The 67,406-nt window shown below is 45.8% G+C and overlaps 3 protein-coding genes, 1 long non-coding RNA gene and 2 pseudogenes across 5 annotated transcripts; 3 read left to right on the forward strand and 3 right to left on the reverse strand.

Annotated features, from left to right (window-relative positions):
* Positions 1–10,514: 10,514 nt before the first annotated feature.
* LOC120686066 lies at positions 10,515–12,832 on the reverse strand. The gene is made up of 5 exons (XR_005679947.1): positions 12,574–12,832; positions 12,346–12,445; positions 11,284–11,780; positions 11,058–11,179; positions 10,515–10,701 (listed from the first exon to the last, which is right to left on the reverse strand). It is a non-coding gene; the product is annotated as an uncharacterized LOC120686066 (long non-coding RNA).
* A 1,857-nt stretch (positions 12,833–14,689) lies between these two features.
* On the forward strand, positions 14,690–20,423 carry LOC120684875 (probable 2-oxoglutarate-dependent dioxygenase SLC1). The gene is made up of 4 exons (XM_039966741.1): positions 14,690–15,074; positions 15,108–15,358; positions 16,036–16,360; positions 19,863–20,423. Exons 1-4 carry the CDS (start codon positions 14,700–14,702, stop codon positions 20,109–20,111), a joined length of 1,200 nt encoding a protein of 399 aa, XP_039822675.1. The 5' UTR covers positions 14,690–14,699; the 3' UTR covers positions 20,112–20,423.
* Positions 20,424–23,638: 3,215 nt separating this feature from the next.
* Positions 23,639–27,428, reverse strand: LOC120686039 (annotated as a pseudogene).
* A 3,853-nt stretch (positions 27,429–31,281) lies between these two features.
* Positions 31,282–35,141, forward strand: LOC120685912 (probable non-inhibitory serpin-Z9). 2 transcript variants are annotated; one of them, XR_005679868.1, is made up of 4 exons: positions 31,282–31,915; positions 32,422–33,225; positions 33,792–34,031; positions 34,939–35,141. XR_005679868.1 is itself a non-coding variant. In XM_039968035.1 (3 exons), the coding sequence occupies exons 1-2, from the start codon at positions 31,325–31,327 to the stop codon at positions 33,190–33,192; spliced, it is 1,362 nt and encodes a 453-aa protein (XP_039823969.1). In that variant the 5' UTR covers positions 31,282–31,324; the 3' UTR covers positions 33,193–33,225; positions 33,792–34,039. The 2 variants fall into 2 exon arrangements, 1 of the variants encoding a protein (XP_039823969.1); XM_039968035.1 differs by lacking the exon at positions 34,939–35,141 and having other exon boundaries at positions 33,792–34,039.
* On the forward strand, positions 33,790–38,306 carry LOC120685911 (annotated as a pseudogene).
* Positions 38,307–46,252: 7,946 nt separating this feature from the next.
* LOC120684876 (lichenase-2-like) lies at positions 46,253–59,822 on the reverse strand. Its single transcript, XM_039966742.1, has 2 exons — positions 59,747–59,822; positions 46,253–47,256 (listed from the first exon to the last, which is right to left on the reverse strand). Exons 1-2 carry the CDS (start codon positions 59,820–59,822, stop codon positions 46,253–46,255), a joined length of 1,080 nt encoding a protein of 359 aa, XP_039822676.1.
* Positions 59,823–67,406: the final 7,584 nt, after the last annotated feature.

A 67,406-nucleotide genomic window follows, 5' to 3' on the forward strand; every position in this document is an offset into this window, starting at 1 on the left:
GAACCCGAGATTATCTTGTTTACTATCCTTTTTCTTGACCACAACCCAATTATGAGGATACGTTCTGTTCCTGCGCATGATTTGTATAAAACATAACTTTGGGATGATAAAAGGAAGAAGTACTAGAAAAACGAACCGAAGCCGAGCTGGGAAAGCCCCAGGCCGGCCGGCCTACACCCCTTGTGTAACGTCCTGCCTCCCCGAGGCCGGGCCCGCTTACATCTGGCTGCTTTCTAGGACATATAGACTGTCCTCACAGACCAACACCAGTCTTTTCTGTACACTTTGTCCTCACTCGTGCGCACCCGGGAAGAACTTCCCGGTCGGTCACCCATCCCCAAATTTCTCCGGGCCAAGCACGCTTAACCTCGGAGTTCTTTGGAGACCAGCCAGGCCCGGTCCTGTGTTTTTGGTGGCCTGGGGCGGAACTAAAAAGAGGGGGCCCATAACAATACTAGGGCAGATGCTAACAAAGTAACAATTGAATTTTGATTCAACAAAGGAGGATTAATGAAGGGGCTTACGAGTGCAGGGAGATTGAAATTCAATTTGCCTCCAATCCGGGCGAATAGATGAACAGCCAGCAAACGAGTCGACGAGTAGGAGCGATGGCCGGCGGCCGGCGGCTGGCGGTGCTGAATGCGAATCGTCAGATGGACGGGAGGCGTCATTAGCTTGTAGCCTTTAGCGCGGGGCATCCTATCTATATTCCGGAAGATCCATAGCTATCAATCGCACGGCCCATGTATGGCCCATGTCTACGATGTGCCCGCAGCAAGCAGCATGCAGCATGTAACCGCCGTCCAAAAAATAAAAGCAGCATGCAACCACCACGAATTGCACCTAGACACACACAACACAGGTCATAGGTGCGCTTTCTTTTTTCTTTTAATCTGACATACTAAATTGTTTCCTCTGCTAAAGAATATACTTCAAGATGATACAAACAAAAGTGCCAAACTAGTCAACATTTTAAACTACTTCAATCAACATTTTAAAAACTCAGTACAACAATTCTAATAAACTGATTCAACATTTATGAGGACATGTTGAATCAGCACATATAAATTATTGAACATATATATTCAAATTGTTGAAACCATACATTAGGAATGTTGATTTTTTAAAACAATAAAAATATATTCATATTGTATCTTATTTTGTTGCATAAATTGTAAATAACACTATGGTCCAAACAGAATCATGAAAACATTTATGGTTCAAAAGAAAATTGAAAGCAAAGTGTACGATCCAAAAAGAATATATGGAACTTCTCTTTCCACCTTAGCCAGCTGTGCTTGGACAGCTGTCCAGCTCCCCCACAGCAAGTTGTGCGTGTGCATATAATTCCTCCCACCAGGTTTCATCGTGTCCATTTATTTTAGTACGCACGAATCTCAAACAGTGGAAGATATCTAACAAAAAAATTTTCGGAATATGTATAAGTTTTCCGCTTTAGCGCTGCCTCTCTGGGTTCTTGTTTGCTGCGCGGACCTGGCCCAGTTGCATGTATAATGTGTATATGTATTGGGATTTGGGAGGCCCCAACGTTTTGGGGGCCCGGGGCGGGGGCACAGCTCGACCCCCCTCAGGGCCGGGCCTGAGACCAGCTTCCGGAAAAGAAGTTGCAACTTGTTGATATGAGTATTCTATCAATCCTATTAAACCCTTGGGCTGGGGTGTCACATCCTCACCCCCTTAAGAGACCGACGTCCTCGTCGGTCAATCCCAAGCCAGGAACGTCCTCTCTTGGCCACGTCCCGTACGTCCAGTGCCGGCAGCCCATGTGCCACATCCTTGCGTCCAGTGCCAACGGTCCCTGTGCCACGTCCGTGCGTCCAGTGCCAACGGCGCATCCCAGATGCCCGCGCACTGACCCGCCACGCGCCCGTGCACATGCCGGTGGCATCTGCGCCCCCACGCGCCCGTGCTCATGCCTCCGCACTTACTCCCGTACGTGCCCGTGAAACCGCGAGAGTCGGCTCTGATACCATTCTGTAACGTCCCGCCTCCCCGAGGCCGGACCCGCTTACATCTGGCTGCTTTCTAGGACATAGACTGTCCTCACAGACCAACACCAGTCTTTTCTGCACACTTTGTCCTCACTCGTGCGCACCCGGGAAGAACTTCCCGGTCGGTCACCCATCCCCAAATTTCTCCGGGCCAAGCACGCTGAACCTCGGAGTTCTTTGGAGACCAGCTTCCGGAAAAGAAGTTGCAACTTGTTGATATGAGTATTCTATCAATCCTATTAAACCCTTGGGCTGGGGTGTCACACCTTGAGCCGGCCGGCCTAGGCCCCTCTGGCCATGGCTCAGGCTCCAAAAATTCAGGGAGACACTTTGGATAATTGCCTATCTATGTTTTATAGAAAGTGCCCAATGAAAAGGTTCGGAAGAGAGAGAAAATTCGGGAGAAAGAAAGAAAAAGAAAAAGAAAAAAAATGTGTATGAGAAGAAAAGAATAAATGAAGGGATTCTATGGTTAGAGAAGTGCAAAGAGATATCATCTTGTTGTTTGAACAATATCCTCAATTCCAACCATGTGCAATCCGACAACAAGGACGATGTTTGTACCTTGAAGTCAATCTTTTGTATGCCCTTGCACATGCCCACCATTCTAAATCTTCTTACCCTTGAACCCTTTACATTATGGAGAAACTCTCATGATCATTGGCTCGGAAGGAAAGCAATCATTAGAAGGTTTTCTTAATTTAAAAATATATGTATATACTTTGCTAGCCTCACCTATAGCCCCACTTTATACTTGAGAGACTTTTGGGAGATGAGAGTTTGCAAATAATAATAGGATAGCCACTTATATCGAGAGACATGAAAGGACTTGTGCAAGAATTTTTGGTCTGACCTTTGTTGCAGGGTATTTTGCTTCTAAAAACTAAAAGAAAAACCTCCAAGGATGGCAAGAAAAGCAAGTGTTGTCGATATTCAAGTTGCCGGCTAAAGGTAAGAGTTGTGGAGTAATATTGGATGAGTTTTTGAACGCCCATAATATGATTATCCTCGCTGCTCCTCTGACCTTTGTTCGGAGAAATATTGTTGGACTTGTTTGCATAAGTAAATTTTGCAGTTTGAGAACTCTCGAGTAACCCATGGAAGGATTTGATGATTTGATTTGCTCGAGGACGAGCAAAAGCTAAGCATGGGGGGAATGTTGGCGCTCCTTAAGTACCCATTTTAATATACAATTAGGAGAGGTTTTGGTAAATTCTTCGGGATGATTCATGTACTAACCCGCCACTTGGCACCCGAACTTGACCGTTTTCGATTTTGTCCTGGATTTTGGAGCATGTTGTGTTTTGACAGGAAATTGGACATTTTCGGAGATGTTTTGACGCATGATTATAACTGGGCTAAGATGAGGAATAAAGAGAAGACCCTGCACGTGAAAGATGGAGCCGAGAGGGGCCACAAAGAGCCCAGGCCGGCCGGCCCAGCCCATTTTCAGGCCCAATCAGCCTCAGCTTTCTTCGGCACGAAGTATGCGTCAACCCTAATCTGTGTTTTACCAAAACCACCGACCAATTCCGCCTATAAATACCCCAAAGCCGCCGTCAAAGAAGAGGATCGCAGAGAGGGCATCGCGAAGAATTAGAACCAGAGATCCATTCGAGTTAGACACAAGAGAAAGGCGACACCAGAGGCCTCATCGTCCCTCGGCGCCGTTGCAAGTTGGAGGACAGCAAGGGATCCATCCCTTGCCGGAGATTTCGTCACCATGATCGACTACGCTTCGCTTAGCTTCATGGGGTAAAGTCCTCGTTTGTTCATGGGGTTGTAAGGAGATCTTGAGTTGTAATTGCCGAATCCTTTATGAGATTGATCTATCACGATTCTTGTTGATGATGCTTTGATGCTTAATAGGTCGCGACTTGGCTTTGGGTATGCTTTGCTCTTGCATGGTTTACTTAGATTACATCAACTATCGTGTTCTTGTTGATTCGTTACTGATTATCCTCGTGTAGTGACAGTATGCGGGAGGGAAAGGTTTTGATCTTGGAACACACCTTTGGTAGATTAGATCTGTTCTTCGTTGCTTGGCGATTACATATCTAGTGATCCTAGACCCTATGGACAAATGCTCTCCATATCGTGTGCACACACCTATCGTTGCTCACTAGTCTAGATTAGATTAGATTGGTTAGATTAGATCTATTTCACACTCAAACACCCAATATAGATCTTTTACCAACATCATTAGTGCTTAGTTAAGCATAGTAATACACTTGTTCCGTGGATTGATAAACCTTGGGGGAATACTCTAAGGGAAAAGCTACACGATCCGTGCACTTGCGGTACGTAAATTGGCGCTTTAAGAAGCGTCAACACCTCCCCTCACACACCCCAGCTCTCGTGCAGCCACCGTCGAGATGTTGGGTTCCGGCTCTAGCTCTAGCCGCCGCCGCCGCCACCGCTTTGTTCTAGTGGACTCATCATCGTCGTCGCCATCGCCTCCTTCCTCCCCCACCTCCCCTCGCCACCGTTGCCTTCTTGCTTCCGCACCTCCGGTAGCCCCGGCTCCGGCCCCATCTCTGACTCCGGCCCCTGCTCCGACGCCGGCTCCAGCCCCTACTCTGGCTCCGGCGCCTGACATCCTAGGCGTCGATCCATTCCACCCCTTCGGCTACAACGACGCCTAGGCAATCGGCGTCATGAGGGATTCGTTCAACTCATTGAACGAATACCTCATCCGCCTTGGGAAACGCTCGGTGAATGCGCCCCTCATAGAGAACGTCGCCGGATTTGTCTACGCCATCTTCAGGATGGAGGAAGTTCTCAGAGAGCTGCCATGACACTATGTATATCGTAGTTTGTATGTAGCTCCCTTTATATATCTCGCAATAATTTGTGCATTGTTACCTCGCAATTCATCCTTTTGTTAGAACGTGTATGACTTCGGCGATGTTTGAATTGTTCGACACAAAAAACAGCTAAGTTTCAGGGCACATGTGCACTGGTATGAAAGGGCATACACATAGGTGATGAACTATATACGTAATGTGTCACTCTTCTAGGACCATAGGTTAGGCGCATCACAAGACACAGTGACGTGCAAAATAAAGACCGGTTGCTGCTTAGTTCCTTGACCGTCACCATTGTATGGACTATAGGTGACGGGCAAAGATTGTAATCTGTCACCAGTAGTACAGGTGACAGGCAGTGTTAAGCTCCATCCCCTTTGATAGATGAAAGGTGACAGGCCACATTTCTAGTGAGTCCTAGCACAGCCCCAAACTGGTCCAAGGTGACGCGCGGAGACAAAGCCCGTCACCTTTATATGAGAGGTGGCGGCCGACAACTGCAAGTCACCTCTGTGCACGTCACTATAGGTCGTTTCTTATGTAGTGACTCCCTCATGAGCAGCACCTTCTTGACGACGTGGTCTGCGGTCAGCGACTTCAAAATGCTTCAGGCGCTCTTGAATTTGGTGAAGATGTTCTCCCAAACCTTCGAGGATCACATCACGGTGATCACGCTCTTTTTTGTTGTTGTCGTTTCCGGACATCGCTCGACGACGTTGACAACCAGCCATAACCTTCAGCTCTGATTACCAAATGATAAGGATAGACTCACAGAAAGGATATGTGGTGGTGGATAGGATAAAACTAGAATCACTCGGAGATCACTCAACTAGCACCGGCGATTACTCTACGGGTTTCTCAAAGAAAAGCCATGCTCAATTCTCATAACATATCAATTCATCCCACTCAAATAATGGATTACATGGTTTATTTATACTATGAACATCCCTCCTAGTTGGGTGTGAACATAAGCATAAATAAAAAGTAAGTGAACCATAATCTTGGTGGAGAAATTAGAGTCTTCTTTCATTCTCGCACAGCCACCAACAGCCTGTGCAGCCTCCACTAAAATAGCCATAACTCGTAGCTCGGAGGTCCAAAAGATGCATCATTTGTTGTGTTGGAAACTAGACTCATATATCTTTCTAATGATATAGCATATGAATGCTAAAACCATAAATACTAATGCCAACAAGCAAGCCACAAAATATAGGATTAATTCCGCATGCTTCACTTGGCCTTATCATCCCCCTGTTGAAAAAGAACTCGCCCTCGAGTTTAGATTGACCAGAGCCAATGTGATAGTTTTACAATCCTTCTCAAAGGTATACTGTTATGCTTTCCATCACATAAAAAAAATACATAACTTTTTCATATGATCTCCGATGAAGTCAACCCTTATATGGAAATTGTAGAGAATGACGAGATCTAAAACTTTGCAGTTGATAACATTTTCATTTAGGGTCATTTAATGGTCCAAAAAATAAATATAAGTTCTCTAATAGCTATAACTATTTAATATATCCTATAACTGAAGTCGTACTTTGAGGTTTTCATAGTCTTAACCTTTAGATATACTGAAATATACTTGGTATTTTTTTTATTTCTATGGTTGGCAATAACCATAGTGTAGTTTTTTATTTGTTTTTCTATATGTAAAGGTCTAAATAAATATTTGGATAAAATAGAAAATTATTCTTAAGGGCGGGTGGTGACGTCATCCGCCTCTTGAAATAGATTTGTAGGGGTGGGTGATAGTGTCACTCGCCCCTAAAAATCAATTTTAGATTTAATATAAAAGGATAGCATATCCCATAGAGTCAAAGTGAGGACCAATGGTGGTAATCCTTGGATGATGAGTGATTAACAACATCGTGTGGATTTAATGTATCTCTTGGCTCGTGATGTGCAGGTGTAGGATGCGGCATGGCGGTCGATGGCGCAAGGCAAAGGTCAGACGAAAGATTCATTCTGAAGAACCGTGGTGAACGATGCACACAAGTAGGCTTGGTGAAGTGAAAGGTTCATGCCGAGGGACCAGGACGGTGAAGGGTGAATGCGAGTAGACTTGGACCGAGGGACCCGAGGAGGCTGTGCGGAGTCATGGGCCGTCCACATGGTGCACGCCTGCACAGAGGAGCAAGAGTACATGGTGATGAAGGTGACGTCGGCCAAGTCGGTGAGTACGATGGCGAGTCAAGTAGGAGTCAAGGCTCGGTGGGAGGTCGGACACACGTTGACATCAGCGGTTTGACCGGTTTGGCCTCAAAACTGGGGAGTTAGTCACACCGTGCAGAGGCATGCGAGAGAGTTTGGCCGGTTTGGGCCTCAAAACTGGGGGAGGACTTGGTGCGGTCAAGATCCTGGCGGAGGGCACGTGGAACCATTGATGAGGACACCACTCCCATGGATACAAACAATACTCCTCAAGTTGATGTCCAAGGTCCAATTACTCGCGCACACGCTCGACAATTGAATTTATAGGTGGGCTCGTTCCTAAGTAATTATTCTTGTGAATTTTAGAATAGTTTACTACCTAATGATTTCATTGTACTTAGGAACAAAGAAGAGGACCAGCAAGGGCGCAGAGAAGGCCTTGGAGGCGTGGAGGACCAGCGAGGAAGTCCGGAATGAGATGGAGGCCCAAACCGATTCGACATCATTTCAGTTTCAAACTCTAGGAACAGCGCACACTAAAATGGACGCACAGGTCACATACAGAGTCGGATTTGGACGTTCTTTATATGGATGGAAAGATAATTTCAAGATGCTTCCAATGGCACTAGTTTTAGGCCCAAATACATCCGGAGTCAACAGGAACCGTCCGAGGAATTTGACGTCCAGTTTCTGTCCAGGCGCTGCGACGCTGTCTTTCGGTCTTTGGGCCTTGTATCGTGTTGGAGCCCATTAGCGGCACATCCAGGGAGTCGTGCATGACCCTAGGGAGTTTATTAGCAGCTGCCACACCCTTACTAGGGTTTGGGTTTTGCTTAAGTTATTCTGTCAGGAACAACTCGGCGCTAGATCGGTTTGTGAGACCCCAACTCGAGTGCTTAATCATTCATCTGCGATTTTTCAGATTGTGTTCTTCCTTGTTCTTTCTTGTGTCTTCAATTTGCAGGCAAGGATTAGCCTTCGTGGCGAGGTCAATTGTGTAGCGCATGGTTGATAACCAGAGGAGAAGTGGTGCTGCGATTGCGGGATTCGAATCGTGTTGATTGGAATCCGGATCGATTGTGTGACATCTCCACCAAATCGATAGTTATCCCTACCTAACGGAAGATCGGGACCCCCTGTTCCCATCAACCATCGCGAAGCTTGTGTCAAGGCGAAGCGAAGTCGTGAATGCGGCGTGTCCGTCCGTGGCTTCTACAAAATGATGGACCATTTTGCCCCTGCGTGGGCGTGTATCATACTTAATATTGTAGGGGTATTTTTGGTTTTTGGTAGAGACTTGGGGGACAAGAAGAAGGGGATCGGCATCCATCCAACTTGGCTGGCGCCCCCTCCTCCTCTCTCCTATTTCTTTCTTTTCTCCCCCTCCCCTTCTCCACCTAGGGTTAGGGATTTGAAATGGATTTTTTGGAGATTTGTGCTACTACGGATTCATGTGAAAGGAGACCCTTCCATCCTCGTACCCTCTGGGCTATTAATTTGAGTTGAATCGTGCATTCATCTTATCAATTCGGAGTGTTTTTCTTTTTCGCTATTTTCGAGTGATTTTCATTGGATTTTTGTTCCTCGCTTTTGGCTGCGCTTTGAGCCAAGTTTTTTGAGGGGATTTGTTGCTAGGATCCTTGTGAATATTATTGCTTCAATCTCCGCTCAAATCTCTTGCGAATCAGCTCAAATTTTGAGTCTTCCTCAAATTCGTGTTCTTGCTAGGGTGTTAGGATTTTTGCTCAATTCATGACGAATACTTGATCTTTTAGCGTTGGGGTCATGCTTCTACGGTTCGATTTTTGTTCGAATCCTTAAAGTTTTGAGGAAGTATTTTTGATTTAAAGTTTTACAAGCTCTTGTGTTCTTCTCACAGCACGAGCGAGCGCAGTGGCACTTGGAGGCAGGAGCGCCTACGCGTGGCGGGCGGCGCGCAGGTTGCCGGCGGCAAGCGGCGGCGCGCACAGGCAGCCAGCAGTCGGCAGCAACGGCGCTGCAGCACGTGCTGTGCTCACCTGCACGGGTAGGCCGCAGCCCCGTGCGGGCGCTCGACGTGACCCAAAAGCGGTTCGGCCTTCTATATAACTTCTGGAAAATGATTAACCTATATATCTATAAAGCTCACTAGGTTCAAATTAAATTTAGTATTTTAAAAAAATTAGTTCAGCATTTGAAAATAACATATAAACACGTTGGGCAACAGTTTAGAAAAAATACTACGTTCAACATTTTTTACAAACTATCTCAACATCTAAATAGAATGTATTCAACATTTATCAATATCTAATCCAATATTTTTATAAAAAGCATCCTTCACAGCTTTTCTCCGGCATCGGGGTGGCGGGCGGCGGTGGCGCGTAGCCCTAGTAGCAGCGCGGTGGGGCAGTTGAGCAGCGCGCGGCATGGGCTGTTGGGCAGCAGCGGGGGCATGCAGCGCACGGAGGCATGCACGAGCTCCAGTGACGGCGCGCGGCTAGCAGCTCACAGCGGCAGTTTCGGGATCGAGCAGGAACAGTAGCAATGGCGGCGACGGCTATGGGAGAGGGGCCGGTGGAATGGGATGATGAAGGTAACGAATCGGACAGAGAAAAGTCATCTGCAGAAATCTCCTACATTAGAAGATGGATAAAAAAACTTGTAAAAGATATATAAGATCGTGGAGGGGAAGGGGCCCAGTCCAGCAGCCCACGCAGGAGCAAGGTGCAGCGCACACGGCCCAAAGTGGCTCAGGCTGGGTGCGAGCGCAGAGCAGGCCGGCAGCAGCTGTTGCTCATTTTGGTTTGCATTTTCTCAACTCTCTAGCTAATTAATTTCTGCCCTCGTGCTTAAGCCAGCTTTTCAGTTCTCGTGGTAATTAATTTTGTTGCATGCTTTGTTAGCTAGTCTTAATTAATTTCTATCAATACTAGTTAATTCTTGCATGCTTAATTAAGAGGCTTTTTTATGGTGACTAGCTCAATCTTTTTGTCTCTTTAAGCTTTGCTTCTGCTTGATTTTGAGATAGGCTAATCATTGTTAATCCATCACATACTTAGTTAAGTGAAAGCTTTTTAGCACTTTCGTAAATTATTGATTCTATTTTGAGTTTTGCCTTGCTCGAGTGAATCACTTTACATTTGCTTCCGCTTTGCGTCGAGCTTTTTCTAACCGTTTTTACGGTGAATTCGTCACTTATTGTCTTGTGTCGCCTTGGCAGTTAGAAGAGAGGTGCGTTGGGTTGAATTCGGGACATAGGCCTTATCTTCTTGGAAAAATTTTAAAGGCTCTCATTCACTCTCCCTACTGGTCGCCTGTCCGATCCTTCAATTAGTATCAGAGCCAGTTGGGATCAATCCTTGCCTTAAGCCGTATCTGTGATCCACAGGGCGACAACAGGGAAGACTCTTTTGCTTGTCGATTCGGTTTTCACAATTTGAGCTCATTTTTCACTACTAGGTTTGTGCCCATGCGTTGCTACGGGCAGAAAAACAACTTTCTCCTATTAGAATCAATCTTTATTATATAAAATAAAAATACTTGTAGTTACATGTAGCAATTGAGGCATGTGCATGCACACATGAAATATATATATTTTATAGCATACCAAATATGCATGGAAAACATCTAAAAAAAACTCAAGGTTATCGCATACAAAATATACAAAGTCAATGCCCTTACAATCTAATATGGATGAATCTTCAGTTTCTGGACACAGCTCAACCAGAGATAGCAGGTCCCACAATCTGATAGGTACAAAATGTTAGCAACATTAAGTTGTTTATACAGGAAAAAAATCCTAGAAAATATTATACTTTGTGAAAATGATAAGAAAGAATATGAAAGATTTTCTTTTTATTATTGGTTAAACTTATATATTCATTAGTTTGAGTGAAGTGCAGAGCTCAACCGATGCTCGCAAAAAAAAGTAAATACACAGTAGGTTCATATGAAATCACTAACATAGTATAAAACGAAGCACAATATAGAGTGAGCAACCAAAATACATACTGTGCCACCGTGCATCCATGAGTGAGGGTAATCATATGGCTTTAGTAGTCAGTAATCACAAAGAAGTGCACCAACATGACACCACAATTACCTTAAAGTGAATTTGGTTTCAGATGAAAGCAACAATTCAGGGATGATTGGTGGTGCACCAGAACCACCGCAATGCGAACATCTAATCCTTATCACCCTTGATCAATCCCGGCCCTGTCTAACCTGAAACACATCCAAAATTTGTAGTATCTTTTAATTATCCAATCTGAGAACCATTAGTCAACAAAATATTTATAAATAGATGTTGAAAATAATACAATCTGTACCTTGAGAACTTGGGCATGGCAATCTCATGATCCTCGATGAGTCAAACTAACAATAGTCAAGGGGCTGGGCTCATGTTGCTGTCTGGGCTTGGAGCAAAGCATTGGTGTCACTGCGACCTAAGAATTCAGTGTATCAGTAATTGTCATGATATCTTTGGCACTTTGCAGTGTTAATAGCTTGCAGATAAATGGGGACTTCTTTTGAGAAAGGAGTAAAACAGAAGTTAATTGGCTATGTCCAATGTCATGCAATCACCTTATAACAGAAGTAACCAATATCACTGGGGGAAAGAAGGGGTATTACCGTATTAGCTTGGGCCACTGATTTTGTAGTGTAAACATGCAATGCCAAGAAGCTGACTTACTGATAATTAGGGTAAGTGTGATGGCATTTAGTACACAGCCTCAACAGATAAAGCCCCAGAAATAAATGACGTACTCTCCATGTACACAATTCAGTGCGTCTCACCAATATCTGATTGTGCTAAATTTCCTTTCTGCAATGAAAATATCCTGGGTATGAAAATGTGGCTAAACTGCATATTATGAAATGCCTAATTTTCTCTCAGATTAAAACAAGATAGTAGACGCTGAGCTCTATAAATTTGTACTGCTACTCAAAATTAAGAATATTACCTAACTATTTCATAAGAAGCATGCGTGCTTCATACGTTAGAAAGATAGCATATAGCTGTGAGCACAAGCAGTATCTAAGATTACTCAAGGCACCTAGGTTGTGCCATGACTCCATTTGCATGAATATACTGATATAACTGTAACTGATCTATGCCGAGTACTATTTACCCCAACCAACTATGGGCATCCCCTTAAAAATAGCCCCTTAATCACCGGAAAGTTCCATAAAGCCGTCATAAAAAAAATATCAATTATCATAGATTGCTATCGAATATCGATGCACCGCCTGCTCAGTATAAACTTGAAATAAACTACATTCCAATGACTGTCAGATCGACAGACCCTATCCATTGGCGGCTGGAATTTTGCATCCACGGAGTGAATAAAATGAAATAACAAAGGATAAGGAAGCTGTGGCATCGTCACCTCTTTCTCGCTGGGGAATGCGTTCTTCAAGGCGTCCTTGACCTCTTGCGCGGACCCAGCCGCCGCGCCTCTGGGCACATTGGTCCCGTATCTCCGCGCCCTGCAGAATAACACAATCCACAATCCCTAATCCGTAAGCCCCAACCTCCAGGAAAGGACCAATAAATTCCACGAAGCCGGATGAAAAATGGGAGGGCAAATTGCGGGATCTGGGGGGCGCGAGGGCACCTGGTACTCTTGGATGTTGAGGCCGCAGAGCTGCTGGAGCTCGGGAGGGCGCAGGACGCAAGCTTCTTAAGCTATCCGAAACCCTAACCACAAATTCCCCAACCTGATCGCAGCGGCAAACATTGGACACATCATGGCGGCGGGGTGGTGATGGCGCGACGACGCGACGGCGGCGGTGCGGACCGGCTCGGGGGCTACGGCGGCACGAGGGGAGGTTGGCGGCGGTGTAAGGGGGAGCGAGGAGGGGGAAGGCGTGATGAAGCTGCTAATGGTTCAAAAACTGAACCAAAACCACCCCACCCCGTAACACTAATTACATATCCTACTAATCCACCCCAAACGAGTCCGCCGCCAAGGGGATCCAAGCCAAACCAAACCACATGTCTATTAACCCATATCCTCAAATGGTTCCAAACCAAACTACCCTGCAAGCAGCACTTCTTCCTAGAAGATAAGGACATCGGTGGCCGGTCGGGACAGTGGTAAGGGCCACACGATCGAGATTACCTTAATGACAGTCATAGTGTATTGGATTGACCACAACCATTTCAACTCAATCCAAACCTGTCCAAACCATTCTCACTGGTAAACCAAACTGAACCAAACCATTTTCTAGGACCAGCTTATTTAAACCAAACCAATGATGAACCAGCTGAAGTCCAAACCAACAAAACCGGTTTGACACCGAACCATTAGCAGCTTTAGATGAGGGGCTGAGCGTCGGGAGGTGGAGGGCGCCGCGGCGGTGCCAGAGGGAGGGCGATTGAGTGGACGGGCGAGATCCTTGGGCCGGACGACCTCGGCGCGATCAGACGACGGTGATTAGCCCGAGGCCGAACGATGAAGCGGCAGGTGCGCGATCGGTCGAGGGGGAACGACAAAACAAAACGTCACCCTTACTCTCTTTTTAATAGTAGAGATAGAGAATTCTGACCGGTGCTTTAAGCTATTAAAGCCAAGATCTTCTTGTGCTATGTCTTTGTTCTCAGGAAGGAGATCAGAGCTCAAGATGGATCGAGAAGTGGAGATGGTGATGGATCTTCTTGATGACTATGAGGATGGCGAGATGACGATGGACGAGTTTTATCGCGGGCTAAAAGAGAAGAGTCAAGGTATGCTCGCTAAATGCATTTTTTCTCTATGCAATCGGTCTGATGTATGTGATAAGGAAAACATGAGAAATATAGAGTTTTGTAATGCTTTGCGTTGAAAAAATGAAAAGATAAAATGCTCCATTGCTAGGTTGAAATCTGGAATTGCTTATTGAAAATCTTGTGCGCTAAATTCTTGCAATTCTTGTGACACCTTGACTAAGAAGAATGATGATTTGATCTCTTCTCTTAATTGTTTACGATCTAAAAATAATATTTTTTGCTGCGAGAACTAGAGATTGTAATGACTGGTCTCTAGAAATCAATTTCTAGGAGCAGGTCACGCTATGATCCACTCCTAAAATTAACATTTTTAGCTGTGAGAACTGGGGGCGGACATCGCACCCACCTATAAAAATACATTTTTCCCGCCCCTAAAAGTGCTTTTTTTAAGTAGTGTTTCTCGATGGTTGTCGACATGCCAGTCGAAGGAGAGAGACATATTATGACATCGTCAATCTTATTATTATCTTCATTTTCACGTGGGGTTGGATGTTTTTGCTTGCCAAGAGTGGTGGATGAGCCGTGCAACACTTGTGTACAGAATTAACCGAGTGACCAGCTCAAGGTGCACGCATAAGCACCCACGTGGCATCACATGACGACTGGGTTGACGTGGCAATATTAATGTATAGAATAGCAATAGCTGTCCCGGTGCTACGAAGCAAGTTATTCCATTGAGGATTGCTACCAAGACACATTCACACACACACACACATATATATATATATATATACATATATATATATATATATATACATATATATATATATATACATATATATATATATATACATATATATATATATATATACATATATATATATATATACATATATATATATATATATATATATATATATATATATATATATATATATATATATAAACAACAGATAGAGCATGTCAACGAGATGCTATCAGACACCTATCCGGAAGTCCTCTGTTGCCTCCTCTACCCTCCTTTCCCCCACGATGGCGTCTATTGCCGATGACCGGCAACTGGATCGAGACGCCGAGAGAGAAGCTGCGAAAGTGGCACCCATGTTCGACATGGTCAGTGACGCCGGAGGTGGTGGTGACGATGGCAATAGCGAGGAGGATGGCTCGTACTGCCTGATTAAAGGCGTGAGCCACCTCAGCGACCGTGGATTTACCAGGTTGCCGGACAGGTATGTCCTGCCGGTCTCTGAGCGCCCCGGCGATGTGTCCGGCCGGTTGAAGCTCCCCGTCGTCGACCTCGCGCGCCTGCGCGACCCCTGCCAGCGCGCCGCCGCGATCGGGACGCTCGACGCCGCGTGCCGCGACTACGGATTCTTTCAGGCCAGTACACCACACAGGGCTCTGCCTGCCTGCCATGCCTAGCTGAGCGTGTGTGAACAGGTGGTGAACCATGGGGTGGAGCGCGAGGTGATCGCCGGGCTGCTGGACGTGGCGCGGCGGTTCTTCGAGCTCCCGCTGCCGCGGCGGGCGCGGTACCTGTCGGCGGACGTGCGGGCGCCGGTGAGGTACGGCACCAGCTTCAACCAGGCCAAGGACGCCGTGCTCTTCTGGCGGGACTTCCTCAAGCTCGCCTCCTGCCAGCCGCTCCACGCTGCCGTCGCGTCGTGGCCCGACGAGCCGGCTGACCTCAGGTACACACTTACTCTTCCAACTAGCTGGCTAGGTATTGGTCCATTCAGATCTGTGTAGAGTTTTGGTTAAGATTAAAAATTCAATGGAATCTATCGTCAATCATAACTTCAGGATATGTATTCAAGATGTCGCAGCACCACAAATTATTCTAAGGTAGTTGATTATGCATTTGTGTGCTAATTTCCTTGCGTCAATCTTGGTCATCCATCTTGCTGGCATCATGTAGCAACATTATTTTTCTTCAGTCCTCGTTGTATTAGTTGGATCCCATTCATGCAAAAAGTGCTGGAAAATGTTTGTGTTTATATCCCAAAAAATGGAGGCTACAAATCCTTCGATGCTGCCAATTACCGGCCAACAACTGGCAATAAGAATTCATAATATCTCCTAAAAAATAAAGTTACATTACTCCCTCGGTCCTAATATATAAGGCGTAACCGCTCTTTACTCGAGTCATAATATAAGGAGCTCTCTCTCTCCAGACACACAACATCAATGCAGTAATATTAGTGTTGATAGAGAAAATTAAATACGTTCGTTGGTCTTTGAACAAAATTTGGTTGCGCCTTATATACTGGGACCGAGGGAGTACAAAACCAACACGACATATATTTTAAAATTAATTAAGGCTTTTTCACACAATTTAATATCTTACTGATGGGTAGCCCACATGTAGGGAAGTGACAGCCAGGTACGCCATGGCGAACCATCAGTTGTTCATGGAGATCATGGAGGCGGCACTGGAGGCTTTGGGCATCGCCTACTGCCGCAGCCTGCTGCGGGAACTTAAGGCGGGGTACTCTCAGATTATGCTTAATTGCTATCCGGCATGCCCACAGCCGGAGCTCACGCTGGGGCTGCCGCCGCACTCGGACTACAGCCTCTTCACGCTCCTGCTGCAGGACCACGTCGAGGGCCTCCAGGTCATGCACCAAGGCCGCTGGCTCACCGTCGATCCAGTCCCAGGATCTTTCGTCGTCAACGTCGGCGACCACCTTGAGGTCAGAGCATTGGCACTTTGCTGGAAGCTATAGTCAATTGTTTAGAGCTACAATTACTTCAAAACTCAAAGTACACGACCTGTAGCTGTCGCGTTTTTAACTTTGACTTTTGTGCCGACCTGGAACATATATATATAGCTACACTAGAGACGACAAGTGCATCCACCATGAGCTAATAGACAAATAATGCAGAAGGAAATAATATGCGCAGATCATCGTCGGCAATTTCTAAGGATAAGAGCTGTCTGCACAGCTAATCTAGCTAGCTTAGAGCAGGTTTAATGATTTCGTAGTCATGACCCGCAACCTCCATATAGGATGATATGCATGCACAATATCCTCTCACTGTGTACTTCAGCAACAATCTCCAGAATTACCAGTACATGCCCTTGAAATTTTAGTGTATAAAGGGTGTAGGCTTATTATTAATAGTAATAACATCGTCATCACATAACAATATAGCCCAAAACAGGGGCAGCCACCGTCACTACAGCAATAGCTTTTCTTTTTATTTCACTCCATGTATTATGCTTAGACAATTTTCAATCATATATTCCGTATTCCTAAGGAAAAAAAGGCACTCAAAACATAAATGATTATCGTGTAAGACACTGTGTTTGGTTAATGGTTGCGACAAAATGTTGATGATGAAGTAGCTATCCTACGCACTGACAAAGTCAAAACAGTGAGCTGTCTAGCTAAGCATCATACACCATAGCTTATCCAAGATTAGTTGTTGTCGCATCTTCAGAACTCAATTTTTAAGTTGAGGTTTGAGAATGACAGCAAAAATCTAATGTGCCTCCATTTAAGACGTTGTTTGCTCAGCCTGGTCCATCCACCCAACCAGGCCATGGGGATCATTGTCATAGGGAAGAAATCAGCCGAAAGTACAGCTATCTTGCTGACTCCTTACTTTCATCCCCAATCGGAAACAACCTGAACGACAGATACTCTTGGTCTTATTCTCTCACGCTTCCAGAAGTCCAATCACATGAAATTTAAGTACATCCAAATGAGACCTGCTGATAGTGTCAGCAACGTCTTTGAGAGATCCAGGGTAAGAAAGGGGATGCCGAGGTCTAGGTATATATAGATCAGGCAATATTCACTACTAGAAAATAGCTTTATTGTACCGGGTAGTGAGGCCCTTGGGTAAAACAACCGGTGCCTAAGGCTCTCGTTAAAGAAAAATATTAAATTTGGGATTTATGCGAGCGTGTGATACTGCTGATAGTGTCAGCAACATCTTTGAGAGACCTAGAGTAAGAAAGAGGATGCTGAGGTCTAGGTATATATAGATCAGGCGATATTCACTACTAGAAAATAGCCTTATTGTGCCGGGTGGTGAGGCCCTTGGGTAAAACAACCGGTGCCTAAGGCTCTCGTTAAAGAAAAAATATTAAATTTGGGATTTACGCGAGCGTGTGATAGCTGGGATTTGAACCCATGACCTCTTGCCTAGCGCGTACATCCTTTACCATCTCACCTACACAACACTTGTGATAGGAAGAGAGATATTTTCCTTTAAAGCAACTCGTGAAGGACCCTTAGGTACCGGCCGGTTGGTATCACACCACTCGGTACCCAAGGCTAGACATAGGTACCGGTTGGTGTTACCAACCGGTACCTAAAGGTCACCAAACAGTACCTATGTCTAGCCTAGGTACTGGGTGGTACATTCATAGGTTCTATCCACTCGAAAAGTACCGGTATGAAGATGAACTAGTACCCTTAACTCAATATAAGATTTCAATTGTTAGGACTCTAATTCACGGACCAAAGAATCAATCCTTGCTTTAGAAAAGGAAGAGACTATGTCCGTGTGTTGCTATGGGAAGCTATATAAATATAAATATATTAATTGGCATATAAATATATACATATATATTATATTACATTCTCTATTTAGCACCCTGGGTGCTGAATAAGTTATTTAGCGCCCCTCCCCCAACACCGAAACCGGAAAAATGTGATCCCAAAACCGGAAAATTCTTCTTTAAACCGGAAAAAGATAAGCATCCATTCCGCAACCGGAAAATTAGGAGGTTCAAAATGGAAATTATTCTGTGTGACCGGAAAATTTAGCTCATCCATTCCGCAACCGGAAAATTAGGAGGTTCAAACCGGAAATTATTCTATGTGACCGGAAAATTTAATTATTCTATATGACCGGAAAATTTAGCTGAGTCATGGCCATTCATTTTGCAACCGAAAAATGAAGCTCCTAAAGTCGACGGCCAAGTCCAAACAAACCTACGAGAAATAAACTGAGGCATTAGAAGACATCAACAGGAACCTTGACAAATAATCATTTATTTCCACCTTATTTTGTTTTCATGTTGCAAAAGGGTCAACATTCTTCTACCCTTGTTGACAATTTAAATAATTTATCTAGCCTCAATGTGATCCCACACCCAACCGTGCTTGATATATTCATAATTTTCTGTTTAGAAAATTTGATTTTTCCGACCATGACCGATACTCTTTCCGCGGCAAATGGAATTCTTATGTAGGCCAACATGCTTGATATTCATAATTTTCTTGTTACAAATTTTAATTTTTCGGTTACAATAACACGTTTACGGTAATTGAATCTTTGTTTTCCTGTTTCAGCCTATCTCGAGTAATTTTCTAGGTAAGTCACAATTTTCTGGTCTGAGAAATACATTTTCTGGTTCCAGATCCCTGAATAGAGGTGTGTCATGTTCTTTTATTTCCGGTTAGGATTACAAGTTTTCGATTTTGAGATTCTATTTTCCGGTTTCAAATCCCTGTTCATGTGTTTTTTCGGTTGAATAAAGAATTTTCCGGTTTCGGGATTACATTTTTGGGTTTCAAATCTTTGTTCATGTGTTTTTCCAGTTGAACAAAGAATTTTCTGGTTTCGGGATTCCATTTTCCGGTTTCAAATCCCTATTTATGGGTTTTTTTGGTTCAACAAAGAATTTTCTGGTTTTGAGATTCCATTTTCCGGTTTCGGGTTGAGGGCTAGTGTGGGTGGGGGGGCGCTGAATAATAATCCAACACCCAGCTCTCTAAATAGTGCCCCCCTATATTATATACCATATGTATTTTATAATAACATAACACGTGTCCGTCGAGGACTTTAGACTTTTTCTATTTTATTTGCCAAATGCTAATTCTGAATAGTCTCGGACTCTTAACTCAACATAAGGTCACCCGACTTCTGATTAGGGTTCCAATTGACGGACTAAAGAATCATTGCTCGCTTTAGAAATAGTAGAGAAAAGTAGAGAAGTTGAGAAAAGATATAGAATAACAGTACGAAACAGATCCAAAATATAGCAATGTGCAATATTTTGAAACTACAATTCTTGATGAATCTAAACGTGACTATACACGTCCCAAACCTATAGTTATTTGGAGACTCAAAGAGGTGGCATCATATATATCCCTCTATTCTTCTAATTCAATATAAGAAAGCTTTCGCTGTTGAATTATATATTACTCAGCTTAATGATGTGCTGCATACATTCAGATCTACAGCAATGGGCGGTACAAGAGCAAGCTCCACCGGGTGCAGGTGAACTTGACCCGCCCACGCATCTCAGCGGCTTCCTTCCACAGCGTGCCCGTGGAGCGAGTTATTGGACCGGCAGCGGAACTGGTCGATGAGGGAAACCCTCGGCGGTACATGGACACCGACTATGCCACGTTCCTTTCCTTTCTTGCATCGGGCGAGGGCAAGAACAAAAGCTTCCTCAAATCTAGGAAGATAGCATGCTGATCCACTCAACAAATAATGACAATAGCTAATACTTCTCGCTCTATTCAAAATTGTAGGTTATTTTGGCAAATCTGGCTATACAATTTTTACCATATATCTAGACATAGTGTTTATCTAATTGCATGGAAAAAATTATGTATCTAAATTTGCCAAAACGACCAACAATTTGGAACTGAAGGAGTATATAGCAATGCTAATGCACTCAGAGGTTGATTCTAGCAGTATGTACGTTGGTGTTTCGATGGCAAGGGGTAGTAGTATCAACATGCTGGGCTTACTACTTGGACTGTATCAGTATTTATAGTACCTAAAGAGAAGCAATGTATGGTATGCAATGCCGGTTCCATAAATAAAATCTAATTATATGATATTTCTCGAGTGTCAACTTCATCAGTTTGTTGGTGCACAGTATCCATATATGGTTAGATTCTAGTTTCATATACAAAAGAAAGATTATTATAGTTTCACAAAATTTCATTTTACAATTTACAACTCTCAAATTTCAACTTGCTCCACAAATTATTCTCTTGAATCACTTCTTTTCTTTCATATCCTCACCAAGGCAAAGTTGTTGCCTTCTTTTCTCCTACCATCTAATCAGGCTTATGTGAAGCTCAGTGTAGGAGAAAAGAATGCATGTTTGCTTTACTTATATTGTTAAGTCAAAAAAGATCCAAACAAAAACGAGTCATACATCAAGAGATGCAATCACTACCAGAAAAATCTTGTAACCCAATTCCCAAAAATCATCGCAATAAGCCCATTTTCGATTGAATATCGAGGAAACACAACAAAATTGGGATCGTTGGGAGAGACTTATGGGTTGCTTATACCTGAGTGGCAATAGCCTATTGCATCAGATTGTGTTCAGTTACGATAATTGAGGCGTGTTGCAATCACGTTCAGCGTGGCAATGTGTTGTTGAAGCAACAACCATGGTCGTAGCGCTAACCAGAGCGAGCATTGCTATAACTAGTTTTGCAACAACGTAGGTTCGATGCAATCAAGCACTAGTGTAACGGAAGATTTTTGTTGCAATAGTATATATTGCCACGATATCCAGTTGCGACAATAACTCATAAATGTTACAATCACTACAACACACATGGACTTCTGTGACGTTTCATTTATGTCACTGAAAGTAGTATTTTCGTCGTCTTCCATAATCGGTGACATTTACGTGATGAAAATTGATTCATCGCCTATACCATGTCATAAAAAGTCTTCTGCGACGAAAACATATTTTTTCGTCATAAATCTTATGACGATTATTCTATCGTCACTAAATTATGACACCGATTTTTTGTCATTAAAGATCAATAAAAACGTCATTTTTGATGTGTCAATGATGTGGAGCTGACATGGCAGCATTTTTGTGACAAATTTTGGTTCGTCACAAAATATTCTATAGCCTATTTTTCAGCTCATATATCATCACAGCAATAAAACAAATTCAAGCGCAAGCAATTTTTCCAGGCCTATTTTCATCGCCATAGATCATTTTTAATCACCATCAAAATGTTTACGAGTTACCAGATACATCGTCCTAAAGACATAAGGTACAATTCACACCCAAAGAAGAGATTACAACCATTTATAACCAAGGTAAAGAACACGAGTTATACATAGACCAAAATCATTAGTTTCCTCTGTTGCCTTCTTCAAATTTTCTACCTCTTCTAACTGCTTGTTACTGGGTGCATCGGATCATCAACTGATCTCTTCTACTTAATGGAAACCATTATTTTAATTCAATTATTTAAATATTTCAAATTATTTCTTTTTCAAACATATATTTCTCTTTCATAAATGTGGGATGACTTATACATAATTAGTAATTTGGCTGCTAATGTTCAATTGTTAATTAAAATGCTTACAGCTTCATTCAGCCAGCCATTTACACTTGCTTTAAGCCTTTCATGACATTTATTTTCCAATATACTTGTTGAGTATGACATGTGCTCACCCTTGCTATAACAATATTGCTCAGAAGAGAAAGTTGTTGCATTGCGAAGTTTTCTGAAGATGTTGCTCAGAAGAGAAAGTTGTCTGTGAAGTGTGGAGCCGTCATTTTCAAGATAAAGTTGTGTATCTCTGATAGTCTTTTAGTTGTTGTCTCTTTTACCTGACATTGTTGCTCATTATTCCATTTTGATGTTAGTATATTTATAAAACTTATTCTTAACATACATATAGTTATGCATTCGGTTTTGTTTTAAAAACCGGGTGTGATAGCTATGCTATTGATGTATGGCAAAATCATTATAGGAAATTAGGAATTGTTCAAAATGTGTTCGCGCGTAGCAAACCGCAATGCTGTGATGTATGTTGTAATTTCCATGATTTATCTTTTGAGATTATTAGTTCTGAAATTTATACATTTTCTGTTATATTGATTTTTGAAGCCAGAAGCCGCTGTGAAGCAAATTAGTTCGTGGGTCAGAGTCCACGAAATATACAGTTACTTGCTTTCAACCTGATGTGTCATTTGACGAGAATACAGGACTTGTTCTTGGCAGCATACTGTATTTTTGGGGAAGATGGCTTCATCGGGCTGATATAAGGAGCACTGCCGCGCAAAAGTTCTGCTGCCTGGATGGAACTTGTGTTGATGTCTCTTTTGGGGAATACGACAGAGCTTGACTTTTTTGCGCTGCCCATGAGGGATTTAAAGTCATTAAACTTCCTTATCAGCAAACAGAAGTTCCTTATCGAGCCGACTGCTCCCTCTCTAACAAGTTCGTCGCCCCTCCTAGATAGCTCCGGTCATCAATGACAGGAGGAGGGAGTGGCTCTATGCAGACTGAAAGCTGCATGTGTTAAGCTTGCGCTATAGATAGAGCGTAAAAGGGACATTTAATATTCCAAACTGACTGAGCGGTGACTAGAGTAGCCTACGTGGCATAGCACGTCACATTCAAGGATGAAGTTGGGTCAATTAGGATAGTTCAGGAACTAAATTGGATGTTTTCATAGTTCTAAGATCAAATTGAGTCGAGACCCATAGTTCAGTGACGATTTTGACTATTTTGCCTTCGAACTAAGTAAGAAATTTTTTGCTGAACGGTCATTCCTAGAACAACATTTGCCAACAGAGAAGCGTCATGTGGATATCAGGGTGCCCAAGTTCACTGTATCTTTTCAGATGTATATTAAGAATCCCTTTCCCATGCATATACCATTGAATTGCAAAATCCTAAAGTGTTAATTCTGCTGAATCAAGCCAAAAAGAACTAAAGGGAAAAATATGTTCAATGGTGAAGAAGGGTCTACCAATTCAGAGGTGCAAAGGTGAACGACAAAATACCAATGGAAATGTCCTCCTCAATTTACACTGAAGACAACAGCGCTCGAGGGGCATGACAAAAACAAAAGTGCTGGTTCTGCAAAAAAAAAAAAGGTCTAACCGGTTCAGGAACCGGCCTGACCCATTCGTTTGGGAGTTCTGAAAATACATCAAAGACCAAGAATAAGGTGACCCGAGCTTCGAAGATCTCATAGCCAAATATAAGGAGCAACTGAAAAATAAAATAGTCAGTTCAAGTGCAGCACTGCGGGAGCTTTCCACGAGGTCTTGCACAATTTCGCGACTGCAAAAATAGAACCACGCAATGGCACGCATGCACATTCATGTGAATCTCCGAAGGATTGCTTGCAGCGTAGAGGAAGCTCGCCGCGGTACTCAACTCGATGCTTTTGATCCTCATCACCCACTTAGCAGGTTCACAAACCTTTTGAAGTTCTCGTACGAGGATCCCCCTTCGCTGATGCTCTGGCGAGCCACGTCCGCGAACAGCCGCGCCCTCTCCTTGATCCCGGCATCGCCGATGACCTGCTCCACCTTGCTTCTCAGCTCCTCCTTGGTCACGATCCCGTCCACGTCGGGGGACACCGCCCGGCCGGTTCTCCACAGGTTGGTGATGTAGTTCCGGTTCAGGTGCTGGTCGCAGAAATAGGGCCAGCACAGGAACGGAACGCCGTAGCTCACACCCTCCATGGTCGAGTTCCACCCGCAGTGCGACACGAAGCAGGCCACCGCACGGTGCGCCAGGACCTGCTGCTGGGAGCACCAGCTGACCACCATGCCTCTTCTGCCGTAGAGGTGTTGGCGGAACTCGTCGAGCCACGCCTTGCTCAGGCCGCCGGGACTGAAATCCGGGCGAACTACCAACAGGAACGGCCGGCCAGCGAGCTCCAGCCCCTCGGCCAGCTCTTCGAACTGGCGCCCATCGAGGATGGCAATGCTGCCAAAGGCCACGTACACGACGGACCGGTCTGGCTGTGCGTCGAGCCACTTGATGCACCTCCCGTCCTCCTGCAGGAAGTTCCCGACGGGCTTCTTGTCGGCGGACAGCGGGCCGATGGGCAGGATGTTGGGGAAGAGCCCACACGCGCTGGGCTCAGCCTCGTGGAAGGAATTGGCCACCGTCATCTCGGCAAGGGCGTTGAGCTTGTTGTTCCGGCCGGGTGACCATGTCGAAGATGATGTGCCGCCCCTCGGGCACGCTGTCGTTGATCCACGGCAGCTGCGACGTGTGCAGCTGCGGCATCCCCTTGGCGAGCTCGAACATCTCGTGCCTCCTTAGCGAGCCTGAAGGCACAAGTTCATCGAGAGGGTTCTAACTTGTATATTTATTAGAGTAAAAAATGCATATCTAGTTCCTAATAAACATGTACTGCTGTGTCAGTTAGGTCTCCAAATTCTCAAAGTGTATATGTCTGAATGTTTAAAGAGTTCTATCCCGGACCCAAACGCACCACGCGAGCTTCCGGCAGAGATGTGACATGCCAAATAGTGCCACCTTGATCAACATTTTAAGAAATATTCTTGCATAGTCTTATCTTCTCCCATTTACTCCTCTATCTCCCACTCCAATCTCTCTTTCCCTCCTTAAACGTGGCCTGCCACCTTTTGCTCCTCCCTCCCGGCCCGCGGGGCCTTCTCGACAATGAATTGACCAGGACTGGCAGACAATGCCAGTTGATGCCGGCTAGGTACTTGACACGGGTCCCACGGGTGCACAGCATGCACTACTAGAAAAACTGTTATTTGTACCGGTCAGCAACCCCCATTTAGTACCGGGTAGCTGACCGGTACCGCTTGGCCGGTACTAATTGGCACATCATTTAGTACCGGCCAAGCTGCCCGGTACTAAAAGATTTCTTAGTACCGACCGGTACTAAAAGCCTCTATGTCCAAACGCAGTAGCTTTCCCTTTCACGCCTCTTTTTTCGTTTTCGTTTTCGTTTTCATTCGCATTTTCTTTCTTTTTCCTTTCCCACCACATCGGTCATCACAATCAAAAAATCACAAATATGACAATCACAATCACAAGAATACATTTCACTATCACAAGAATACATCTCACAATCACAAATTTTAGAAAAATACATCTCACAATCACAACAGACCAACCACCGCTTTGGCGGATCACAAACAGTCAAACACCACACATCTTATAACTCAACGCAGCATCCAGCAAGTCCCAGAAACTCCAGGCGAAGTAGGAGGAGGAGGGAGTATCAATAATGGCGGAAGCAAGAACAGATGGGTCTCTCCCGGTGGCTAATGTGCAGGTGCTCGCGGAGGCTTGCAACGGCGAGGTCGATGTCCTGCAGCAGGTGCCCGAGAGGTACCTCAGCAAGGATCCCAGCTCTGAGGAGGTCGTCGCCGGCGACGACAGTGCTTGCGCGATTCCGGTCATCGACCTCCGCAAGCTGAAGGACCCGCAGTCATCGGAGGACCGCGCGTTGGCGTGGCCCCGGGCGCCGCTGGGAGGCCGGCGTGGCTCTGCGCGCCGCCTGGCCTTGTGCGCCGCCGGGAGGCCAGCCGAGCCCCGCGCGCCGCCTGGTCCAGCGCACGCCTGGAGGCCGCCTGCGGCTTGCCTAAGGAGAGGAGGGAGGGAGGGAGAGAGAGAAGATGAGATAGAGATAAGATGTGGCGTGAGTGGTGGTGGATTGAAGGACGATGGTGCTGGTGGATTTTAGTACCGGCTCCAGTCATTAATAAGGACGGTGGTGGCGGTGGAAAAATTTAGTACCGGCCGGTGTCTCCGGCCGTTACTAAATGACGTTTTTAGTACCGGCTGGTGTTTCAGGCCGGTACTAAAATGACCACGCCGTTTTAGTACCAGTCCAAAACACCGCCCGATACTAAAATGACTCAGAGAACGTTTAAGTTTAGACCCGGTACTAAATTGACCTCGGGACAATGTTAGTACCGGACCAAAATATACCCGGTATTAAAGGCCGCGGACGAATGAGCCATTTTCTAGTAGTGACGGCGAGGAGTAGGCAGGTGCCTCCTACCCAGACGGCTCTCCAATTGAGCATCGCCCACCTCCTCGGCTCCTCCTCCACCCTCCTGGCCACTTTGTCCACCCATTCTGGCCGTTTCCTAGCTGGAATCACCTCTGCCGAAGCCGGGGCAAGTTTGGGCACGTATAGTGCATTTTACTCTATTTATTATGTCCCAGCAATCATGAATCGCCTCTCTATCGAGTTAAATATTCAAATTACTGAGTATATAGGAAAGTGTCAATTCAAACTTGTACTAGCTTATTCTTACAAATTGTTACATTAATTGTTGAACTGAAAAACCGTGGTGCGTGCGATAAATTGTGTTATATTAATTATTAGTTTTCAAACTGGCTCGACATGTTGCAGGTCTGCCATTGGTTGCCGTCAATTAGAGTGGCCACTATAGAGAAACCTTAACTGAACTGAGACTAGCTTGATGCGGTAAGAGGAGCTAAGAAATTGAACGAACAGTGTAAGAGTTCCATCCAGTTACCCTTGTCATCGATGAGTCCGTCTTCTATGAGCTTGGGGATTTTTAGATTCAAAGGCCAAGCTCGCCGTGGCCGCAGACCAAACGGACACGGCCCGGATGCCGAACTTCCTGGCGACCTCGAAGGACCATCCCATGCTGACGTCGCTGACGAGCCACTTCGCCGCAGGCCGCCCGGCCGCCTCCAAGCCGGCGATGAGCTGCTCCAGATGGCCCGGCATGTGGCGCGGGATGGCATCGAAGAGCTTAATGAGGTCCTTGCGGTCATCGTCGTTGGCCAACCCGTCCGGGATGGACGCCAGGTGGATGCCGCCGCCCAGGGCCACCTCGCCGCCCGACGCGCGCAGAGCGCCGACCACCAGCGCGTGGTGCACCTCGGTGGTGATGAAGGTGACCTCGAAGCCGTGGTCGACCAGGCGGTGGGAGAGCTCCATGAGCGGGGTGATGTGGCCCTGCGCCGGGAGCGGCAGCACCAGGACGTGAGCCTTGGCCATGGCTTAACTAGACTTCCTTCGCTCCTCTCTCAATCTGTGCTACTCTTCTATATCCGAGAGATGAGGACTCGCCAATCATGCACTAGCTACAAGAAGAGGGGGCGTGTATGTACAGAGGGCACGTGGAATCCCGTGGGTTGGTAAGTTAAACTACATAGCTATATGAGTGAAACAAAACAGCTTAGAGCATCTCCAAGAGGATTTCTAAAATCTACTATCTAAATCATCATTTAGAGAGTTATTTGTGTAAAAATTATTTTCTATATTTTTGTGCTTTTCAACAATTTTTCTATATTTTGTGCATGGTCTAGAGAGTCATTCTCGCTCTTCATCTTTGCCTAGCGAGAAATCCGGGATAGATGATGTCTATATTTAGATATCCAATTGAAGAGCCTCTTCAAGAGTATCTTTTTTCATGAAAATCTCTATTCCTGTAAACTAAGAAAGATATAAAGAGTCTCTTGGAGACGCTCTTATTCATTTATAGTAAAAATAAAAAATCTCATTTCCTACTTACAAAAAAAAAGTAAACATAAGTAGTGTAGTGGACATATAGACAGAGAAGAGGAGATATGAGAAAAAGACTCACGGAATTTTTTTTTGGATCACCGATCACGCTGCACGCCACTGAATTTGTGGCTTGTTTTGAATACTAAATCATTGCAGAAGATGTATGATTTAGTTCAAGTAAACTATTGCATGTGTGTACCACACTACCAAATATTAAAGAGGAATGGGGCAATAATTAATGCGGAAGTCAATAACGCCATCTTGATCTATGATTTAGATGGGATCATTATTCGATCATGTTCTTTAAGTTGTAAAGCTCTTCATCGAATCGGTCTATGCACAACTTGGATATTTTTATCTTTCACTAGAATGGGAGCATGTATTGGTTTAGAAAGGCTAAGGCCAGTCTAAGTGCAGATGTTATGGGGGTTTCATCAGCATCTAAGTCTTGGACATATATGCAAAAATGCTTACATGAGAGAGGTAGAAACCGTTTCATGGTGGCGAAACCCTCCCAGCTTAATTACCAAGTCCCATGACACCGGATGAAACTCGCACTAAGACGGAATTGGCTTCATGGACGATCTGCTGCACCGCACCCTCAGGGGCGGGCCCAGAATTTGGATCCTTGGTATTCAAAATATCAAGTAGTGCAATTTTTTTTAACAGCCCGACATACATATTACTAGCGCATAATTGAGTATGGACAACACAAATTGTTCATAATTTGAAATTGCACAACATATACATACTAAATGATCAACATATCAAAGTGGAATAGAGGGTAAAATTCTAAAACAATAAATGGGTGACAAGGATGCAGGTGCATGATGCTTACAAGTTACAAGATTACTTTACGATCCTTCATGTCTTGAAAATATTTGATGATGTCCTCATCTTTCGCTTGCAAGAATAATTCCCTTACAATAAATGTGATCAAACAATTATTCAAAAATATCTGCCCCATCTTGCTTCTTAGCTTATTTTTGATAGTGTTCATTGCAGAAAAGGTCCTCTCAACACCAGCAGTTCAAACCTACAAATTATAAGTATTCAAGATTCATCAAAAATCTGACTATTGCTGCTAGTTTTTTCACAAATCCATAACCATAAAAAATCACAAGTTATGAATAAATTTGTCAATCACTGTTCACCTTGGTTCACTAGCTCGAGCTCAGGCCTGCTCGCGCTGCAGACCCCCGTGCAGTAGTGCAGGGGGAGGGGAAAGGGGCGGCCCCCCGTGCGGAGGCGCCCCGTACAGACTGCAGCGGTGCTGGCTGTGCCGGCCACCGGCCTACGGCTAGGCTTGCCGTTTGCGCCCGCCCCTGCCTGCCTGGCAGTGCGGCACTACGGCCTACAGGCGGCCCGTGGAACGGCGGATCCGGCGAGGCGACGAGGCCGACGAGCGCGGGATGGGCAGCAGCCCGCAGCCGACGGCGACCGGCGATGGCGAGGCTGAGAGACGGAGGCAGAGGCAGGACAAGGGCTAGGGCAGAGAGCAGGCGCCGATTGGGTCAGGTGGGGAATCGGCTCAAATTTGGGCCGTGTGAGGGGATTGGGCCGGCGGTGGGGTGGGTTGCTTAGTTGTTTTTGGGCTTAAATGAAGACTGAGCTCTTAGTAGTTTGGTTTGAAGTATGATTTTCGTTTTTTTGAATCATATACCTAGAATACACTATATGTATAAAATTTTTGTTCAAAAATAATGGGTATTCAATTGAATACCATTGAATTCAATGGGGTCCGCCCCTGCACACTCTCCCTCCCCCTGGGCTCACCTCCCCAGCCTCCCCGCTCGAGTGCGCACCTCCAACCCGCCCTCGCACCGCTTCCCTAGGCTCCCGCCCTGCCGCCTCAACTACAACACACTTGGCCTTCTATGATATTTCATTTGTCACATAATTTAGTTTTTTCTGTCATATTGCATAATCTATGACACTTGCATGATGAAAATCCATTCGTCGCCTATACCCGGTAATAAAAGATGCTCAATGACGAATATGTGATTTTTCATCATAGATTTTGTGACAATACTCATTTCTTCACAGATCTATGATGCTTATTTTTCATAATTATTAAGCTAAAATAACATCATAAAATGTCCAATGGCCCAACATAGCCTAAGAAATAAGCAGTCCACTTTCTAGCAATTTGTATTGGTGCCCCGTTACTTTTTTTCTTTTGAATATTCATTTTCAGCAATCAGGCCCATTTCACTGTCCAATCTTTTGGCCCATTCATTTTCTATACAGTGGCACTTCCTAGGCCCAAATTTATTCAGCCTGAATGGAAATGCAACAATTGTAACTGGTGCATTTTTTTTTTGAGAAACCGGGTTTACATTTCACAATAAAAGTTTGGTGGTTACAACCCATATCTTACAAGGACCCTCTTAAAAGAAAAGTAAAATACTACAAAGTAGTCTCTGTAAACTTCTCCCGGTCTTCATCGCCGTTGGTGGCCGGAGCTCAAAGGTTGAAGCCGACCTCCTCCTGGCAATGGAAAGAAGGTTTTTGTTGCCATCTTGAGCAGAACATCCACTTTGATATGTCTTGAGAATGCTGAACGACCCGGCCAAATCACATTGCCAAGCACCGAAGAATCTGACACCATTGCGGCTAAGAACCCCAGTTCGCCAGACGACGAATCACCCCAGAGGGGAGCTGAACCACCCAAGCGGGTGGGTGCATAAAACCAACCCGATTCCTCGTGTTGGGAAATATACCTTCCAAGATCATCGCCGAATAAACCTATATCGACGACGAAGCCAAAGAAGGAACAAAAGGACCCAACGATATCTGGAACAAACACCAACACTCCAAATCCAAGGGACTCCAAACTCAGGAAGCTGGTACCTCCATCGTCGTTGTTGCTGTCGCCAGACCAGCTCCGGAGTAGCAAAATCATCCACGGGCCTACCTTTGGAGGAGCATCAGCACTCAATTCCTCCGCAGGAAGAAACCAGGGGATTTCAGCCATCCTCATCCATCCTCCAACGGAAAGAGGAACAAGGAGGCAAATTATTGGCTCACTCGACCTCGACGCCAGGAGCAAAACGAACTCTAACCTAACTAATCCTAGGCTACAAGGAAAGAGTATGTACACCGGTCGACGATCTCGCGGCTCCCCATCCCCTCCGGGGCCAAGCTGGCCATTGGAATCGAGGGAGAGCCGACGAGATCGGTGCCGGAATGCAGGTCGCCTGCCGCTCGCCCTTTTTCCTGTAGAGAGGGGAAAGCGAGAAGGAACTGGTTGGATACTCCACTGATGCAGGCCGGCTCTCCACCTCTTGCTCCAGTCTCCAGAGCGGCCCAACAAGGCCCAATATCATCAACTAATAAGCCACACCACCGTAAAATCTCAGGAACCCTAGTCCAACAGCAAGAGGGGAGAGAACGCACGAGATCACCCCAAGGCAAAAATGCAGCTCTCCTTCCTCCGGCGAGCTCTCCCCCCGCGCCGGCCGCGCGCCGCCTCGCCTTTCCCCTTCACCGCCGTGATCCGCCCTCGTCCCTTCTCCTCCGCTTCCGCCGCGCCGGCGCCGGCGCCGCCGCCGTCACCCAAGGACGCGCGCAATGCGCCGCCGTCGTCGCCAATGATGCCGACGCGGCCTTGGGAGGAGGCGCTCGCGGCGTCGCAGCGCGCCTTCGGCCTGCCGCTCGCGGGGCGCGTCCTCGCCGCCTCGGCGACCGGGAACGCGGCCGTGTCCCCCGCCGCGGCCCACGCCTCGCTCGCGCTCGCCGCCGCCGCCGCGCGCGGCGCGACGCGGAGGCAGCTCCTGCAGGTGCTGGGCTGCGGCGGCGGGGGCAGGGGCGCCGCTGCCGACGCGGCGAACGTGGCGTCGCGCGTCGTCAAGCGGGTGCTCAAGGACCGGTCCCCCTCCGGCGGGCCGCTGCTGCGGTTCGCGGGAGGAATCTGGGCGGACGCCTCGACGAAGCTATCGCCGGGGTTCGTGGAGGCCGCCCGTAACGTGTACGGCTCCGCGGCGAGGACGGCCGACTTCGTGAACGAGGTATGACATTGTGGCATTTTTGCTAGAACTGGAGCATAAGAGGCTACGTTCGTCATGTGCTCGACAATATGCTTCTTGCACGAGTTCATGTGTTAATACTTAATACATCTTAATTTGTGATTGGATGGTTATTGCTGTTTTTCGGATCGTTTCTTTTATTGATGATAATTGACTGGATGTATCCAAGTACTATCGGTTGGCTCCTATGTAATTTTGGGCTCCTCCCTGTTTTGGTTGTCTTGTAGCTTGCTGTTCACTTCCTTGTTCTAACAGAAATGATTGTGTGCATCGTGTATCTTGTGAGTATAAATATGGCCACCATATGCTGCTTCCATGTAATTAAAACTATGCTATAGTTGTATGGCAAAATCATTATAGGAATTGTTCAAAATCTGTTTGTGGGCAGCAATCCGTAATGTTGTGATGTATGTTGTAATTTCTGTGATTTATTTTTTGAGATTATTAGTTCTAAAATTTATACATTTTCTGTCTATTGATTTTTGAAGCCAGAAGATGCTGCAAAGCAAATTAACTTGTGGGTTATAGAGTCCACGAAACGTACAGTTACATCGCTGCAACCGGATGTGTCATTTGACCAGAATACTGGACTTGTTCTTGGCAGCGTACTATATTTTGGGGGAAGATGGCTTCATCAGGCTGATATAAGGAGCACTGCAGCGCAAAAGTTCTACTGCCTGGATGGAGCTTATGTTGATGTCCCTTTTGTGGAATATGATAGAACTCGACTTTTTGCTGTCCATGAGGGATTTAAAGTCATTAAGCTGCCTTATCTGCAAGGAAAGAATGAACGGAAGTTCTCCATGTATATCTTCCTGCCTGATGCTCATGATGGTTTGTTTGAATTAACCAAGAAAATTTTTGCTGAACAATTATTCTTAGAACAACATTTGCCAACAGAGAAGCGCCATGTGGATATCAGGGTGCCCAAGTTCACAGTATCTTTTCAGATTGATATGAAGGAAATTCTCAAAGAAATGGGCCTTGAATTACCCTTCCATCGTGATGCAGATTTCACAGACATGGTCAAGGATGATGAATCCAGTGGCCCTTTGTTTTTATCTGATGTACTTCATAAAGCGGTTTTGGAGGTTAATGATACACTGATTGAAGAGGCTTCATTCTCAATTGGCATAGGCAAACCTTCACCGGCGGAGCACTTTGTTGCCGACCACCCCTTCTTCTTTTTCATTAGGGAAGAGGTGTCTGGCTCAATAATCTTCATGGGGCATATACTGGACCCTTCATCACAACCATAACTTCTGGTTCTGGGCTTTTATCAGCAAATTAAGGTATATCTTATATTATCTCTAACTCTGCTAATCTGGTTAATTAAGATTTTGGTACTTTGGTCAGTCACATACTTTCTGCTTACTTGTCTGCTTCATGTAATATACGAACAAATAGTTACTTTGTTGGACTTTATGTATGCCTTTCCATTTCGTGCTAAACCATATAAAGAAAATGTTGCATGTGCTTTTCTGCAGAAATCTTTGGTCTTGACCAATTTATAGAAGAAACTTTTGGAAGCAATTGTGTTAGTTTATTCTTGTGGATTGACACCTATACTGTTTTCTAGTCTATCTAGTATGTATTAGTAATTTTGTGTTTTGTTTAATATGTTTGTATGTTTCAGTCTTGCTGATGATATTTTACATGGAGTTGTTTCAGTTTCATGTTAATATAGTAGATTGCTATTTATTACCTCTTTCCTACCAGGAACAACATGGTAAGCTTATATAGAGTCTTGTTTTCATATAATCATGGGGAGATGAAAATTAGTGGCTTCAAAATTTTAGAAGACTGTCTCAGTTTAAATAATATTCTAACTTGATGTCATTTATTTGGTGATTGTCAGGTCAGATTGTCTTCAATGATAGCATGTAAAGCTGTGTCGCAAGCCTGGGACAGCATTTGCCTCGTATTGATTAAAACAAGAAGAATTTCTTTGCCACGGACACATGGACTGAAAGGTATTGCCATCTCATTGCTTGACATTATAGCTGGGGCAAGAAGCATTAGGAATGGTAATGTCGTAATGATAGGTATGCTCAAGTTGAGCAGACTAACCCTGCTGACAAAATAAGACACAATATAGTTAAACAAATAGTTAGGTGAGATCCCTTGGTGTATGCTCTTTGCTGATGATGTGGTGCTAGTTGACGAGAGTAGGGCAGGGGTTAATAGGAAGTTAGAGCTATGGAGACGCACGTTAGAGTCGAAAGGGTTCAGACTTCGTAGGACCAAGACCGAGTACATGATGTGCGATTTCAGCACGACTAGGCATGAGGGGGGAGACGTTAGTCTAGATGGACAAGTGGTGGTCCAGAAGGATACTTTTCGGTATTTAGGATCGGTGCTACAAAAGGATGGCGACATTGATGAAGATGTTAGGCATAGAATTTCAGCTGGCTGGTTGAAATGGCGGCAAGCTTCTGGCATCCTTTATGACAAGAGGGTGCCACAAAAGCTAAAAGTCAAATTCTATAGGACAGCAATTCGTCCGGCGATGCTATACGGTGCTGAATGTTGGCCTACAAAAAGGCGACATGTCCAGCAACTGAGTGTAACAGAGATGCAGATGTTGCGGTGGTTTTGCGGGCACACAAGGAGGGATAGAGTCCGGAACGAAGTTATTCGGGATAGGGTCGGAGTGGCACCAATTGAGGAGAAACTTATCCAGCATCGGCTGAGATGGTTTGGACATGTCCAACGAAGGCCTCCTGAGGCGCCGGTGCGTAATGGGGTTCTTGAGCGGGTCGATAATGTAAAGAGGGGCAGAGGTAGACCTAAACTGACGTGGGATGAGTTGGTTAAGAGAGACCTTAAGGATTGGAATATCTCTAAAGAGATAGCTTTGGATAGGAGCGCTTGGAGACTAGCTATCAATGTGCCTGAACCTTGAACTTATTTCTTTCGGGTTTCATCTCTAGCCTACCCCAACTTGCTTGGGAAAAAAAGGCTATGTTGTTGTTGTTGTTGTTGTTGTTGTTGTTGTTGTATAGTTAAACAAATAGTAGAAATACTGATGGTGGGAGAATGCCCTTGAAATGAAGAGTGGGATGCAAATTCAGGGGAAAAAAAGATGCAGTTCTTTTGTTCATTCCCCTTGCATGTGATGCGCTAAGAAATGGTTGCTTCTTCGATTTTGTTTGCATATTGCAACATTCTGCTTCCAATTTAATCAGGGCAACCATTTCTCGCTTAAGTTGTTCCTTTTTCTCTCTCCATCTGTTGTTGCATGGCATTTCATTCTAATCCCTGATCACCCTATTTCTTGATCATGTAGAGTGGGTGATGTGAACCTGTGATGAGGTCTAGTGACCTTTGGGGCTATAAGAAAAAGATGTGGCTCCAAAAACTGGCTTGCATTTTGAAGAGATCTGCTAGTTTGTTCATTTCCATAGTACATCGTAACATGCATTGGCAAATACAAATGCAATACACATTATTCATTCCTAGGATAGTGGATTTTTGTCATAAAAAGCCATAGAATCAACCTAAAACTCATAAGCATCTTCATCTGTCTGTGAAGTTATTTTTAAAAAATAATAGAAGTGCACGTTTCATCTTGGTCAGCCAAAATTTTCACAAATGTGAACGTTTCATCGTTTTCCAAATTTGTCAAAGCGGATGCATTATCCAGGTTCCCTTTTTTTCGTAAACAAAAGGCTTGAACCAAAGAAACTTGACACTTGACAGTACAACCAACCATATTCTTTTTTCTTTTTTTTTGAGCTACAACCAACCATACTCAGCTGCACACAGCAGGATCTCCCCAGTGACCCCACTTCATTTCCTTTTGTGTTATACTCCCTCCAGTTTTGAAATATGTCATTGGTATTCCTGATGTCATATTTATAAAACGGGAGGGAGTAGTGTTAAGTGTTGAAAGAAAAATAGGTTACCCCAGGATCCACTGAGGGGACTATATACTCATAAATTTGCTCCTGTAAATTGTCTTTAAAAGTTGTCTATTTGAGATGTTCTTTTCACAAAATGAACAAAAGTCAATTGTGTCATCATATGATTAAGAATGGAGGTAGTATAGAGAGTTCCATCTAATCCATTTGAAAGTTTCTAAATCTTAAATTTCCACAAAATCTGATAAGGATCTGCCCCCCCCCCCTTTGGATACTGGTGAAGCACAGCTATATCAAACGAGTTCTCACTAGTTCTTCAACCTGATAAAAAGCAAATCACAAATGATGTGATAAATTTCATCAGTTGCGGGTTGCGAACTCTGCTTCCTTGAACGTTCATATTTGATTCCTCCCGGAGAAATGCCTTGTACGAGGCTTCTTTAATCCAGCAGCTTCAATCTCATCCATCAATATTCCGCTGCCTGTGTTGACTGATCTTCCTGGTTGCACTTTCCCGGTACTCATCTCTCAGAACTCAGACCATGCATCCTTGTGAAAAAGACAAGCCAATCAGAACGCGAGGAACCCCCTCTGGTGGTTGCCGGCAGCATACTTCAATGATTGGTGTGTACCGCGAAGCTTCATCACACGCCGCGCGCAGCCCTGCTTGCAGTCTGCATACAGAGGACGGGGACAGCCGCCGGCGGCGAACCAAACTGTAGAGACCAGAAGACCAAAACCTCCACGGTTGCGCACCGACAGCTCCCCCAGCTTATAAAGCTCGTCACACACCAGACAGGCTCCTCAGCAGTCAGCACAGCCTCACCGATCAGGGACACCACGAACCGAGCAGAGACCACCTTGCGAAAACGCTCAAACACACGGCGAGCATGGCGAACGGCGCATGCGACGATGGCTTGCCGGCGGCTGGCCCGCTGCACGTTGCGATGCTGGCGACGCCCGGGATGGGCCACCTGATCCCGCTCGCGGAGCTGGCCAGGCGCCTGGCGTCCCGGTACGGCGCCACGGCCACGCTCCTCACCTTCGCCTCCACGGCCTCCACCACGCAACGCGCCTTCCTCGCCTCCCTCCCGCCGGGCATCACCTCGCTCCGCCTCCCGCCGGTTGACCTCTCCGACCTGCCGCGCAGTGCCACCATCGAGACGCGCATGTCTGAGGAGACCGCCCGCTCCGTGCCGGCCATCGCCGAGGCCCTCACTAAGATGAAGGAGACCTCCCGCCTCGTGGCCTTCGTCTCCGACATCTTCGGCACGGACGGACGCCGCGCGCGCCGCTGGCGTGGGGAGGACGTACCTGTTCAACCCGACCAACCTCCATATGCTCTCACTTCTGCTCCGCTTGCCAGAGCTCGACGCCACGGTGCCCGGCGAGTTCCGGGACCTTGCCGAGCCGGTCCGGCTGCCCGGCTGCGTGCCCATCCCGGGCTCCGACATCCTCTCGCCGCTGCAGGACAAGGGCGACCCCTGCTACCGGTGGATGCTCCACCACGCCGCGCGCTGCCGTGAGGCCGACGCCATCCTCGTCAACTCCTTTGACGCTGTTGAGCCGGAGGCCGCTGCTGTGCTCCACCGGCAGCAGGAGCCCGGCCGACCGCCGGTGTACAACGTCGGCCCGCTCATACTGACCGAGACCGAGACCAAATCCTCGCTGCGCGCGGCGTGCCTTGAGTGGCTCGACCGGCAACCGCCCAGGTCGGTTGTCTTCGTCTCGTTCGGCTCTGGCGGCGCGCTGCGGACAGAGCAGATGCGGCAGCTCGCGCTCGGGCTGGAGCTCAGCGGGCAGCGGTTCCTGTGGGTGGTGCGGAGCCCGAGCGACGAGGGGGCTGTGAGCGACAACTACTACGATGCCGAGAGCAAGGAGGATCCCTTGGTGTTCCTCCCAGAAGGGTTCGTCGAGAGGACCAAAGATGTCGGCTTCCTGGTGTCGTCATGGGCGCCACAGATTGAGGTCCTGGCTCACGAGGCCACTGGAGGGTTCCTGACGCACTGTGGGTGGAACTCGACCTTAGAGAGCCTCGTCCATGGCGTGCCGATGGTGGCATGGCCTCTGTACGCGGAGCAGCACCAGAATGCGGTGATGCTAGCGGAGGGGATCGGGGCGGCGATACGGGTGCCGGAACCGAAGAGGAAGGAGACGATCGCCGGGGCGGTGAAGGAGCTGATGGCAGGGGAGCAGAAGGGTGCCGCCGTGCGAGCCACGGTGGCGGAGCTGCAGAAGGCGGCATTGGAGGGTGTCGGAGAGGGTGGTGCTGCCACGACTGCACTAGCCGAGGTGGTTGACAAGTGGGCAACTTAGGGGAACTGGTCCATGCCCCATTGAAAACTCTCAATTCCGTATCACAAATTGTATATTTTTTCGAACTACTACGTTTGGCGGTTACTCATTTGAGTGTTCTAAGTAATTTAATTCACATCCCTTTTGTACTCTTAAGTCTTGAACAGTTAGAACAATGTGAACTGTAGGCTCCGCAAAAAATGTGTTTCTTTTTATGTGCTCTGTTCATGACACAAATGACCGGTTGTATACTGGCTGCAATGTCAATCACAAATGTCAAAGGAATATGAGAGGATCCAAAGATCACATTTGTTTGTTAAAAAAGAGAATCAAATATGTGAATGAGAGGCATCAATTTATCGCTTGGCGGCCCATAAACTTGCACGAGCCCTCAATATCACCGTCGACTCCCCCATCCTTTTTTCTCTCTGCATCGGCCACGCAAGCTTGGAGTCAGGGGTGGATCCAACGGTGGGTCAGGAAGGCTTGAGCCTCCCCTACCGCCACCGGAGCCATGAAGCCCCCCTGGAGTCCCTTCATGAATTTTTGGTGCTAGATACAAAGGTGTAGGGGAGGCTGGAGGTGGAAGTTGGAGTGGTCACCATGGAAGAGAAGCTCGGGCATTGAGGGGACCAGGACCATGGCCAGGTTGCGGTTGTGGAGAGCTATGGCTACAGAGGCATCTCAGTCGATGGAGGCCTCCGCGAAGGTGCCGTTGGTGCCGGGCACGGCGTGCTGAGGTTGGCATATACATTGAATCTGTTAGGGACTGAAGGTGAAGGATATATGTTACGAATTTTCAGTAATTTCTTAAAATTAAACTGAAATTGTGTAATAAACGCTTGCTATCCAGGCATCCCTTTTATGTCAAGTAGTGTCTGGGGCGTACCGTTGGTGCGCCATTCATGCGTTTTTGGAAGGAATAGAGTGTCGTGGTTTTTTAAAAAATACTTTGGATTTGGTGAATTTTTTCTTAAATATGCAGGAGAACTACGCATCATTGTATTAAGGAGAATTGGATTTGGTGTTTATAAGATCTGAAGGATTTAGAGGAGTGAACAAATATGCGCTAATGAGGTTGTGCGTTAAGTAAGCAAATTGCATTTTGATATCCTGGATGATTAATCCTAAGATAAATTCATCCTGAGCAAGTAAATTTATTTTATTGGATGCAACTAATGAACACATGCCACATATAACGAATCACACTGCTGCTGAATGGCTGAAGAGGACACTGCCCGACACATCTCTTTTTGTGGAAAACAACATTAAAAATATTAAGTACACCATGGCAAGTATACTAATTCTAAGCTAACAGACAAATCCAACATATTGCAGAGGAAACCAGTTTCAAATTCTTCTGCAATAAACATAGCCTAAAGTACTACAAATTCTCCCCTACAGCTTTATCCATTGAAATGCCTTCACGGCCTTGCCATTGCACTCCTAAATCGTTTTATAACTGCAATATTCCACACATTTGAAGGTACAAGTTCTTCAGAAGTTTGTCATTGTTACACTGGCAACACCACGAGCAACATATCAACATCAACATAATTCAGGGTCTGCTTGGATACAAGGGATAATCCTTAGCCCTCATCTTTTAGCTCCAAATTATCCCTCATGCATCCAAACATGTGGGATAATTTTGAGCAAAAGTGGATTATTCTTACAAAAATCTATAGCCCCTCCAAGAAGTGATAATGAGACTAATTTTGCCTGGTCCCCATAAAAGTTGAGTATGCACACACACCTAGACATAAGAATGGAAGAGAGAGGGGGGGCATTAGCCCATGGATCCAAACAATCTACCTTGGGCTAATCCTTAACCTACCAATTTAAGGCTAAATATTATCCCTCAAAATTAGCCATGGGCTAATGTTCCAAACAGGGCCTCAGTGAGTGACAGAAGGTACATAACACTCTCCCAACGAAGTACATGGAGCAAGAGACCTTAACCTGATAAGCTTTCAGAACAAGGCTCTGAAGCATCCGCTAGTAAATCTCTAGTTCCTCCATCACCATTCTCTGTTCATACAAACTGTGTTAAGTCAAAGCAAGGTAGAACTATTAGCAATCAATCAGCAGCTTCCTCAAACGTACCAGAAGAAGAGAAGCAGCAGAATAATGAAAAAAAAAGGAACTCTTACCTTCTCAACTTCTACATGACCCTGCCGAATTTTTTCCATGATAACAGAACCCATAAGGTTACCAACCTTCATGCTGCATCAGAATGGCATAATAACCAAAACGTCCCCCCCCGCCCCCCCCCCCCCCCCCCCCCCCCCCGAGCGCCCATGCGCATAAGCAATAATTCATTGTGTGTGCTGGTGCATAAATAAAGAGTTGTGTGGTCACCCTGTAGGAACACTGATCGTTGAGAGAATGAAGCAGCTCATCTGGCTCCTTCGAACTAGTTTTCATGTTACTTTCCATTATAACATTAGTTGCATTTTAAGAGACAATTGGCTTCATGGTCTGAGTTTCTTCAACTGGTGGAAAGCACAAATATTATTTCCCCTCATGCCTAATAATCGCTATTGATTCCTACCCATTGTCCTGCTTAAATGAACCACGAGCACCTCTAGTTGTAGTGAAAGAATAAGATCTGAATTCCGGCAAATAGCAATTTTAAAACCAGAAATGGAAGGCACCAAGTCGAATATAATTTTTCTAACATGAAGATTATATATAATTTAACACTGCCTGGATTATATTCACTTGGCTATCACACACCACGACTAATTTAGTGAAATTAAAAATGAATTATTAACATAACATGTTCTATGCACTGCTAAATTTTAATGTAATCTTGACTAAAATTCGATGAAACTTGACACCCACACGTCCATGCTTAATCAATTATAAAAATCAAGTTTGACGAAAAGGCTGTTGCGTTGCTCCAAACAAGAATTTAGGCAGGAAAACTATTAGAAATCTTGCCATTTTGTAAACATTCCATTTTGAAACTGCTAGACTTTGATTTACTGTTTGCTCTGTCAATACGTTATTCAGATGTTTTATCTTTAACGGATAATGGACTTAGAGAATAGCAGATTTAGAAAGGACTCTTAGAAACAAAAATGGATGGCAGAGCCTGGTGAAAACAGTTTTCCACAGCCTTAGGTTATATTTTTGTGCCCGCTTCAGAGCTGTTTTTTAAGTGCCTCGCTTAATCCAGAATTGTAGTAGTGGAAGCCACAGTATCAGGTACATGATGGCCAAAAGACATGAAACCACAAGCATGTAATGCACCAATATAATACATGAAATGGAGAAACTCAAGACTATTGACAGTATACTGGTCAGGTTTTAAATCCCTGGTAAGTATGAAAAGCTAGTCTTTCTTTGATATGTTAATAGTAAAATATACACCAGGTAATTTGAATCATTACTCATCCTTTTATTAATTACTCTCAAATGAATCATTACTCATCCTTGGACTTTCTTCTCTGAAATTTTTGTACAAAATGATGAATTTGAGTTTGGGCTCATCCTCTCATCATATCCTAAGTTCAATAGTCAGGCCACTACACTTATTTGATCCCTAGAAATTCAACAATATACAAAAATATACCTTAATGCCAGCTGCTTGACTTAAACGAACAGAATCTCTAACTCCTGGACGCCAGGGATCCTGCATCAGTAAACAGTTGTATATTACTGTTAAATTAACAATGATGGTTAAGGCAGCACACTGCCAGCAGAAACTAACAATGACAGCAGTCACCAACACTCTAAAATTCGTTATGTACCTTTATTTCCCACAATTCCATGCATAATCTGATTATCTTCAGGCGATTTCTACTCATTCCATTGGTCTTAGTTTGGAACACCATCCATCTCATAGGACATAGGCGAAGGCAACATAACAGAGGCTAGCAGCAGCCATATCTTCTATGAATTTTTTGAATTCAGCAACCTGTAACGTTGATAAGTTAAGACCATACTGCACAAATGAAATGAATGACCATGAAGTTCCCTTTAAAACTTTGAGCAATAAATTACTTTTTCAGGAGTCATTGAGTGCTTTGAACCATCAATGTCAAGCAAGCTTGTGCATGAATCCAAAATAAGTTCAGCTTGCTCCTTTCAAGTGTATATGTACCTCAGGGCCACCCTTCAGAGTAGAAAAATGGAAACTGATTGAACATTGAATTATTTGTTATAAAGACTACCAGCTTAACCAAAGAGACACTTGCTCAGGAACAACATATCTGCTCATGATCAATTATTTGTTTCCATAATTACTTGTTTCTTCAAACTGGCAGAATAGTAGGTAATAATTCCAGATATAACCAACCTATTATTTCAATAAATAAATTTACTCAGTGGAAATTAAAATGCAAAGTTCACATAACGGTAAGGATTTTGAACAATTAGTACCATTAGAAATGCATGAAAACCTACACACATGCACCTTTAAATGTGCATAGGGTAAGTACCTAGAAGAGATGCCACCAACCTACTATATGGTGGGGTAAATAAACGGTGTAGATCAACATAATGACTCAAAAACCCTTCACGATATCAGCAAGGGTGCGGCCATCATCTGTATCAGATCCTGGATCTTCAGCCAGCAGATCTTGATCTAGATGATAGTTGTGTGTAGGCCCAGGAACATCCTTAGCATTGGGTATTGGAGGCATGTTCCCCTACAAGTTGACATTAATCTACATCAACAGAGGAACATTGTATTTAAAGGGTTGCCAGAGGAACAGGACAACTACTCGACTGCCTAGATCGAGCACTTATCCCTGCATTTTTGGGCTGGTTCTTCTCATTGAACAGCCCCTTGGGCACTTATAGGGTCTTATCCACATCTTCAAGTACCTGACGTACCCACTTGAAGGCTTCAAATCCTCCAAGTTTCTCAGCCAAGAATCGTGATGGGTCATAGGGGCCCTAATGCAGAAACCCGAGATGGACTCGTTTCTGCGGCGGCTGCACCTGTCGGTTCATCCAGAATAAGCCACAGATCCACCAATGACCCTGGAGTTTTTGATCTCTGCAATATCCCGAGTCAACTTGGCAACCTGATCACCGACAAATCCAGAATTCAACCATTCGTCACACACCTTGGCGAGGACCTGGAATTCGGTTGGGGGTGATGGTTCATGATTTTCCACATGGGGTGACGGTTCATGATTTTCCACATAGAACCAGACACTTTTCTTGTCGACTCACATGCTAGCAGGTTTGTTAAAGATGTATTCATCATCCTTCCCTGAGCGCAATAGCACCTCGGCACCGCCAACTTCAGCAATCTTGCTTAAGTTTGGTAGAACTAGTCGAATAGAAGGAAACTATCCGATATTACTTGGGAAGGACTCCTTAGAGAATGATCGACTAGGATTTTCATGTAACCATGTCCTCCTAGACTATATAAGGGCGGGTAGGGACCCTCCAAAATGTAACATACTCTAAGGCAATACAAACCACCAACAGGACGTAGGGTATTACACATCTCGCAGCCTGAACATATCTAAAGCTTTGTGTTCCTTGCACCATTGGTTCTAAACCTCGGTGAAACCCTACCTAAAAACCTACCACCTTGGGGTATCCCTAGGTGGGGTTGGCAGCTAAACACCGACAAGTGCCACTCAAAAGCACTCGGCACAATAATAACTTTGCCGAGTGTCTGTAACGAACATGGCCCCATTTAGGCCATTTCGAGTGATTTTGGTGATCGAGTGACAACGCAATCAATGGGACTAATGGGTTTGTCAAGTGTATCTCATCAGGTCCCAAGAATGAAGTAAAAAGCCCTAGCAAAGCAAAACACGAAGAAAGAACTCAAAGAAACACTGAATTGGACGAGTTCTGCAAAACTCAGTGAGATCGGATAATCTGAATATCCCTGGTCGGATAAACATGGCCATGCACTCGGTTTATCCGACCCTATAGAAATGAAGGTCGGATTCTGAGTAGTAGTATTACTCAGAGAGCATGTTTTCAGGGGCTGAAAATATGCAATAGGGTCAGATTATCCGACGATGTCAAACTGAAGGTCGGACAAAGGCTCGGGTGATTCTGCAGAGAGCCTGTTTTCTCGAGATGGAATTCATGCTTCAGGACCGGATGGTCCGACGTGGGGAATTGGGAGCGTCGGACTAATTGGCGGGAGTAATGATCATGACCGTTATTCTGGAATTCAAATTGACCGTTGCACCAGATGATCCGACGCAGGACTCAGAACATGTCGGACTAACGCGCCGGATAAATGACGTCAGCAGCAAAGTTTAAATCGCAACAGCTACGATGGAAAACTCAGTGGGGTCGGATGATCCGACGCCCTGGTCAGGATAGGGTCGGATTATCCGACGCCTAAGTAGAAAAGGCATAACGGCTACTCAACGGCTAATTGGAGTTGGTGGCCTATATAAGCGGCTCTCCCCGGTCATTTGAAGCTTGCTGGAGTTCAGAGAAGTCCCACACACATCCTCAACACCTCCAAGCCAACCAAAGTGCTTATTGATCACATCTTTATGTTTAGCACATCCTTAGTGAGTGATAGTGCTAGGATAGCTCCTAAGTGAGTGAGTGAGCAAGGTTGTGTACCTTGTGTTGTGGTTCTAGAGTGAACCAACACTTGTACTCGGTGAGCCGGTCATCCTTGGAGTTTTGGTGACTCGCTGGCACGTCTTCGACCCTCCGGTTTGGTGTGGAGCGGCGATGACAAGCTTTGTGCGGGGGACGTGGAGACCCCCTTCCTTGGTGGAGAAACTCCTTAGTGGAACCCGGGGCCAAGGTGACCATGATTGTGTTCACGGAAGAGACTTGGTGGCCGAGAAGCAATACTCTTTGTGAGTGCTTCAACAACGTGGATGTAGGTGTGCCTTTGTGGCTAACCGAACCACGGGATAAATCTCCGTGTCACAAGAGTTTGCTTTCTCTCATCCCCATTTAAGCTTCCGCATTTACTTTTGCATTCCTTATGTGCCCTTACTTTTATAGAGTAGTATCTTGATAGGATTGGCTCTAGGTTGCATAACTCTTTTGGGATGAGGGTTTCATACTAGTTGAACACTAGTCGCACATCTAGATAGCATGACTTACTTTATTTTATGTGCAAATAGTTGGAGCTTGAGGTTAAAATTTTTAGTTTGCCTAATTTACCCCCTCCCCCTCTTAGGCTACGAGCACCCGATTCCTTTCAGTGTCACCGCAAATTAAACACTCGGCAAACTATATCTTTGCCCAGTGTCACTAATAGACACTCGGTAAAGTTCTAACTACTAGCGCTGTGCTTGACGATGTCTGGCACTATGCTTGACGGCCATCGCACATGGGGGTAATTTACCTTGTGTTTTTTGTTTGCCGAGTGTTGTGTCATTGTTTGTGTGTTTCCTGCACTTGGCAAATCAGCATTTTGCCAATTGCTTTCATTTTACCGAGTGTTTCTCTTGTAACACTTGATAAAGATGTTGTTTGCTGAGTGCCCGATGGAGTGTACTCGGCAAACTAGCAGACACTCAGCAAATAGTTGGTTTCCAATACCTAAAACTACTTTTTAAACGACTTAATGTTAGTAGTCACTACTAGAAAACATGTCAAAGGTCCACCCCAAAAGTACCAGTACTTTTGGGTGGATGGAACCTATGGAACACCAACCGGTACCTAAGACTCTTTATAGGTACTGGGTGGTAACTTTTACATTAGTACCGGATGGTATCACCAACCAGTGCCCATGGATGAGTCTTAGGTACCAGTTGGTATTACCAACCGGTACTTTAGGCTCATCCATGGATTGATTCAAAATGAAAATATTTCCTTCTCAATCACAACCGCTGCGTAGGTGAGATGGTAAAGGAGGAATATGTGAGCCAAAAGGTCGCGGGTTCGAATCCCAGCCAAAGGATATTTTGGTACTAGGTGGAACCTTGACCCGGTACTAAAGTAGGCCCTTAGGCACGGTTAAAATATCCGATGTCTTAGACGCTCAAATTTGGTCTCGATTTGGTAGCACCGGTACCTAAGGCCATTTTTCTCAAGTAGTGGGTGGAAAGAGTTTCAACCCGTTACATACATCTAAGAAGGTAATTTGCATGTATTTGGCATAGACAAATCACTGAAAATAACAAGCTAATTGCATGGCAATATTCATTTACATTCTTATCGCGGACGGACTCGCTTATTCCACGAGCTGAGAGGATCACTCCTAATAAGAATGAGGAGCTGCAGCTGGAGATTCAGGAACCGGCGCTGGAGCCGGAGAATGAGGATCCGGAGTTGCGTCCAAGCTGATTCGGTAGACGGGCTTCATGTTTGGGTAGAAGAGACCCCAATTCTGCTCCACACCCTTAGGCTTCTGGTTCTCGTTGAACATGGAGAAGAGATACGTCTTGATGGCGTCCGGGTGCCGTGGCGTGCCCCCTCTTATATGCTTGATCAGGTTTTCGTTGTAGATCTTCGCGTTGTTCGGTGATGCCGCCTTGCCACCCCCGGACGGCCACCCCGTCTCTGACACCAGGACCGACACATTGGATACGCCGAGCTTGGACATGGCCTCATAGAAGGCGTCGATGGCCGTGTCGAAGAGGTTCTGGTAATTGTACTTGCCGTCCTTCACCATGGTGGCCGGAGCAGTGAAGAGCGCGTAGCGGACGTCCATGTCGCTGGGGTTGTAGGCGTAGGTGAAGTAGGGGTAGATGTTGGCCCTGAGCGGCGCGTCGGTGCGCGCCAGGAACTTCAGCACTGGGCGCATGAACACCTTCGCCTCCTTGGTGAAGTTGGCAGCGGAGGGCTGGTTGAACACACCCACTATCGCCTGCGACACCGACGTGGTCACCTGGATGTGCCCAAGCTTGGCAGCGGCGAGTGCAGCATGGACGTTTTCCATTGCCGGAGCAAGAAGGTCCGCCGGCTTGCCGACCACCTCATTGCCGACGGCGACGTAGCGGAACTTGACCGAGGGGTAGGCCTGGATGTTGTCACGGACCCAGGAGGCGGCGGCCTTCTTACCGGAGAGGTTGGACAGCACGTCGTTCGGCGCGCCAACGACTACGACAATGCTGGTGCCGTTCAAGGCCTGGAGTGCAGCCTTGTCCGGCGCGTACAGCCGCATCGCCTTGATGCCGTTCTCCTTGAACATGTTGATGACTGTGCTCGCCGGCGGGAGGTTGCTGCCGCTCATGCTGTAGCACACCCCAATGGAGTCCACGCCTGGAAGTACCAAGTAGAGATGGACCTTCACTAGTTAGTCCAGGCGGTACATGCATGCTGATCGTATATAGTAGATGTGTGAGGAACCAGCCCAAGTTGATCCTGCCTAATCGAGTCATCGTCCATTGATCAATTTGATTAGAGGGAACCAACCCCGGTAGTCCTTGGAATGTGTCATGAGCACCGCCCAGGATTTAAACACACTCCACGAGCACAACAGTAATACCATTACATAGGCACGTCCAACACACGAGATTATATTACAAAGCGGTTCAAAGTTTAATACAACAACTCTTCAGAGTCTTTGCAGCAGAAAGTTCTACTACTAGCACTCCATACATATCGCAAAATAAGAAGGTAATACTATATGCCGATAGTGCCCTTCACATAGCCACCGGCCATCTACTCCTCACCCGCACCTCCGTCCGCGGGGTAGAAGTACCCAAAGACGGCCTCCGACTACGGATCACCTGCAACAACTTTAACAATAGCACCATGAGTACAAAAGGTACTCGCAGGGCTTATCCAATATGGGTATATAATATCCCGACCTCAAGGAGAATGCATTTGGTTAGTAGCAAGGATAGGGTACGGTATTTAACTTTTGCATAAAAGCATCTAACTTTGATCAAGTTGTAATAAGCAAAAGACAACATCTATGATCTCTAAAGCATGCATGAAACAATTACATAAGTAAAGTGTTAATAAATCATAAGCTCAATCTTCCATGAACTTCCTCGGTAACTCTACGTTAAAGTCAAAGTACAAGAGCATGCTCAATGTCCGAGAGCGCGGCTATTGCAATAGATCAAAAACCCTACAGGGGTGTACAACTTTTCCCTGCAGGGGTCGTCCTCCTTGCTTGGGCTTGAGGAAGAGGATGAAGTAGAGGAAGAAGCTTGTTGGGGAAGCTCCTCCCCAAGGAAGAAGAGGAGATCGGGGTGGTGCAGCTCGTAGGCGTCGTTCTCCGGCGTCCTCCGGTGATGCTCCGGTGAGGTAGGGCTTCAATGGCAAGAGTGGAGGAAGGGAAGCTCCTCCATGGCTTTGCTAGAGAGAGAGGGTGTTTGGGGAGAGTGGGAGGGAGAGAGAGAGAGCAGAGGGGTGCTGGGGAGATGGAGAGCTCGGGTTGACGAGTGGGCCCGAGGGTGGGACGTGGCGCCCAGACTCTGTGCGCGTGATATGCATCGGAGATGCACTAGCGGACCGTCCGCGAGTGAGGCGCGGACTGTCCGCGGGTAGGGTGACGTGGCAGTGAATTCGATGTGCCCGAGGTGAACCGTGGTCGGCCACGTGGCAAGGTCGCGGACCGTCCGCCATATAGGGGCGGACTGTCCGCCACTACCAAAACAGTGGATTAGCCTAAGGTTTAATTCTCTCTTTAATTACGAGCTAATTATGCTTAATTCTTTAAGATGCACATGATGACATATTTAACTAGTTAATCAACATAGGGCTGTTACAAATTCTCCCCCGTTGGAAAAATCTCTTCCTGAGATTTGGCTAAGGACCTAAAGAGAGGGCGGACTGTCCGGTCCAGATATGCGGACTGTCCACAGTTGAAAGGCTGGAAACTCTAAGTTTTCGGGTTGGTTCTGTGTAAATTTGGCGAGTCTACTGCGGACCGTCCACGACATATTGGCGGACTGTCCGCCGGCTAAGCCAGCGAAACAACAAATTTCTGGGAGGGTTCTGGTACATTTTTTGAAACTACAGCGGACCGTCCGCGGTTGAAAGCCGGACCGTCCGCAGGTGATTTCAGGTGGAAGACACAGATTACAAGCTCTTTGGTGGAATTTTGGATTTTGTACGGCGGACTGTCCGCTGCAAAAGGCCGGACCGTCCACGAGTCACGAAAAATGCCCAGAAATGGCACAACTGAGAATGGATTTACTTAAGACATGAAACTTACAACAACAGAAATTTTCTAGAGTTCGTGACCATCAACCTAGAATCAATAAGAAGATATTGAACAAGATAAATGGGAGGGTTGTGAGTGCACATACTCGATTCCAAATAATTCGGGATAAGATTACCAAAATTGGTCTTCTTGCTCCCATGTCGCCTCATGCTCGGAATGGCGACTCCATTGGACTTTCACAAACTTGGTGGTCTTGTTTCTAGTTTTGCGCTCTGCTTGATCAAGAATTCGAATAGGATGCTCTTTGTAAGAGAGATTTGGTTGGATATCAATATCTTCATAATTGGTGGCTTCTATAGGGACTCTTAGGCATTTCCTCAATTGTGAAATATGAAATACATTGTGGATTGTTGATAGAGATTGTGGCAACTCCAATTGGTAGGCGATAGCCCCACGCCTTGCCAAAATCCGGAATGTACCAACATAGCGAGGGGCAAGCTTTGCCTTTCTCTTGAAATCGTTGTGTCCCCTTGAAAGGTGTAACCTTGAGATAGGCATAATCACCAATCTTAAAATATAGCTTCCGCCTTCCACAGTCTGCATATCGCTTTTGGCGTGATTGAGCTGCTCGTAATCGCTCTTGAATGGTTTTCACTTTTTCCTCGGCCTCCATAACAATGTCCGGGCCAAAGTATACTCGCTCTCCGGATTCCGACCAATTGAGAGGAATTCTACAACTCTGCCCATACAAAGCTTCAAATGGAGACATTCCAATGCTTGCTTGGTAACTATTGTTGTAGGAAAACTCAGCAAAGGGCAAACATTCATCCCAACCTTTCCCATAAATGATTGCACACGATCTGAGCATATCTTCAGGAATTTGATTGACTCGCTCGGTTTGTCCACCGGTTTGAGGATGATAAGCTGTGCTAAAAGTGAGATCGGTGCCCATAGCATCATGGAGATTTTTCCAAAATCGAGTGGTGAATTGAGGACCTCTATCGGAGACTATGGATTTAGGAACTCCATGAAGACACACAATCTTGGTGATATAAAGCTCCGCATATTTCTCAACTGAGTAGTTAGCTTTCACCGGAAGAAAGTGAGCGGATTTTGTGAGTCGATCCACAATGACCCAAATAGAATTGTACCCATGGAGAGTACGAGGAAGCCTAGTAATAAAATCCATGGATATATTCTCCAACTTCCAAGAAGGAATAGGAAGAGGTTGGAGAGTTCCGGCCGGCTTGAGATGTTCGGCCTTCACCCTTTGGCAAACGTCGCATTCGGCTACATAGCTTGCAATTTCTCTCTTCATGCGAGTCCACCCAAATTTCTTCTTCAAGTCTTGGTACATCTTGTTGCTACCGGGATGGATAGAAAATTGAGATTCATGAGCTTCATCCAGAATTTTCTTTCTAAGCTCAAAATTCTTTGGAACCACCAATCGTTTTCCAAACCAAAAGATTCTTTGATCATCGAGTTTGAAACACTTGAGCTTGTCTTCATTGATTCTAGCTCTAAGCTTCATCATGCCTTTGTCTTCAAGTTTAGCCTTCTTGATTCCATCAATGAGATTAGAAGTGATAACTAAAGAAGCAAGTGACCCATGCTCTACCATAGAGAGATTTAGCTTCCGGAAATCTTCACAAAGAGTGTTGACTCCGGATCGTGTGCGCAAGCAATGGCATTGGACCTTTCGGCTCAAAGCATCTGCAACTACATTGGCCTTACTAGGATGATAGTGAACTTCTAGTTTGTAGTCCTTGATTAATTCCAACCACCTTCTTTGCCTCATATTGAGTTCCGCTTGAGTGAAGATATATTTAAGACTTTGATGATCGGTATATATATTGCAGGAATTTCCAAGAAGATAATGACGCCACAACTTGAGAGCATGAACAACAGCCGCAAGTTCAAGATCATGGGTAGGATAGTTTTCTTCGTGTTGCTTCAATTGGCGTGAAGCATAAGTGATGACTCGGCCTTCTTGCATAAGAACACAACCGAGTCCGATTCTAGATGCATCACAATATACATCAAATCCCTTGGTGATATCCGGTTGAGCAAGAACCAGAGCAGTGGTGAGCTTGGTCTTGAGGGTTTGAAATGTATTCTCACAAGCATCGGTCTACTTGAATTCCACACCCTTCTTTATCAACTCGGTCATAGGCTTGGAAATCTTGGAGAAGTTCTCAATGAACCTACGGTAATAACCCACAAGTCCAAGAAAACTCCGGATCTCACTAACATTTTGGGGTTGCTTCCAATCAAGCACATCCTTCACCTTGCTTTGATCCACCGCCACACCATTCTCCGAAAGGATATGCCCAAGAAAAGCCACTTCCTTGAGCCAAAACTCGCACTTGCTAAACTTGGCATAGAGATGATGATCACAAAGCTTTTGAAGAACAATGCGAATATGCTCGGCATGCTCTTCCTCGGTCTTGGAGAAGATAAGAATGTCATCGATGAAAATCACCACAAGACATCAAGATCTTCAAAGAAAATAGAATTCATGAGATACATGAAATATGCCGGGGCATTGGTTAACCCAAAGGACATAACCGTGTACTCATAAAGCCCATATCGAGTAGAGAAAGACGTCTTGGGAATATCCTCCACTCGAATTTTAATTTGATGATATCCCAAGCGAAGATCAATCTTGGAGAAGAATTTAGCACCCACTAATTGGTCAAATAAAATGTCAATCGTAGGAAGATGATATTTGTTCTTTACGCTCACTTCATTCAACGGCCGATAGTCCGCACACATCCTTAGACTACCATCTTTCTTTGAGACAAATAGAACCGGGCACCCCCAAGGTGAGGAGCTCGGTCGAATAAATCCCTTGTCAAGAAGAATTTGCAATTGTTTCTTCAATTCAGCTAGCTCATTGGGAGGCATACGATAGGGCCTTTTAGATACCGGGGCCGTTCCAGGGAGTAGCTCAATAACAAACTCGACTTCCCGGCCGGGAGGCATCCCCGGTAATTCCTCAGGAAATACATCCGGAAATTCGCACACTACCGGAATTGCCTCTAACTCCGACAAAATAGTGGCATTAAGAGCATGAAGTTGAGAACCAAGTTTCTCATGGAGATAAAGATTAACTCGCACTCCGGAAGGGTGCATAAGTTCAATAGAGCGAGGATCGCACCGAATAACCCCATCATGTTTAGTTATCCAATTCATCTCAATAATGACATCCAATTCTTCTAGATCAATTACCACAAAATTTACCATGAAAATCAGCCCCGAGACTTCAAGTTGAGCTAAGTTGACCACTTCTTTAGATACTAATGTTGCTCCGGGAGCATCAATGATAAATGGAGTAGGCACTACTGTTGGCGCTCCTTAAGTACAAATTTTATCCCTTGTTTATCCTTGATAATGGCATGAATTTAATATCAAAATCACTAACCATCCTAACCCCAGCCTAATTATTGGTCATTTTCACACTTGCACATATATTTTGGAGGAACTTTGTTTTTGCAGGTTTTTGGCCTATTTTGGAGCATGAAATGACGAGGCCCGTGATCGAGCGCCAATACGAAGAAAGACGACGGCCAAAGCCCAAAGGAAGGACCAAAGCCCATGTTGATTCGAAGCCCATTCATGCACATCCATCCTCCAAGAGAGCCCAAAGGACCGAGCCCACGAAGAAGAGATCAAGATACTTCGGGATTAAGCAAAGAAAATGAAGATTTAAGGAAGGATTCCCTATCCTATCCTTTCCTCGAAGATATCTCCAAGATAACGACGTCCAAAGGGGTGCAATTGTGAAGGACATAAACTCTAGAAGATGTGAGGAGTCTACACGCGAAAGATGAGATCGAGGCGGGCCCGAACGAGGGTAGGCCGGCCGGCCTAGGCCCATCATCAGCAGGCCTAGCCCATTTCCGAGGCGGTTCGGCCTCCCCTTTGATCGGTGGCTTCGTCGGCTTATAAATAGCTCGCACCTTATTCAACTCGGGGCATCCATCCACCCAGAACTCGACGAATACCTAGGGCCAAGACCAGAGGGAGACGACGGACGCCGCAAGTCTTCGAAGTTGTCTAGGAGATGGCTTAGGCCGCCCCTAGCTGCCATGGCCTCCCTGCGTGGTTGTGCCATGGTGGAGTTCATGAGCTAGTAGGAGTCGTCAATGCTATGTACTCGGTGGTGACGATCCAAACGAATCTATTATGTGAGTAATGACAATCATATCTTCCGAATCTTTTAGCGACCATGTTCTCTCTTTCGATTTCGTTCTTTTCTTTGGGTTTGCTTCATCCTAGATCTATTATCGAGATAGATCGCTTAGCATGATCTTGTAGTCATGGTGGCTAGAGGTTCATGGCGGAACTACCAAAGGGGGTTCGACTTGCTTCAGGGTGCTTTCGTCCAAAGGGGGGCATCGTGACAGGGCGTTGCTTTAAGTAGATGGGGTATCGAAGGATCGGATTGGAGATTTTGGGTTTAAAGATGCCATTGATTGAGATGCATGATTTATTTGCTCGTCAGCTTGAACTTCAACTAGATGATAATAGGCCTAGTCATGTCTTTGGTTTTGCTATGGTTACACCTATGTTCATGGATGAGATCAACCTTTACACAACACTCATATCTATTAAAGGTTACTCTATATGTGCAATTCATGTTTCATGTTAGGATAGATCCGTTAGATTAGATGGAAAACCTTGGGTAGTTCTTTGTCGATCCACGGATTGATAAACCATGTGGGAATACTCTAAGGGAAAAGCTACACGATCCCGTGCGCTTGCGATATATAAATTGGGGTGCTAAGGAGCGTCAACAACTACCCGGATGGAAAAATTATGTTCTATGGCAAACTTTCTACTCATGAAGGAATGAGATGCACCGGAATCAAATAATGCTCGAGTGGGTTTAGAATTGATAGAAACCATACCAACAAGAACTTGCATGTCCTCACTAGCTTCCTCCGCCGTGATATGATTCAACTTGCCACATTTGGAATTTTGACCATTCCCCCTATCTTGGTGAGGAGGAGTTGGTGGATTTGGAGTATTGCCGGCTCCACCCTTTCTTGGAGAGGGACACTCACGAGAGATGTGGCCTTGCCCGTCACAATTGAAGCATGGCCCACAAGAGGTATTTCCACCACCGCCTCCCGGCTTCCCCGGAGCACGAGGAGGTTGACCTTGGGAGCTGGAGGACGGCGTGCCATCCACATGGGTTGAGGAGCACCAAAACCCGGCGCACGGGGTGGAGGAGGAAGTCCCGTGTGGGGGCGTTGCGGGTTACCACCGGCTGAAGAAGAGGCAGCCCGCTTGCGGTTCTCCATATCAATCTTGCGATTCTCATTTTCAAATGCATTCATCTTGTACTCAGCCTTGATCGCCTTGCTAACCATGTCATTGAAATCCCAAAAATCCGTGGTAGAGAGATGCGATTGAAGCTTCAAAGACAACCCATTTATGAAATGATCTTGCTTCTTCTCATCCGTGTTGATATCCTCCAAAGCATATTGGGCAAGATAATTCAAGGTGTTGACATACTCCATCACGGGTTTGTTGCCTTGGCGAAACCTACGAAACTCATCCCTCTTAATGTTGAGCACACTCTTGTGAATGTGGTATGCACGAAAAGCCTCACGAAATTCAGCCCAAGTCACTTGGTGACCTTCACCAACTTGTGCCATGTATCCAAGCCACCAAGCTCCTACGGCATCACGAAGTTGATGAGCCGCATAATTAACCTTCTCTTGATCATTGCACTGAATAAGACCAAGTTTTTGCTCTATGGCACGCAGCCAAAAATCAGCATCCAAAGGCTCCTTTGATTCACGAAAGATAGGAGGGTCGGTGGCCATGAAAGCGGAATGACCATGGCATTGACCACCATGTCCCTGCCCACCCAAGTGTTGCACAATGGCTTGCATAATCTGATTTTGCGTTTGTCGGCTCTCCTCCGACCTTCTAAGGATCTCCACAAGGGTTGGGTGCAAAGGAGGAGGAGCGAGAGGCTTTTCGCCATTATCACCACCGGCACTAGAGTTTTCGACCATCCTGCCACCAACCACAAAGGAAGTTAGCGACCGGGAGAAAGGAAAATTGATATAGTACAATTGCACAAAGAAAATTGCACAACTATGTAAGATATCAACTACAAATGTGTGAGAATAAAATTTGACACCATAGATAGGATGGATCAAGGAACAATGAAACTAAAGAATTTTGGACAGCACTAAGAATCACCCATAGGAAGTAACCTTAATCATATATCTAGTACCCCCATATTCTTAAAAGAAACATGCATGAATGATGATAAATGATGACATGTCACAGCCATACGCATAAATAACACAGCACACCACTAACATAACGGAGGTCCACATAGATAATATATAGTAGTACATTACATAGGCATATAGCTAACTAGTGTTTCACCAATTAACTGTTCGATTACATAAAATAGGTGATACATTACAACGAGTTATATAACTCGAGGAGTCTCATAACCGCCATAGGATTACATAAATATTTAGAAGGGACCATAGGGAGCTCTTGCGAAGTATGGTGGGAAGTCATCAAGAAGGTGATATTGAGGGGATCCGGTGTCTTCGGGGTTCTCCGGGTGAGTGAGGGGTGCATGTTCACCACCAAAGATGATCTCTCTAGTCAAAGTTGTGGGGGCAAAGCGGCGCACACGCAGCCCATTAGACATACGTGCTTGCCCCACCACATGTTGAGGAAGATATATGCCTTGAACTAAAGGAAAGCGAAGCTCCAATGGTGCCGCCTCATGTGGGGTGTAATCATTGGGTCCATACAACACATCTTGAGGCACGCGGTCCATGCAAACATACATATCCACGGTGCGTTGCAACTCATTGAACCGACGTCTTGTCTCCCTTAACTCCGCTCGGATGCAACGGAGGCTTCGGTCTTGTGCCGCCACCAACTCGGACATACGCCTTTCATACAAGCTAGCACCTCCCATTCCCATCTCAAACACATTCACACCTTGCAATGGTCCTTGAATTGGGAAGTGAGTGAATGGGTGACGCTCCAACTTGATCACTTCTTGGCGGAGAATTGCCATAGCCTTGTACGCCACTTCTTGGATTGCCATCTCAATTGAAGTTCCATGAGCTGAAATATTGTGAACTTCCGTGACCCCTTCAACAAAGCGTCTTGGGATGAACACGGTGGAGCCCAGCCCAAGTCCCCTCGCAAAGACCGAATACTCCAGCCTCCGCGAGAAATTGCCTCTCCAAATCATCTCGGCAAGGAGTGGAGGAAAGCCTTCCGCCTCCTCGGCCCGAGCCACCATGACCAATTGGCCCAAGTTCCCGTTCATCTATCATGAGCAAGACAAGATAAGTTAGTGAACATATTTATAATAATTAATGTGCAGCCCATAAGGTAAGAAAAGTAGCTCTAGGAAAGATAAGAGATATATACACCATAGAAGAAATATAGCCTCAAGAAAAGAAAAGTTTTACAAGTACTTGATTATTAGTGATCACCATTTTGTTCCTAAACATGCTTCACAACAAAAGTTTAGTGATAACCATGCATGGAATGCACCCATAGCTCTGATGCCACGCTGTGAGGAACTAGCCCAAGCTGATCCCGCCTAATCGAGTCATCGTCCATTGATCAACTTGATTAGAGGGAACCAACCCCGGTAGTCCTTGGAATGTGTCATGAGCACCGCCCAAGATTTAAACACACTCCACGAGCACAACAGTAATACCATTACATAGGCACGTCCAACACACGAGATTATATTACAAAGCGGTTCAAAGTTTAATACAACAAGTCTTCAGAGTCTTTGTAGCGGAAAGTTCTACTACTAGCACTCCATACATATCGCAAAATAAGAAGGTAACACTATATGCCGATAGTGCCCTTCACATAGCCACCGGCCATCTACTCCTCACCCGCACCTCCGTCCGTGGGGTAGAAGTACCCAAAGATGGCCTCCATCTGCGGATCACCTGCAACAACTTTAACGATAGCACCATGAGTACAAAAGATACTCGCAGGGCTTATCCAATATAGGTATATAATATCCCGACCTCAAGGAGAATGCATTTGGTTAGTAGCAAGGATAGGGTACGGTATTTAACTTTTGTATAAAAGCATCTAACTTTGATCAAGTTGTAATAAGCAAAAGACAGAGCATCTATGATCTCTAAAGCATGCATCAAACAATTACATAAGTAAATTGTTTATAAATCATAAGCTCAATCTTCCATGAACTTCCTCGGTAACTCTACGTTAAAGTCAACGTACAAGAGCATGCTCAATGTCCGAGAGCGCGGCTATTGCAATAGATTGAAAACCCTGCAGGGGTGTACAACTTTTCCCACACGAGAACAAGACCAACGACCATACCCACAGCCAAGGATAAGTGTTGATTCATGTCTCAACCTTTCACACAAACACAACTGACTATGAGTGAACGGTCGAGAACGACAAGTGCACCGAAAACACCGATCACACTCCATCACAACTCGCACCGAATCCGATCAAGGAAAGGTGTGATTTATGCTAGTTGGCTTACCGTCCCATTATATAGTATGTGGTTTGTACGAAAAGGTGCTCAAGTATCAAAGCGATTACGCATCGGTCCTTAATCAACTCAAGCAAGACTAACCATGTGAGCTCCATCCCAACATGGCCCTATCATACTTGCCCAAGTCTGAATCATCTTTCATATTTGCTTAACTTTTATCCATTCTTGACTAATCATGTAAATTAATCAAACATCCTATAGCTCGCGAGTGGTGGTGACCTTGCCACCTCTCATCTTGTACCGTAGCTAAGCATGGCTAAGCATATAGTTCGTGACACCTATTCAAGCATACTCATCTAAAAATGATATCCTAATCAAGGTTGATAATGCATCAAATAGGTTCTACGCAATCAATGATATATATATATATAGTAACTCATGCGCAAACAAGACACATATACTTCATTGATCCAAAATAGGGTGTAAGAAATGCTTAGGGTCCTGCCTTGAGTCTCAAAAGAAGTGTCGTCTCCCACGGGTTCCGACTCACCCTCCTCTTGCTCCGGTGTCACGGTCTCTACACGAATGCAAATGATGCTTGAGAAATGAGCATGCTATGAATGCGTGCAATGATTGCTAATGACAGGAGAATGCAGGCTTTAACAGGGTTAAACTATGGTATAGAGACTGGACATAAGGTACAAAGGTGGGTGTTACATGAATGAGTGAAAGGGTGCTGAACAGGTAATTGCGGACCGTCCGGGTTAGGGAAGCGGACCGTCCGGTCTGAATGGCGGACCGAGTGGCGAACCGTCCGCCGGTCAGTCGTGGACCGTGTTGGGTGGAAATCATGCTCTCTGACTAAATAGCGGACCATCCGCGTGGGTTGAGCGAACTGTCCGCCTTTCAAATCTTGAAAGGCCAGAACTCGTGCAGAGGCTGTTGGTTTTGGTCAGGAGCGGGCGGACTGTCTGGCCATGTTGGGCAGACCGTCCGCGACACGGCCGAGGCTCACCGGCGTGTTCGCCGCCGGCGATTCCGGCCATGGGTTGGGGTGGGGTTTGTTCCTAGAGGTGCCTGGGAGTCTAGGGAGTTCACTTTGGTAACTAAATCGCACATGCATTAGGGTTTCGAAGCTCTAGGTCATCAATGATGATTTGTGCTCTAAGTGTGTTCTTGGCTTCGAATCCTAGGGCAATGCGGATGGATCGGGGAGGGGAAACACTCACCGGCGTCGAGTGGGTCACCGGTAAGGGCTTCAAGTCGTCGGGGAAGGCTTGGAGTAGCTCGGGGTCGTCGTCCTTGCTTGGGCTTGAGGAAGAGGATGAAGTAGAGGAAGAAGCTTGTTGGGGAAGCTCCTCCCCAAGGAAGAAGAGGAGATCGGGGTGGTGCAGCTCGTAGGCGTCGTTCTCCGGCATCCTCCGGTGATGCTCCGGTGAGGTAGGGCTTCAATGACAAGAGTGGAGGAAGGGAAGCTCCTCCATGGCTTTGCTAGAGAGAGAGGGTGTTTGGGGAGAGTGGGAGGGAGAGAGAGAGAGAGAGAGAGCAGAGGGGTGCTGGGGAGATGGAGAGCTCGGGTTGACAAGTGGGCCCGAGGGTGGGACGTGGCGCCCAGACTCCGTCCGCGAGTGAGGCGCGGACTGTCCGCGGGTAGGGTGACGTGGCAGTGAATTCGATGTGCCCGAGGTGAACCGTGGTCGGCCACGTGGCAAGGTCGCGGACCGTCCGCCGTATAGGGGCGGACTGTCCGCCACTACCAAAACAGTGGATTAGCCTAAGGTTTAATTCTCTCTTTAATTACGAGCTAATTATGCTTAATTCTTTAAGATGCACATGATGACATATTTAACTAGTTAATCAACATAGGGCTGTTACAAATTCTCCCCCGTTGGAAAAATCTCTTCCTGAGATTTGGCTAAGGACCTAAAGAGAGGGCGGACTGTCCGGTCCAGATATGCGGACTGTCCACAGTTAAAAGGCTGGAAACTCTAAGTTAATATTTAACTAGTTAATCAACATAAAATGATGTACAATTTCTATTCATGTATCTACCACAGCTTTCCATTCTTTTTTACTGATAGACTTAGAGAGAGAGAGAGAGAGAGAGAGAGAGAGAGAGAGAGAGAGAGAGAGAGTATTACTTTGGGGAACGGAAGCAATGATTCCCAGGAGCAATGCCATGGCAAACATGCTGGAGGCTACACCTTGCCTTGCCATTGCGGCTCTCTGTTTCTCTTTCAAGGCTATATGGATGCTGCTGCCCGCAGCTTCCTTATATAGCTGCCGAGCGGACAGAATTAGGTCTTCAGGAGAGAATGTTTTAGCCTATTCCAATTTGACTAGCCCGCCAGGGGCAGCCGTTGCACGTGCTATTTCTAACATGGCGCGTGACGTCTGATTTGAACCATTGTTAAATAGCACGCCACAATCAGAGCAAGGCCAATAATAGAACCAAACTCTCTTGGTTATTGGACAAGCCACATCAGCAACCTAATATTCCAGTTATCTGACAGTAATTAACTCGTGCTTAGGTTATTTGCGACAAATAAACACTCCGGTTTGATCCCATTGTTTGTAAGATTCACAGCTTGATTGGCGAACCAATGGAAGATAGATGCCGCTCATCTTCTCTTTTTTTTTTGAGAAGGGGCTGGATCCCGTTAATTAAAAAAGAGACAAGCTCTTACAGACATCACCCTGGAGGAAGTACAAATTACAGCCAAGTCCACAACATCCATCCTCCAGAGGTGACGAAGTGCGTACAAGACCCTGATAAACAACAAACTTGAAACTAAGGTCCTTGGATCTTGACGCCAAGCTCCAGTTCGCCGCACCACTTCCAGTTCTGGCGGAATCAGAGAAGCAGCACGGCAGGCAGGAGAGAAGCTCAACCAAAATGCCCGACGAGACCTCCAGCATTTTATAGCCGCAAGACGTGTCTCCTCTGTGGCGCGTCGGCCGTCGTCGTCATGACCTTGGAAGAGAAAGAATCCAGCGCCGCCGACCGAATCGACGACCCAGAAGTCCACAACGGCCGCATCAAGCAGCAGCCAGGACAAGAGCCCTGCAGAAGGGAAATCCAAGCCCCCATCTTTGACAAGAAAGGAGCAAACTAACCTCATAGGGCGAGCCCGCCGAACATCGCCGGAACTGCCATGGAGGACCAAAAGCTTCAGAGCTGCCTCGCTGAAGCCAACGCCGGATCCACTGCCATCGACATCGGAGAAGGCCCGGGAGCACTTTATTTGCCACTTCGCACCATCGTCCAGCATGCCATCGACAGCGAGCACCAAGACAAAGCTGAGGGCCAAAAGATCCACCCTCAGTCGCAGTTCGCTGGACGAACCATCGCCGAAGATGCCGTCACTGGAGATGTCGCCACCAGAAAACTTGAGGAGGAACAATAGCCTCGATGGTGTTACTGGCGTCGTCGCCTCCACCATCAAGGAAAAGCTTGCTACTAAGCCTACAGCTAAGAGCTATGTACACCTACCTCTACTACTGCCGGGCTCCCCTCTCTACTCCATTGTCGCGGAGGACGCCGGAGGAGAGGGGGCTGGCGGATCGATGGAGGAGGAAGTGCGCTCGCCTCGAAATCGCCCGGTCACCACTGTAGCATGGGGAAAGGCGTTTTGAGAGAGACTGGTCGGGTGCCGCTCATCTTCTCTGTTTCAAAAACTCCATCTATCTTGTCATGCCCCATGCATGCTATGATTGAGAGGCAAAAATAAGGTGTCTTTGATCCTTATAACATCAGTAATAATGTATTTATGATTTGTCCATGGATTGGGAAAAATTGGATCCGCCATTCGCCTTGCGCAGAGGATGCCGGAGCATCGCATGCGTGTTCCGCAGGGCTGTGCCACTTGTTTTGCGCTGGGCTGCCGCTTGACTCGCATGCCGGCTACCGGAAACAGTGCTCGACTCGCACGCCGGCTGCTGGAGCAGCTGTTCCCCTTATTGCGCCAACATGGGCATAGCTAGTGGGCTGCACAGATATGGTTCGGCGTACCTTAGGCCCAGCCCAACAAGGCATCGAGTATTAACTAAAAAAACTCTTGTAAGACTAATATATACTTAGGCCCAGTCCAACAAGGCTTTTGTTAGGTTCCAAGGAACTAATGGAAGCCATTCAAATGCTAAGTATGAAAGACTCGCAAAGAAACGAAACAAAAAAAGCGCAGAACACTGACGCAAATTGACCGATTCAATCGGTGAGGGTAAAAAGAACACCGAATCAATCAATCGGTGAGCAAGAACACCGAATCAATCGGTGAGCAAGGGCACCAGCAGCCGATGGTTCTAGATTGATCGATCCATTCGGTCATAGCCATATGAAGAAGAACAAATCATTCAGTGATGCTACGAGGAAGAAGAATGGCTCTGAAATGACCGATCGGTCATATCCATTCGAGCAGGACCGTCGGTCAGGCTAGTGAGACTCAGAACTCAGCCACCGTGGCTACTCTGCACCATGGGACCGATTCACTCGGTCTCTGCATAATGTGTGTTGATACCATTTTTTGGCACGTGTCAATCTAGTGGATAGGCAGCCAATGAGAATAATCCGATGCTAGAGTAAAGGGAAAAGCTGAAGCAAGTTGGGCCTTTTGGTTAGAGAGGGGCGTCCAAGCCGATGGAGCTAAGGAAGGAGCCAACACAATTGTTTTGGCAAGTTATCTTTAGGATTGTATGTCATTTAAATTAGGCACTTTTCTTCTTGTTTATCAAATTGTAATATCGCCGTATTGGCAATGGGGTCTAGGTTAGGCTATAAATAATAGACCCCAATATTTGTAAATTTTGATCAACCGCATCCAAACAAAACCTTTACATTCAGTGCATCTACTTTTCTTACAAGCGGCTTCGCCATAGTTGCAGTATATTTTCCCTTTATGAGTTCTTTTCAGCAGGCACGTCCATCGTTTGCTGGTAAGTTCTGAGTCGAATTGCTTAGCCAGATCCAAGTTGATGGCGCATCACTTCTTCATCTATCAATAGCATTTAAAGTTATCAAGAAAATTAGATATGTGTTGGCAGCCAAAATTGGCAAAGTGCGCGGCCGACCGGTCTGACCGGTCGGGCTGACTGGTTAGACCGGTCTGGCTCTGTGTAATCCGAGTCTGGTTAGATTTCCTTTGTAGAGTCCGTTTGTAACCCGATTTGGAAGGGGTATGTCCTCCCTAGCCTATAAATATAAAGGCCACAGCCGATTGAGGTCTTTCTACCCAATCGAATAAAAAATCCATGTGCTTTTACTTTTTCCTCAAACCCTAGCTTTTCCAATCTTTGTGCTGTTCTTTGCTCATCTCTACGGCATTCATTCAAGGGCATCTTGGGTGGTCTGCCGATTCCAAGACAACCCTAGACCTGCGAGCTCCGACGGGACCCCTCCCGAGCTCACGGTTCTAGGTTTTTGCGAAGCTGTTTGCGCCCAACTAGTTTGACCGGTTGGCACGACTGGTCTGACCAGTCGCTAGGGATCTTCGTCAGGTTCTGATCATTGTGATTCGCGCATTTTAGCGCTTATGTGTTGATCAATTTAGCATCAACATATTCTTTGGCGACTCCACTGGGGAAAGATATGAATTCATCGAACGCAATGACCGGTCAAAAGATTAATCCTACCAAGGTAGATTCCACTCCACTTGACATCAAGTATGAAGACATACCTAAGGAGAGCCGCAAGCAATTCGAGACTGCGCACCAGAAGGAGTAGGAGGAAGCTAAGAAGAGACTGCTTGCATGCTTTGGGAAGACTCGGCAAGGCGTATTCGAGAAGGATAAGTTCGTCATGCCCACATTTGCACCGCCACCGCCGAACCCATCTATTACGGCTGCAGCTACTGCTTCATTTGCTTCTACTCCAAGTGATGTAAGTTTTACATTCGATTCCATTAATCAGTTTGCTGAAGGCTTTTTGGGTAGATTTGAACAGTCGCAAAAGCTTACACAAGATCTACTTATCGACTTGAATCTACAAAATAGGGATAAGAAGCCTATTAATGATTATTCTAACTTTACCCCTAATCCTAGTTTTTCGGCTGCACCATCAGAGAATTATCAATATGGTATGCCGCCGAATTCCTTCGTGGGACAGACACCTCTGCCAGGCGTTGTTCGGCCGTCCAGGGCCGAACCGGTCAGACCGGTACCTCGGCGGGCAGACCGGTCAGACCGCTCGCTCAGACCGGTGCCATGGTGCTCGGTTCTGCGTCACAGCCACAGCTCACGCCTCTTCCTACTTCGGCTGCCCCTAGCTTGGAACAAGAATTGATGGAGTTTGTGCTGCCGTATACTACAAAGTCATACGGCGAACCCCCGTTTCCTCCACCGTTGCCCATGGATATTTGGGATGATTGGCTTAAAGAAAATCCACAATATGACGCACAAACGATGTCCACTACTGATCCTGCGACACATCATTTTGGCCAAACATCTACTAGCAATTATGAGGCCGATCTTCTTAGAATGAGAGAAGATCTGGCTAGCATGTTCAAGTCTAAACTTGGTTTATGCGTGGGTAGGAGTCGGCTTTATCAAATGCCATATGTTGATGCTTTCGATTTGATTCCTTACCCCGCTGGTTGGCGTGTTTCCAGTTTTGTCAAGTTTGGCGGTGATTATAACCGGTCCACTTGGGAGCATATCAGCCAATATATTGCTCAACTTAGGGAAGCTGGTTCTAGCAAGTCTTTGCGCGTTCGTATATTTTCTTTATCTTTGACTGGAATGGCTTTCTCTTGGTTTTCGTCGTTAGCCCCGAACTCGATTCGTTCTTGGGACGAATTAGAACAAAAGTTTCATGATCACTTTTATAGTGGAGATAATGAAACTAAGTTGACGGATTTGACATCGGTTAAGCAGGGTAGAGATGAATCTATCCATGAGTACATTAAAAGGTTTAAAGATATAAAAAATGATGCTTTAATTAGTCACTTTCTGAAAAGGATTTGGTCGATTTGGCTCTTGTGGGTTTACGTTATAGTTATAGAGAGAAGCTTGATGGTTCGAGTTTTTATTCTATAAATCAGCTTCAAGTAAGAGCTTTAGGCCAAGAGGCAAAGCTTAAAAAAGAAAAAGATACTTACAAGTCCCATCATTCAAACACGCATATTGTTGAATTTGATTCTGATTCATCGGATGATGAGGATGAAGAGGTATATGCTACTGAGTTTGTTTGGCCCACTTCGGCCAAACCATCTACTTGCACATCTCTCAAGCCGACTCAAAGTAATAGGCAAGAGGAGACGAAATTTACTTTTGATGTGTCCAAGTGCGATCATATTTTTGATGAATTATTACGACTTGGGCACATAAAGATTACTTATGTTATATCACCGCTTGAGGAGCTAAAGCGGCGTGCTTATTGCAAATTTCATAATTCTTCATCTCATGCAACTAATGATTGTAATGTGTTTCATTGATAGGTACAATCGGCCATAAATGAAGGACGATTGACCTTTCCGGAGATGAAGATTTATAAAGCTACATTCCCAGTTCACACCATTGATCTGAACAATGCAAAGGTGCTGATTCGGCCGGATCAAGCCGAATGAGCAAAGGGCAAGATCGTGATTATTGGTGATGATAGGCCGTTGACAGTTGACAACAAGATTCTGGCCAGGGAGGTGATTCAGGAAAAGGCTCCTTATGGGAAGAAGAATCTGAGGATCATACTTAAGCCTCGCACGCTCGGGGGGCAAGAAGGTTCTTCTTCATGCGACCGGTCTGCTGCTCAGCCGAGACCGGTCAGACTGGTCCTGGTGGCCGGTTACACCGCCCTGGTGGTCAGCCCCGGACATTCAAGCCTAAGCGTCCGGAAGTGGGTACATGGAAGACAAATCCGCCAAAGGTGCAGGGCAAGCTTGCAAATCAGAAGCCTACCTTTGGCCAACTGCTAAACAAGTACTCAAAGGCCGTTAGAAATGATCGGCCCCTAAAAAAGAGAACGAGGTCACTTCCGCGTCAAGGTGCACCATCATCTCCTAGGGGAGAATCAAGCAAGCGCAGGGGTGATGTAGTTACTTTGTTCCCTCCTCAGCAGATGCAGCCGATGTATGCTACTATGCCATGGGCTCCACCGGCGTCGGATTATTAGTTTCCCATATGGGAGAATGGAGGATTTTGGATGTAATGCTATCCGATGCCGTATCCACCACACTTCCAGGGGGAGGGAAATTCCAGAGGGCCTGTCTTCGACAGGTTAAAACAACTGGTTCACGATCGATTGGGGCAACACCAATCTGGTCAGGGGCAGAACCCCAGACCAGTCAGACTAGTCTACCTCGACCGGTCAGACCGGTCTCAGCAGAGACCGGCCCAAGTTTGTCCTATACGCCAAGAATATCACATCAAGGAAAAGAAGGATGAACCAGAGCCAGTGCAGGTAGATTCTGAGAAGGCTCCAGCTACTAATGTTGTGCAAATCCAAGATGCACAAAAGGGACTGATGATCATGGAGAAATCGATTGATTCTTCTGTTGACGCTCACTAACGACCATTTCCAGGCATCAACTTGATCAGAAAATCATAAGAGTTTGCATTTCTTACACGTAATTATATTCAATAAAGTCCGTAAACAACACTTTACCTTCTAGAATATGCAAAGTGTGTTTTTGAGCTAATATGCAGGTTGCAAGCACACTTTGGCCCAGCAGAAAATCACAGAAAATATCAGAGTACCGATTCAGGCTCAAATGGACCAAGTGTAGCCAAAGAACCAAAGCAAAACAAGTCAAGACAGGCCAACCCCAGCGTAGATCAGACAAGGAGGCCCAGACAAGCCCAACCCCCAGCAGTTGGGGACGATTGGCGGCCAGGGCAGGCCGGGTCGGCCGACCAGGCCCATGGGCCCCACCGCCTCAACTTTGCCACGTGGCGCCTCCCTGTTGCTCCTTTAGGTCAGTTTGGGGTGCTGCGGACGGTGGCTCCCTCCTATAAATACAAAGGGAGGGGGTAGAGAATAGGACACACACACACACACACACACACACACACACACACCTCACTTCACTCACCTCTCAAGTTCCTTCTTGCAAAGTCTTTAGGCTTAGTGGAGTTTAGGAGAAGTCTAGGAGTCATCGAGTCACCAGAGTTGCTCGAGAGTCTGGTATGGGTTTATCTCTAGCTCTCTCTTGTAATATTCGGTCGTTTGTAATAGAATTAGACTATGGTTACCGATATCTGCTTGAAGTATATTCTGAGTTATCGAGTATATGCTTCTTGTCATGGTTGCATTATTATTCAATGATCTCATTGCATAATTGCCCTGGAGATGGAGATGTTAGTCTTTTGTTCCTAGAACTCTATCAACTGTTCCTAGTATTCGTATGAGTGCTTTAGTGTGATGTCTGTCCATCCGGAGGGTGGGGGCTCCACGCGGGACACTAGAGTATCCCTTACTAGTGTAGACATGGTGTCTAGATTAGCTAAGTGTTTGCTGGATGTCAACTATACCCATAGTTTGTAGAGGTAGCCGGCAGGTGGTGACAGCCCACGTTCGGTATGGGGGGTAGGAGGTACATAAAGTCACCGGGGGTGTACGGGCTCCTCCCATTACTTCGATAGTGATCTCCCTGTTGTGTAGTTTAATCTCTGACAAGCTAACTAATGAGAAAGTGTAGATATAGCTAGCCTAGCACAGCTGACTCGAGCTCTGACTTACCTTGCTCCCGGCCTAAAGCAATCTTTATCTTTTATTTATCAAGAGGGTAGTTTTGTGTGTGTGTGTCACACTACTCCTACCATGTTATTATCTTACCCCTGTTTATGCTGAGAATATCCAATCTAGATAGAGTT

Source organism: Panicum virgatum, chromosome 8N, assembly GCF_016808335.1.
Source record: "Panicum virgatum strain AP13 chromosome 8N, P.virgatum_v5, whole genome shotgun sequence".
In the NCBI taxonomy this organism is placed as follows: Eukaryota; Viridiplantae; Streptophyta; class Magnoliopsida; order Poales; family Poaceae; genus Panicum; species Panicum virgatum.

Bases quoted from the DNA above. Each gene is read 5' to 3' on its own strand.
- LOC120684875 (XM_039966741.1), top strand. From the start codon at position 14,700: ATGGCGTCTATTGCCGATGACCGGCAACTGGATCGAGACGCCGAGAGA. The intron at 15,359-16,035 runs GTACACACTTAC...GCCCACATGTAG, and splicing joins GACGAGCCGGCTGACCTCAG to GGAAGTGACAGCCAGGTACG. The intron at 16,361-19,862 runs GTCAGAGCATTG...GCATACATTCAG, and splicing joins ACGTCGGCGACCACCTTGAG to ATCTACAGCAATGGGCGGTA.
- LOC120684876 (XM_039966742.1), bottom strand. From the start codon at position 59,822: ATGGCAAGGCAAGGTGTAGCCTCCAGCATGTTTGCCATGGCATTGCTC. The intron at 47,257-59,746 runs GTAATACTCTCT...TGGTACTTCCAG, and splicing joins CATTGCTTCCGTTCCCCAAA to GCGTGGACTCCATTGGGGTG.
- LOC120685912 (XM_039968035.1), top strand. From the start codon at position 31,325: ATGCAGCTCTCCTTCCTCCGGCGAGCTCTCCCCCCGCGCCGGCCGCGC. The intron at 31,916-32,421 runs GTATGACATTGT...TGATTTTTGAAG, and splicing joins CGGCCGACTTCGTGAACGAG to CCAGAAGATGCTGCAAAGCA.